We start from the raw sequence: 72,089 nt of genomic DNA, 5'->3' as shown, positions 1-72,089 counted from the left end.
TCCTCCAGCGACCGGGTTGGTTCCTCGGCGGCTGCGCACTGGCTCCAATGATACCAGGTGTCTCCTTTGCCTTTTAGACGTACTGCGTGTGTGGTTCTTTCCGTCACCTGGTATGGACCCGTCCACCTGGGTTCTGACCACTTTCGTTTGATGACCTTCAGGAGGACCCACTCTGCCTGGGGAGCTGCGTCAGTGCTTCCCTCTCCCCTGCGGTCCTCCACCTGTCTGGCGAATGCTGCAACGAGACTTTGCAATTCATGAAAATACATTTTATGGGTTAACTCTTGCGTGAGGTTACCTACTCCTGGTAAGCGGGTATGGGGCCCTGGAAACGCCCTTCCAGTCTGCAACTCATGTGGTGTGAATGTAGTACTCTGGTTCACTGAACTTCTAACAGTCATCAGTGCTAAGGGTAGTGCGTCTACCCAATTGAGTTTTGTCTGTGCACAGATTTTGCCCAATTTGCTTTTGACCGTTTGGTTCATCCTTTCCACTTTGCCTTGTGATTGAGGGTGATACACTGTACCAAACTTATGTTGCAGTCCCAACATTTCTTCCACTTTTTGTAGGTCTTGATTTTTAAAATGTGTACCATTGTCAGATCTGACTTTCTCAGGGAACCCATGTCGTGGAATGTATTGGTTTATCAAAAACTTAATTACTGACTGGCTGTCCTCTTTCTTTGTAGGACAGGCTTCCGGCCACCCAGTGTATGCATCAACACACATCAACAAATACCTGTAACCTCGAACTGGAGAGATCATATCTGTATAGTCAATAATGATTTCTTTTCCTGGCCTAGTTTCTAACGGGAAACGTCCCGGATGTGGTCTGACCGTTGGTCTGGCGTTGTATTGATTACATTGTTCACATGTGTTTACAAAATGTTTAGCCATGTCTTTAAGGTGGGGATGCCACCAATTTTCGAGATTCTTCATCATTTGTGTCACCCCCACATGTCCCACCCCATGCGCCTCTTTGATTGCTGTTAGTCTGATACCTGGTGGAAGTATGGGTCTGCCATCTGGACCCCTCCAGAGTCCCTCTACCACTGTACAGCCTCTAGCTTTTAGCAGTGTTTTTTCTTGTGGCGAGGCTTGGTTTTGTTCCTTAACTAGTTTTGTCATGTCTGTTTCTATTTCTGATTCTGCGCAGATCATGATCATGTTAGATGTATACCCTGCGGCCGCTTTGGCTGCTGCATCTGCTGCGTCATTTCCTTTTTTTGTGTCTGAGTCGTTCTTTTCGTGTCCCTTACATTTAATTACGGCTACCTTGCTGGGCAGGAGGAGAGCTTCTGCTAGTTGTTTCATTTCTGTCTCATGTTTTATCGGCTTGTTAGCTGCTGTCAGAAACCCTGTCCTCATCCACTGCTTAAGCTCTACATGTACTGCGCTAGCTGCGTACGCCGAGTCGGTGTAAATGTTTACCTCCTGTCCCTCTCCTATCTGTAGGGCTGCAATTACTGCCATTATCTCTGCTCGTTGTGCTGACTGTTGTCCTGTTAGCCTTTTGGCTTGGATTTCGACTATCCCTTCTGAGGTCTGTTCTACTACTGCATATGCTGCTATCAGTCCCTCTTTCTCATGTCTGTAGCAACACCCATCTGTGTAGAGCTGCCTGGCCCCTGATATAGGGTCTGTCTGTAAGTCTGGTCTCACCTTTTCTTCCTTGAGTACTCTTTCTACGCACTCATGTGGATCGCCTGTTCCTATCTGTTCTGCCATGTTGAGCCCTTCATGTGTAAATGTCAGATTTGGTGCTTCCAGAATCTTGCTCAGCCGTCTTTGCCTTAGCGCGGTGAGTGTGAATGTTTGTGAGTTCACGTATGCTACCACACTATGTGTCGTCAGCACGTGTAGTTGGTGTTCCATGACTATGTGAGCCGTTTTTTGAATCAGTTTGGCTACTCCTGCTACGTGTTGCGTGCATGTGGGGTGTCGTTTCTCCATGTTGTCTAACATCACACTAACGTACATGAGTACTGTTCTCATTCCCCCTTTTCTCTGGAACAGAACCCCGTTGGTGCATAGTTCTGTCCCAGAGACATCTAAGTAAAAGGGCAGCGTGTAGTCTGGAATCGCGAGTTCGGCGGCCGCGGATAGTGCTTGTTTAAGGCTGATGAACATTTCTTCAGCCTCTCGCGTCCAGGTTAGCGTGGCCGACAGGTTTCTCATACCGTGTTCTTTGACTAACTCGCGGAGCGGTCTGGTCATACCCGTATAGTTAGGTACATAGTGCCGGCTGTAGCCGGTGAGACCCAAAAACGATAGCATTTCTTTGACCGTGTTCGGTTTAGGGTGGTGGAGGATGGTAGATTTGTGCTGAGGTGAGAGGCCTGAACCTTTCTGAGATATCTGTCTGCCTAGGAAAGAGACCTGTTTTCGTACGGCTTGCAGTTTGGACTTGCTAACCTTGAACCCTGAGTCTGCCAGGTGACGTAGAACTGCCTGCGTTGCTGCCAGGCATTGTGCAGCTGTGGGTGCGGCTAGTAGGAGATCATCAATGTACTGTATCATAGTGACGCCTTCCGGGAGAGAGCACCGAGAGAGCACTTGTTTTAGAGCCTGATTAAAAATACCTGGCGATAGTGCGAACCCTTGTGGAAGACGGGTGTATCGGAGTTGCTGTCCCTGATACGTGAATGAGAAGATGTCTCTGCATTCCTGAGCTAAGGGAAGGCAGAAAAATGCATTAGCCAAGTCTATACAGGTGAACCATTCATGTGTGGGAGCCAGATTGGTAAGAGCTACGTACGGATTGGGTACGGGAACTGTGTTAGTGCTAAGAGCGTCATTAATTGCTCGCAGATCGTGTGCCATTCTATACTTTCCTGTACCTTTCTTTTCTACTGGGAGAATTGGCGTATTCCAGTTTGACCTGGAGGGTTCTAACACCCCCTTTTCCAGTAGCCCAGTTATCGTATCCCTGATACCTTCCTCGGCCTGAGCCTTGTGTGTGTATTGCCGTTTCCAGATTGGAACGTTAGATAGTAGTTTGAACGTAACGGGTTCACATGACACCAAACCTACATCGGTGGGTCCTTGGGCCCACAGTGAGTCAGGCAGTTTGTCTATCATGGGCCCTGCATCCGGGTGATCAGAACGTTCCCTACCATGGTGTCTAGAAATTTGGAGGTGTTCTAAGGTGGCAGTATCGGACGCTGAGAGTGATATTCGGTAGATCTCGGTCTGTGGAGAATAACAAACCTGTGGAATCTGTGTCTGTACCCAGTCTGTTTGAGTTAATGCCTTTTTTACAATACTCCCTAGTTCTTTCGCCTGATGTTCTGGATGTAAGGCTAGTGACACATGCGGTGCTGCTTCATCTTTCATCATATACCATAACTGTTGTTCCTCGGTCAGGCAGACCCCGGCAGCTACCCCTTCTGGAGCTACATAGATATTTTGTGACTGAATCTGCCATTCATGGCCTTGTAGGTGGTCCTGGAATTGCTCTTGGTACCACTCTGTTTGGGCTCTGTCATAAAACAGTGTTACATGTGGAGGGTCAGGAGGCGAGATCAGGGGATGGATCTGAGAGATCCAGGGTTTCCACTGGAGGTAGGCCGAGAGGATACCCTTGTGAGCTGAGGTGTCAGGTTGCAACAATCCCCAGTAGATGTCAGCACATGGTTCTACCACCGGTTGTATGAGATATTGTCCAGTCGTCAGCAGCCCACTGCCTAGGCAGGGCAATCTGGACCCATCTGGGAGGCGTACTTCGAGGCCATTGGGCGAGCAGAGTATTGTAGCGCCGAGCTGTGTTAATAGGTCTCGCCCCAGCAGGTTGGTTGGTGCCGCGGGTGAGTGTACAAACGAGTGTGACACAGTTTGTTGCCCTATAGTGGTATGCAGCGGTTTTGTAAATGGCAGAGTAATCCTTTCCCCAGAGAAGCCCATTACAGTAATAGAGTCTGATGTGAGAGAGTCTTTAGGCACTTCTTTCATAGTGGACACAGTAGCTCCTGTATCCACTAAAAATGGCAGAGATCGATTCTCTACTCCGATGGACAGCACTGGTTCTGCCGTGTTAGTGCTGTCAGAGCGTCTCTGTGGGGCGTGTCAGTCTGAGTAAGTATACCCATCGTCCCACACCGGGAACTGAGTCACAGCTGGTGTATTTGGCCCTTGTGTGGGAGGTCTCATCCCTCTGCCCGTACCTGGTGGTTGTGGAGGAACTCCCTTTTGGTTCTGCGGGAGGTATGGGCAGTCTTTTACCCAGTGGCTGGGGTCGTTACAGACAAAACAGCCCTGCGGGTTCCTCTGGCCACCCCGTCCTGTACCACCCCTTAATCCCCATCTCTGACCCCCTGGCCCTCCTCTCTGAAATCCCCTCCCTCTATAATTGGTTGGCGCTGTGGGACCGTGATGATGCGGTGGTGAGGGTACCCATGGTGGAACGGGAAATAAATCTGGGGGCTGGGGTTGCTGAGCGGAGGCTACCATGACCTTAGAGACCTCAGTTTTGTTCTTTTGTTTTTTATCATTTACCTTTTGCCTGGCTTCACTAAGTTGAAGTTTTAGCAGTTGCGCCTGTAAGTCTTCTAACTCTTTTTGTTCCTGGTGTGTTTTATCTTGGGCCGAGGTTAAATGGTGTATTAGATGTTTTTCCCACACATGAGCGGCACACCCTTGCATGTCTGGATTGCTGACCATGACAGCTTTAACGCTGACAGGTACGCCTTCCAGGACAGCCTGTCTGAACCATTCTCTCTGGGACCCTTCTTTACCAGGGTGACATCCCGTGTGTCTTGTCCAGAGTTCTTTACTTTCATTGATGTATTCTCTGGGATTTTTCTTAGGATCCCACCTCATTTTGGGCATTACGGCCGCATTTGGTAATGGGAATTTAGCCCTCATTGCTTCTCCTATATCAGTGCTGTGACGGGTGAATGGGTCGCTGTCGGGCGTACGCGCGGTGCGGGCGTCTATTTCAATTTCTCTCAAATCGCTGTTGGTCATGCAACGCGCTCCGATCGCCCTGAAGTCTCCCATGGCTAGACGGTGCCCTGCCGTTAACGTGTCTAGTTTTCCCAGCCACATGTTTCCTCCCTCTACGACTGGTGGCAGTTTATCTACGATCGACTGTACATCCCCTATGTTAAATGGTTTATATTTATTGCCTCCACCTGGAACTCGAGTGAGCGGCATTACGTAGTTCACGCGCGGTTGTTGTCTTAACCTGCCGTCTCGACCGTTCAGAAACTGTGCGACGCGCTCCGCAGCTTGCATTGATTTTTCCGCTGATTTAATCATACTTTGGCTCAGGGAGGTCATTAGTTCGTTCTGTTCTCTTCCTATCTTTCGTAATTCCCACTCATCCAACTCTACTTCCCTATTGTCCTCTGCCTGCCAGGTTCCGTTCATTTCCATTCTTACTTCGGCCTCTACATCTGTGTCTTGCCACCTACCACTGCCATTGAAAGTTACTCTCGCGTCCCCGTCTTCCCCGTCTGATAGTTCACGTTCATTTTTACTTTTCTCATCTCTTCCCTGTGCTCTATCCTGTTTTTGCTGTCTACGCAACTCCCTTTCTTCTTCCTCCACTTCAATCAATCTTTTTCTCAACTGATCCTGTATTTCCTGATCCTGTCTTCTCAACTGGTCCTGTATTTCCTGATCCTGTCTTCTAGCTGACTTACTCTCTCCCTCTTTCTCCCTCCACTGTCGCAACTGAAACGGTTGGTGTCTGTCTAGTGGAGCTGGAGTTTCACTTCCGCTCTGTTTTCCTGGCGACAGATTCATTCTTTGACTGTTTGCCTGTGAGGTTGAGTCTTCTCTATCTGCACTTTCCTGTATCTGGAGGGTTCCCCCTGTAATGCACATTGTGGGATATATACCTGGTGTGTCATGGCTATTTGGCGCATATGGAGGTGGACGTGTGGGTGTGTCAGGTGCAATTACCAACTGTTTTCCTACTTTGGATTTGGGCTCCTGGTGGAGGTGTCTCATACTTTGCCATAGGACCGCCAGTTCAGACCACGCCCGTCGTTCCTCGTCCAAGTTCTCCGCGTCCTTCTTTAGTCTGGATTTCTGAAAAAGCCCTGCCTGTTTTCCCTGCTCTTCCAGCTGAGCCATTCTTACTTTGCACTCTCGACATTTTTCCCATAGCCATTTGCCCAGTGGCTCCCTGTCACCCATCTTTTTCCCTTTAATTTTGACTAATTGTTCCATCTTTTCTTTCATCTCTCCCAGCTTTGCCTGTATCTGTTTTTCTTGTTTATTTTGTTTATCTTTATTGTGCTTGTGCAACATGACTTCTTTGGCTGCTGAGAGAGTGTTATTGGCTTGGGCACCTAAGGGTCTCCACTCATCTGGTGGATTTACTGGACCCCACCCCTCATCATCTAATTCTCTGTCAAATTCCCCATCCATTTTCTACTTTTCTTAACTCTGAGGCCAGCCGGTTTGTATGGAATACACCCGAGCAACAAGCCTTATAGAGAGAAGTTCGTCTGAGTGTTTAACAGCCAGGCAGTTTGTATGGAGTACACCCGAGCAACTGCCCCTGTTGAGCTGACCGAGCGATTTGTGTTGACACCGTTAGGTTTCCACCGCTCAGTCAACTCAAGACACTGTTTTTTTCAACACTCTGAGTTCCTTCCTCTGACACCTCAGAGTTTTATTCTTCCCACACCCACTTCTTCCTATTTCTTTTGACTCACAACACAAAACACAGAACAAAGTCAGACACTTATACCACACAGTTTCTCCCTTCAACTCCTTTTAGAGGGTTCTCACCTCCACCACTGTTTATTATTTTTCTTAGTTTTGTGTTTTAGAATTCACTGACGTTATCTTCCAGAATTCTCTCCAACGGACCCACTGAAATTATCTTGCAGGGTCCACCAAGATTCAGATTATCGGAGCTCACTGAAATTATCTTGCAGAACACGCTGAATCTCTGGTTTACCGAGTCCGAGTTTATGGAACCCAGCGAGTCTCCGGCCTTATTGGAGTCCACTGAAATTATCTTGCAGGACTCGTCGAGACTCTTGACTTTCACTATCCAGTGAGTCACATGTACTAATCAGGATTCACCAGGGGACTTTAAGAGTTGTCCATGGACTCCAGGGCTTCCAACCCAGCTACCCCCGTCCTACGGGTCCTAGCCCTCGTCAGGAACTAGGTGGGTAAGCCACTACCGACAGTTTTTCATCTATATTTCATAAACACAATAACGTTATTATAAAAACTTTCAACTGCAGTTCATTCACACTTCATTGTCGTTTTTTTTTTTTTTTTGCGACAGTTACTTCTTTTCCTCGTTTTGGTTGATTTACTCGCACTACTTCACAGAGGAGGACACAGTTTTAACGTGTTCAATTTTGCAGAATTTGTTATAACAGGTTCTGCTTACCTTTTTTGTGTGCCGGCTTGTGTCCTCACACCATGGTTCGTGAAGCAATCTTTAGGCCGAATGCTCCGTCCGCCTCTTCACCACATCCCGGATGAGCCCCCAAAACTGTTGAGGCAGGGAACTGCTACTGGTTGCCTCACCGAGTCCGTTGATGTGGTGAAGAAAACAGTCAGAGAATCGAGGATTGAAGCAACAGCATTTATTCACGGTCTGCAGAGCGTGGAGATCAGTTCAGCACAGGTCAAGTACGAGTACCGAGAGAGATCTGACTCGTGTCTAGGGATCCTGTATCTTTTGTACTCTTCTCTTTAGAGTTGTGTCATCTTCTGATAGGTTGTTTATTTGTTTTGGAGTGTCTCATTGGCCTATGTGTTGCGTGATCAACGCATGCCTCTCGTGTGCGTAGGCGTTTTCCCTGAAACTTATCAGGCTATGTGGGTGCATGCATGATGGGGGCCTGTCTGCGCTGCTGTGATAAGTACTAGTTCCTGTTTTGCGTAAGCGTCTATTAGTTATGATCTTTTGTGACCTTTTATATTGCCCCATATCCTGTTATGTTCTAATTTTGCAACGTGTCTTCTTGACCTGTGCATGAACTTAAATTGGTGCAACATAGTTATAAGACGGTTTGATACAACTTCAGAAACAGATTCTTGCTGGTGTAATTAATCACATTTGTTATTAATCAGAATTAACAGTTACAATTATTATCATTCACAGTGTGTTTCCTGATCAGCTAAACCATCTTCTGTTTGTAACTAGAAAAGTTGCGCCAGTTAAAAAAGAAGCGTCCCGTCAAAATTTTAAATCTCTTAATAGTTTATTGGTTATAGGTCCGGGTCCGTATAGGACGGCGTGTGGGTCCGCCTGTTAGGGACCCCTGAACGATCCGTATGATCTCCTCACTTTGGCAGATCGTCTACACGTTCTAATCCTTCACAATCTAATATCGTCATATCGCACACCCCTACTTTCAGTACACATTGTATTTGAACTTGTTTATGTAATAAATTTGCATTGAACCATTGTAAAAAAGATATGTAGTGTTCATAAGCTGTTATGTGACAATTTTAAAGATCTTGTTTTTAAAGGTACACTTGTAGTTTTGGGAAAGAATTTTGAATCAAAAAAGAATATTCACGGATACATACATGACTGACTGAATTAATAATTAATTACAGAATAAACAAATTGTCCTCAAAGAGCATAATTTTCATATTGTTTCTTTTTTTTGCAGGGACCCAACTTTCTGGCTTCAGACAGTGTTTTAGGGACCTCATTTCCCTCTTAGGATCCCTTATTTATTCAGTTATGAAAATATATCAATATTTGCGTTTGTATTATTACTTTTCTGAGTTTGAATTTTTTTCCAAAACTGCATAATGCGCCTTTATAGTTGCTAGGTTTACACTAAATGGTCAGAAGTATGCCACACAGTACCTTCATAACTGTTAAAAGGATGGTTCCTGTTATTCGAAGTGTGTTTGTATAGGGTACTTATCCATAGTCAGCGTATTGCCCACAGTAGATGTTAGTTGCCTGCTTCTGGTTTGGAGAAGCAGCAGGAGTACCGATGTAGATGAGCTAAACAGTATACTGCTTTAGACAGGGTTAGCAGCAAAATATTTTAACCACTTGAAAGTGTTCTTCCCAACAAAAAAGTATTTAACTTTATGCAATATTTCAAATATTTTCACTGCTTTACCTTCCTGTCAGCCAGCCTTTCCAACAGGATCTCACCTTTATACAAGCCAAATATCGTATCTCCAAAGCCACCCGAGTCTTAGCAGAAACACTACTTACTTAATACATGGTTGGTTTGGAGAGCGCGATATTTGGCTAATATAACAGTATACCATGAGAAAAGGCTGCCTGGTTGAAAGGTGAAGCTGAGAAAATATTCAAAATATAATGTACATTTAAACTGATACAAATTTTTGTAAGTGGTTAAAATATGTTATATGTTGTTGCTGACCCTTTCCTCAACAGTGCATTGCTACACTTCTGTGCTGGTACGCGTCTTTGCTTCTACAAAATTGGAGGCGTGTCAACATCCATCGACTGCAGGTAAGTCAGTGTCTCATACAACCTAGGTTCTGTATAAACACCTGAAAAATGTTAGAAATTAGTTTTAATACAAATATGAAATATTGTAGTTAAAGATATAGTTTTTGCACACTTTCCTGATATTGTTAGTTACATGACGTTGATAGATACTTTATTTTAAACCAGATTTCCAGAGGCTTTGAGTTGCTACACGGTTTACAGACGGCCAAATGTGTTTCTCTGCAATTATAATGTTCTTTTAGGATAAAAAAAGAAATAAAAAATTACTGAAACTGACTGCCTCACTTTTTTGAGTACATTTCTCAGCACTCTTCCTTTTTTATACATAAATAATATTGTATGACACAGAAAAACATCTTCTTTTTTAAGTTTTAAGTTGTTGTTGTTTTAAGTTGTTGTGTTTTTGAGTTACGGATAGTTAAGAGGGCTTACTGAACATGAAATGATGGGTTTTCATTAGGCCTGTCACAGTACGTAACAGCCAATGAAATACAAATAATTTTTCCAACAACCAATGAAAGCACAGATGTGCTTTTTTGACAGCCAATCAGAATATAGGGAGATTTTACAACAGCCAATCACAATACAGGGGGATTTTCCAGCAACCAATCAGAATAAAGAGGTATTTCTCAACAGCCAATCACATTACAGTGGGATTTTCCAACAGCCAATCACAATAAAGGGGGATTTTCCAGCAACCAATCGGAATAAAGAGGTATTTCTCAACAGCCACTCACATTACAGTGGGATTTTATAACAGCCAATCACAATACAGGGGATTTTCCAGCAACCAATCAGAATAAAGAGGTATTTCTCAACAGCCAATCACATTACAGTGGGATTTTCCAACAGCCACTTACAATACAGGGGGATTTTACTAGACTTGCACCGATTAATCGGCAATGCTCGGAATCGGGACGGTTTTCACGTGACTGGCCTTGACCGGTGACCGGCCGGTCAGCGTCACAAATCCGGTTCTGTGCCCGTCATTGTTACACACATGTTCTGCACGATGGTCACGTCATGCGCGCAGCAGACAAACTGACCGTGACGTCAACACAGCGCTGATAACAGCTACACACTCTGACACATCTGCTTGAAGGTGGTGTCAGCGACAGATTCCAAGAACAGGATAAAGAGAAGACAGACAGTCTACAACGAGACAGTGCAGCTGACAATGTCGCAAAACAGCCGTAAATGCTCTCGCACTTCAGGCTAATGCTAGCAAGCTAGCAGCAGACTGCTGTTCACAGAGGGACAGTTAAAATCTCACCTCCTGTTCTGGCTGAAGAATAAACAACCTGTGTTGATGTGTCTCCTCAAACATTTTCTCATCCAGACTCGTTTAACTTCTGTGTTTGTTTTTCTCACGGCAAAGTTTTACTTCAAACTGTTGCACCGCACTAGTCTCCGGTTTGTTTACATCCGCTTCCACAAAAGATCACGTGAAATCGCGTACCACGAAATCCCGCGAGATGATCTCGCGAGATCACATTCACCCAATTCAGAAGCTTAATATAAAATTATAATAAGGCCTGGTTGTAATCTGGATGATTTTGGAGAAAGTATTAAATGAATATTTAATAGTCAGTGTCTTATTATGAACATATTTACAAGAAAAGTTGCAAAAATGTTTGTGAATGCTGTCAATCACAGTTCTTAGAAAGACTGAAAATCGGAACCGGCCAAAATTGGAATCGGTAGGTCAGAACCCTCAAAAATCGGAAATCGGAATCGGCTAAGAAAGTTGAAATCGGTGCAAGTCTAGATTTTACAACATCCAATCACAGCACAGATGTTTTTCATGACAGCCAGTCACAATACGGAGTCATTTTCAAACAACCAATCAGAATGCAGGGTTGTTTTGCAACGGCCAATCAGAATATAGGGATACTTTACAACAGCCAGTCACAATACAGGGGGATTTTCCAGCAACCAATCAGAATAAAGAGGTAATTCTCAACAGCCAATCACATTACAGTGGGATTTTCCAACAGCCAATCAATATACAGGGGGATTTTCCAATAGCCAATCAGAATACAGGGGGATTTTACAACAGCCAATCAGAATAAAGGGGGGTTTTACAACAGCCAATCACAATGCAGGGGGATTTAACAACAGCCAATCACAGCACAGATGTTTTTCATGACAGCCAGTCACAATACGGAGTCATTTTCAAACAACCAATCAGAATGCAGGGTTGTTTTGCAATGGCCAATCAGAATATAGGGAGATTTTACAACAGCCAATCACAATACAGGGGGATTTTCCAGCAACCAATCAGAATAAAGAGGTATTTCTCAACAGCCAATCACATTACAGTGGGATTTTCCAACAGCCAATCAGAAAACAGGGGGATTTTACAGCAACCAATCACAAAACAGGGTGATTTTCAAACAGCCAATCACAGCAAAGGGTGATTTTCCAACAGCCAATCAGAATACAGGGGGATTTTACAACATCCAATCACAGCACAGATGTTTTTCATGACAGCCAGTGACAATATGGGGTCATTTTCAAACAACCAATCAGAATGCAGTGGTTTTTTGCAACAGCCAATCAGAATATAGGGGCATTTTACAACAGCCAGTTACAATACAGGGGGATTTTCCAACAGCCAATTAGAATACAGGGGGATTTTCCAGCAACCAATCAGAATAAAGAGGTACTTCTCAACAGCTAATCACATTAAAGTGGGATTTTACAACAGCCAATTACAATACAGGGGGATTTTACAACAGCAAATCAGAATACAGGGGGATTTTCCAACAGCCAATCACAGTGCAGTGGGATTTTCCAACAGCCAATCACAATGCAGGGGGATTTTACAACAACCAATCACAGTGCAGTGGGATTTTCCAACAGCCAATCACAATGCAGGGGGATTTTACAACAACCAATCACATTACAGTGGGATTTTCAAACAGCCAATCAGAATGCAGGGGGATTTTGCAACAGCCAATCAGAATACAGAGGGACTTTCAAACAGCCAATCAGAATACAGGGGGATTTTCCAGTAACCAATCAGAATAAAGAGGTATTTCTCAACAGCCAATCACATTACAGAGTGATTTTACAACAGCCAATCAGAATACAGGGGGGTTTTCCAATAGCCAATCAGAATACAGGAGGATTTTACAACAGCCAATCACAAAACAGGGTGATTTTCAAACAGCCAATCAGAATACAGGGGAATTTTACAACAGCCAATCACAATGCAGTGGGATTTTCCAACAGCCAATCACAGCACAGGAGGATTTTACAACAGCCAATCAGAATACAGGGGAATTTTACAACAGCCAATCACAATGCAGGGGGATTTTAAAACAGCCAATCACAGCACGGATGTTTTTCATGACAGCCAGTCACAATACAGGGTTATTTTCAAACAACCAATCAGAATGAAGAGGTACTTCTCAACAGCCAAAAACATTACAGGGGGATTTTACAACAGCCAATCACAATACAGGGTGATTTTACAATAGCCAATCACAGCACAGATGTTTTTCATGACATCCAATCACAATACAAGGTCATTTTCAAACAGCCAATCTGAATAAAGGGGGATTTTGCAACAGCTAATCACAGCACAGATGTTCTTCATGACAGCCAATCACAACAGAGGGGTATTTTCAAACAAACACTCACAACACAGGGAGATTTTACAATATATACAATTTTACAATATATGATTATCAAAGTTCATAGATTGTTTAATGTGTATGTTATTTAGGAGGTGTGTCAAAAAGTAACAGGACTTAGTGTGCTCTGTGAGCTATGAGTCGGGTAGGGATTAGCGGGTTGTGTCAGTTTGTGACAGATTTTTCCTCAGCCGGACCAGAAACTTCAGGTTGGTCCATTGCTCGGTGCCCATCACTTGACGGCCTGAAATTAAAGAAAAAAGGTCATATATTTGTATACAATATAATTGATATGAGTATGCAGTTATCAGTATGACTATTTCTATTATTGTATATGATGGGATATTAGAATGTCAGTATCAATATATAAAAATGCACAGTAACAAAAATCAAGTAGGGCAAGAACATCCTCTGAATTAAAATTGAATTCAAATATAAAAAATAATTCAGAGGATTATCTTCTGCCTCCTCAAACCTAATGTACCCCAGTGTGGGGGCTGGATTTGTTTTTAGAGTGGCAGTGTGAAAATATTTTAAATGTATGGCAAACAGGTTCTGGTAAGGATGGAATGTAAGGTTTATGCCACAGGTATCCTAAATTAACAGCATTGGGAAATACCCAAATCATTTTTTTATGTTTCTGTAATGGTTAATACACCAGTATGTAGAGGGAATTTAACCGAAATATTTCTAATGCTAAAATGTAATTATTATTGTTATCCATTAATTTTCAAATTTACTGTTTACAAAAAAAACCCAGAAAACATAGTAAAGCACATTATTATTTCTTGATTAAGATGTCAAATTATAGTTATTTACTTGCATTCCTGAACAGAAAAAAATTTTTTAGTGGTTGAATGCTATGCTTGATTAATTTCTGACTTCTCAGAGAAGCCCAGTGAGCCAGCTCAAATTTGGGTACAAAAAGGTGAATTCAGTTTGAAATTCCTCATTCCTGTTCACAATGGTAAAACGTTGAGAGTGCAGTGAAAATCAAAGAGTACACATTAAAACACTTCATGATGCTGGATGATCTCTGAGACAAATAGGGAAAGACATGGGGCCCTATCTTACGCCCGGCGCAAAGCCAATGCACCGCCAGCGCAATTGATTTTGCTATCTTACGCCAGCGCAAGTGCCATTTTTGCCATGTGGGTAAGATAGCAAACGCACTTGCGCTGGGTCTGTACCGCTGTGGGCGGGAGGTCTAAACATGAAGGCAAAACGAAGGCGTGGCCGGGCGCGTTTGCTATCTTGTGCTCAGCGCATTGGGGTAAAATGTGCTTGTGGCTTAGGGTCGTGTCTTGTGCTGATCGAAAGCAAGCGGGAGGCGCAATGGATTTAATTTATTCAAGGTGTGTCCAAATCCACCTTTGCCGTCTTGTGCCAGGGGCAGGAGTGATATTTTGCCCTGCCCCGCCACCAGCGCCACCAGCGCAAAGCAGAATACACCTATCAGATGTGCCCAAGTGCCTTCATTAATTCACAGGCGAGTTTAGGCCGAATTTGCAATAAACCAATCAGAAAGCCAGCTCTCATCACCTCTTAAAAGGCAGGTGCCCAGCAGCACAAGCAGAGGCAGCATGACGGCGGATTTACCAGGAGGAAACAAAGAAAAAGAAAAGATTTTTAAAGTGAGGAGACAGATCTCCTGGTACGAGAAGTGAAAACGCAATATATGGAGACAGCAGGACGTCTCCAAAACAGCTTCATGCTGAAATAGTTTACAGTAACGCCTGCAAAAACCAATACAATAAATATGAACTGCAAATGTCATGCAGATATGTAACTGGTAATGTTTTACACCGAAGCACCTTGAAATTGTGTTGTATTTTATAATTAATTATTAGCATCATCATCATTATTAATTTTACTGGCTGAGGAGCGGGGAGAGAGATGGTGCAGTAGAGAGGAGAGGCGAACAGATCCAGTCCAGCCGCGAAGCTTCCCGGTTCCGCTGACCCACCTGAGCCAGGTGGAGGAGCAGTTAAGCGGTGGTCTGTGCTCCTCCTTCTTCTCCTCTCCCACCTAATCCTCATCTCCTCCTCTCATCCTCCCTCCTCTGTCCCGCTGCGAAACAAGTTGTTCTGTTCTGAAGTTTGGAGTGTGCAAAATTACGCACGGATCTATCCAACCAGCTCTGGTAGAAGCACACATAACTTTTTTCTCTGTTGGGCTGGAGTCCTGTAGTCAAATATAGTGTCTTGTATATTTTGTATGTTGTAGATCATAACTGTTCAATCCTTGTTTTTCTGGATCAACAGGAACAGGAACAAACAGGCAGACACAAACTCTACAGCTGCTCCAGCTGTCATGCTGACTCATCCAATAAAGACGATCAGACAGGTGTGATCGCGGCCGTGCTCCCTTCACAGGTCTATTTAGATTTATTAGGCTTTAAAATTAAAATTATTTTCCTCTTTAGTGAGTTTATCTTTAATGACACACACGGCTGTTTAACATTGATGAAAAGTGTTCTGTGATTGTGGAGACGTGTGTGCGCCTTAGCCAAGCGCGAGACACGCGAACGCTTTTAATTTCAATATTTACATTTTATTGCTGATAAAAAAAAAATATGTTCGAATAACACTGAACTAATCCACACTCACGTGGGAGGAAGAGAATGACCATAAATGACTGTGTTTTGTGATTGTAAAGACCTGTGTGTGTTTCAGTCAAGCCCGCCGGGTGCTATCTTGTGCTGAAAGACCACAGACTTTGCACTTCGACCGGGTTTTGGCTGGTCTAAAGCGCAAGCGAGTTTTACTCCAATGCGCTGAGCACAAGATAGCAAACGCGCCCGGCCACGCCTTGGTTTTGCCTTCATGCTTAGACCTCCTGCCCATAGCGTCACAGACCCAGCGCAAACGCGTTTGCTATCTTACCCACATGGCAAAAATGGTACTTGCGCTGGCGTAAGATAGCAAAATCACTTGCGCTGGCGGCGCAATGGCTCTACAATCACCAAACACCTTAATTTACATGAGTCTTTATTCTCCACAGGAGTGTCGATTAGTGAAGTGTCCTTTGATCATATCTACCGGCAATAAAGTGTGAATATTGAAGTTAATAGTGCAGGTATGTGTGTGTCTTGCCCTTGGCTGAGGTGCGCACACTCATCTCTACAATCACCAAACACCTTTCATTTATGTTTAAAAGTTGTGCACTCGCATGTGTGTCTTTGAAGTTAATCACACTAATAAGTACAACAGTACTTTTATTATAATTATAAAGCCCAATAAATCTCAGCAGACCTGCAAACAGGATCACAGCTGATCGTCTTTATCAGATGAGTCAGCATGACAGGTGGAGCAGCTGTAGTGTTTATGTCTGCATGTTTGTTATGATCCAGAAAAACAATGTTTAAACAATTATGATCTTTAACATATAAAATATACAAGACACTATATTTGACCGCACGAGTCCGGCCCAACCTGAGAGAAAAAGCTCTGTGTGCTTCTATCAGAGCTGGTTGGATATATCTGTGCGTAATTTTGCGCACTTCAAACTTAAGAAACTCTCTCTGATTATTTCGCAGCGGGTCAGAGGAGCGAGGATGGGAGGAGGAGATGAGGATTAGGTGGGAGAGGAGAAGAAGGAGGAATATGGACAGCTGCGTATCTGCTCCTCCACCTGGCTCAGGAGGGCCAGCGAAAACCGGGAAGCTTCGCAGCTGGACTGGATCTGTTCGCCTCCCCTCTCTGCTGCACCATCTCTCTCCCCGCTCCTCAGCCAGCAGAGTTAATGATGATCATGATGAAAATAATTAATTATAAAATACAACATACTTTCAACGTGCTTCAAGGTTAAAATATAAGCAGTTACATATCTGCATGACATTTGCGGTTCATTTATTGTATTGTTTTTTGCTGGCGTTAATGTAAAATAAATTATTTAAGCTGTTTTGGAGACGTCCTGCTGTCTCCATATATCGCGTTTTCACTCCTCGAACTAGGAGATCTGTCTCCTGGCTTTGAAAATCTTTTCTCTTTGTTTCTTCCTGGTAAATCCGCCGTCATCCTGCCTCCGCTTGCGCTGCTGGCGCACCTCCCTCTCAAAGGTGATGAGAGCTGACTTTCTGATTGGTTTATTGCATGTTCGGCCTAAACTCGCCTGTGAATTAATGAGGGCGCTTGGGCACACTGATAGGTGTATTCCGCTTTGCGCTGTAGGCGCAAAGGGCGGGGCAGGGCGAAATATCACTCCCGCCCCTGGCAAAGGTGGATTTGGACACGCCTTGAATAAATTAAATCCATTGCGCCTTGCGCTTTCCACTTGCGCTTTCGATCAGCGTAAGATAGGGCCCATGGAGTCAATTGCTTCTGTGCTCAAAAAGTTACATTCAGTCACCCAAAAATTTATCTGTTTCACAAATGAATCACCATAGTTCACGTTCATGTAATTTATGATTGGAGCAGACAATTTCACATTATCCTGTTTATTTATTTATTTATTTTTTTGGTTTGATTTTTGCTGTTACAAATACCCATTTTTGGTAAACTGAAGAATAACGACAAAAAATTAGAAGATAGTTGTGTCCTCAACTTATTTCCACGATCCAATACAAAAGTATCAGAACTGATCAATATTAGTATGCTCAAAATAATATAATTGATTTCAATGCATTGCTGTTTCTTATTAAATTCTCTCACCCCTTTTTTTTCTTTTTCTCACAAGATAATCAAAATTAATTAGTACAGAGGAATTCTCTACTCTTCTACGCATGCTTTTTGGAGTCTTACTTCACACAATATAATTATTACCCAGTAATGATTTTTCCATACACTATTGTGGATTTAGTAAACACTGAGTCTTACTTTGCACAATACGACAATTAACCAGTGATAATTTTTCCCATACAGTATTGTGGTCTTAGTAAACTCTTTTAAGTTGGACTCGTCAGTGCACCTCCAGGTTTCTACTAAACCTTGGTTAAAAACTGTCGGGACTCTTTCCCATCTCAACTCTTATATCTTGACATCTTTAGTAACCTGATTTTTCCCCGTTTTTTATTTTTCTAAAAATCAATTAAATAAATTTTCAGATTCTCACCATCAGAATTGTTGAATCGTAGCGCTGAGTGAGTCTGGTCTCGTGTCCAAGGCCCTCCTTCTCACCCGTCTTTGTGGGGAGGTTGAGGTTGAAGGGAATATCTCCTCAGGGTGTGCACTACCACCGTCGACCCTGAGTCCAGAAACCCTCACACAAGCGATCCCACTTCTGACACCAAATTGTAAATTGAAAATCTGAAAATTAAGACCATGACCCCATGACCAAGATTGTCTTTCTGGTGTTTTAATCGAGCTTTGCAAAGGATCAGTACACAGTCACACTCAAAGTGTAAAAGGAACTGATAATCAAGTCAAGAATGTAAATCTGTCTTACAGGGTTAGGAGATGAAGGAGGTTGGGTCAGGATGGACCTGAACTGCTTATCGGGAGAGTCGGGATGTGATTGTGTTATCAGAAGTTGTTCTTCCAAAGGGAAAACAGCTGTGTGTTCAAGGACCAGTAACCAGTTAGTGCCTGACAGAACATGAGAAATAACTAAGAGGAACAACAGTGACCAGTTTGGTGAATAATTTTCCCACCACAGTGGTTACACAGCGTTGGGTAATTTCTCTATCATCCCTGGACACATCAAGACCATAAATACTGGGCAACAGGTCCCACTCGTTACAACACAGACATTCTTCCTCTGTGGGCATAGAGTCACAGCATTCAAGGAGCACAACCGGTCTTCACAGATTCACAGACATGCAGCAGCTGCTTCACCCTCATCTGCCCGTTGCCCCTCTCTCTCTATCCTCATCCGCTCTTTGTTTGTAGGAACTCAAACTCCTCATCCGTATACTCGGGCTCAAATAAGTACTGGCAGCCACTGAAATCAAAGGTCTCATCTACATTCTCCAAATCAGGTAAATATTTAGCCATGACACTTCAATCGGCCTAGTAAACTCTCACCTGTACTATGGGACGACCAACTGACTTTTACAAGTCATGGCTCCTCTGTTTTCTTCCAGTAACAAGCAAAGATCCCGTGAGATTTTGTCACACACAGCCCGGAGCAAGTGAAGGGTAAGACAGACGCTTCGCATGCTGTTGACAGAGATAAAACTGGCAATCTGAGCGGTGGTGAAAAAAAGCACTTTCAATGCAAGAACTTGTACGGGACACATTTGTCCAATGTATACTGTTGTACTTATTTCGCAGCTGCCAGCTGCATCTGCCTTCCTCAATATTGGACCAATTTCAAAACGAGCTGTCTCAATCAAGGCCAAGGTTGAAACTTTCCAAAGTTGTCCTTTAATACTCACTTGTAATTACACCATGGAGACAACATTCTATGAAATTTTCTGACCATTCTATGGCCATTATCACTAAAGGCTAAAACACACCGGGCCACGCTGCATCACTCTCGTCCAAGACAGTGTGCTTGGAATATATCTCGACCTCAGCATCTCTGACCCCCCATCTTTGCCCTCAAGCTAGCGTGTGTTGTGAGACTGAGCTCCTGTCTGTGCAGGAGAGCAGAGACAGTGGTCTGAAGAAGTGTGTGTGTTAAAGTGATAGTTCACCCAAAAATAAAATTCCACTCATGCCATTTACACCATGTTTTTAGCCTAAACAGGGCTGTACAGTGCGACAATTTTCGTCGCATTTGCTACTAAAAATCATTCTGTGCGAAGAGAAATACATGTCCACTCGCACAAGTGTGAAGGAGTTATGTATATAAAAAACTTTTTATGATCATGAATCATAATATTAATGTACACTTATGTGGTGCGTGATTTTTTTTTACTCCAAGTCTGATCTGTCTACTTTTAAATACTTAATTGCTGCATTATTGTAAGTCATGATGAAGAGTCCAGACTCTGTCTCTCCTCTTCATCTCCTCAGTGTGTGTCAGTGTGCAGTTTAACCTTTTCCTAAAATACTGCTGGTTCTGTGGTGTTACATTTTAAATCTGAAGCCTGCAGTGCACCATAGAAGCTACAGTTGACTTTTCTGTTGAAGTTCTCAGTGCGTTTTGGTCTTAATGTTAAATTGAGCAGGTCAATATGTTCATCTGTACCTGATGGGCTGATGGGTTTGTAATATTATTATATGAGCATATTTTTATGCCAAATGCAGTGCCATTGAGGGTTTGCATGATTAAAGTGTGCGATATCTTGTGTGCAGACAAAAAGCAAGCATTTTCAAATGTAACCCCCACCTGGATATGTGAGCTGAAATATTCTGAGCTGAAATATTCTCGTTTTCTTTTGTTATTGTTGAAGAAAAAAAATATTTTAAATCTTATTTATTTTATTGAGGAAAAAATTGTTGCAGTCTGGCTGTTCAAATTCATATTTCTGAATAAAACATAGTCAGTTTTAGACAGTTTAATAAATGTTAATTCTGTTTGGGCCGCGACTTAGACTGTGTTTTAAATTTTGGCCCTTTCTGTGTTTGAGTTTGACACCCCTGCTATAGGCTGTCTCTTTTCCTATACGTCAGTTGTTGTAGCAATGCTTCACGGGAGTTGTAGTTCTAAGTGTGTACGGCCCTTCTCAATCCGAATACAAAAGAACTACATTTCCGGGTAAACAAACCAAAAAAGCACTGTTTTGTAAATATTGTGTGGCGGCAGGTGAACTGACGGCAGGGAATACACCATACATCACAGGGAGTACAACCTTTAAACGTGACAACGTTTATAAACACAGTATTACAAAGCGACACATCGCCTGTAGAGATGCTCACCTCGCCTCAAGTCAAGTTTTTTTTGTAACATATTGTTCTGTTTTGAGTGTTCAATTTGAATGTTCAAGTACGTAAAATAAATAAGAATTGAAAGATCTGCTGCTGATTTAAAAATAATTTCAGTGGAAACGTGGAAAAAAAGTGTAAATAGTGTTACTGCAGTATTTTATCACTAAGAAATAACAAGATTTGTATGCATAGGCCTATGATGAGTAAATGGCAGATTTTAGTGTTGAACAGTAAAAATGACTAATTTTACTATTTTTCTCAAAGATGAAACCCTAACATTACAGAATGCATGATTATAATCAGCAACTTTGAGATAAAAAAATGTGGTTTGAATGGGAGTTAATTGTCCTTAACGTCTAAATCTGATGCTACACAAAAAGTAATAATGCATCAAAGTCAATATTTTGGTTAATCCTTGACATATCCAAGACTGATAAAAAAAAATAATAAATAATAAATAATAACAGTGATATCGAGTAATCAAACAGGCATTTAAAGGGTTAAACTTCTCAAAATGATTGAATGTTTAGTTTTGGGGGCAGGACTGAAGTTGTTTGAGAGATTTATGCAGAAAAAAGTAGAAAAAATATGAATCTGTACTTTTTTTAATGTAGTTTTTATGGAGGTGGACATTTTTGTCCTTAACAACAAATTAGGATGGAAATTAAGACGAAGCCAGGGGGTTAACATTTGATCAGTATCGAATTTAGCCAATAAACACGTTAACTAACTGCCCAACTGTGTGTGCTACTAAATTTTTCTTTGTGCTATTAAAATTTTTAACTTGCTAGCACCAGTGCTACCACCTAAAAAAGTAAGTGTACAGCCCTACTAAATGTCATCTGTAGCCTTTCAGGTCCAAATGCTCTGTAGTCATGGTAATGGGGTCCTTTGACGAGAGGGTCCTGCAAGGACAGATGGACCACGCTCATTCCAGCCCAGGTACCCCACTCCCAAAGCAAAAAAGCTACGAAGATCTAGAGAGGGACAGCAGAGAGGAGGGAGGGAGGGGGATCGTGTGTGAAGTGCCGACTGATAGAAAACTTTTTTGATGATAAATCCTGATGGTACTGAACAGTTATCTGATTAAAATATCTGTCTGAAACAGACAGATGCTCAGCTACTCTATGAAATGTTTGTCACTTCACTGCATTATTCTGAAGCCTGCAGTGTGTTTTGGCCTTTGGGAAAAAAGTGTATAGTTTTTTTAAGGCTGCCTCAAGGGTTAAAGGGATATTTTTCAAGTGTTTAAAGTGTAATTCAAATTTAACTTTATTAAATCAAATACATTAACCTAAATGACAAATATGCCCAGAAACCCTCAGAGGCACTGCATTTGGCATAAAAATACATGCTCAAATAATTACATGACAAACCCAAGTCCATCAGGCACAGATGAGCATACTGACCTGCTCAATTTAACATTAAGGCCAAAACGCACTAAAATCTTCAATAGTTAAGTCAATTGAAGCTTCTAATAGCGCACTGCACTGTAGCGATACTAATTTCAAACAAGGTAAACTTCCAGCTCTCCTCACAGATCAACGATAAAGAAGGGCACTACTTAATGGTCAAAGGTTTAATTGACCACAAACAAGTTACATTATTGAATGTTTATAGACCACCAGGAAATAATAAACAGCTGATCAAAAAAGTTTTTAATGTTATATCTGGTGTGTGATATAGTGTCAGGTGTGGTGGTATGTGGGGGAGACTGGAATATCCAACTTTATCCCTCCATGGACTCCTCAAACAAAACAAAACAAAAAAATAATAAGACCTGAAGCAGTATACATCAAAAAATTGCTTAAATAATTTGGTATGGTACATGTGTGGAGGGAGCTACACCCACTTGATAGATGCTTTACTTTTTTTTTCTCATGCTCATTCTGTATATTCAAGAATTGATTATTTTTTTATGTTTAATTCAGATCACCACAGGATTACCAAATGTAACATTGGGGTAAGGGGCATCTCTGATCATGCAGGGGTATATTTAACACTGCATTTTGACAGCAAGCCCAAAGACACATTGTGGAGATTTAACACTAATCTTTTGAATGATCCTCAATGTCAGAAATACAAAAAGGGAGAATTTCAAGAATACATGACCCATAATGACAATGGCACAGTGTCTCCCAGTACACTGTGGGACGCTGCAAAAGCTGTTATAAGAGGTAAACTTATCATGTGGTCAGCTCAGAAGAAGAAGGAAAAAGAGAAACAAGGATTTGACTGAAAACTTAAAGTCTTTGGAGAATAAACACCCATTGGAATGGTATTAAACCTTTAGAGAGATTATAATACCAGTTCTTAAGGAATGTTTTAATTATGTTCTTCGAGGGGGGGAGACTCCATCGTCCTGGACACAAGCAGTAATTTTAGTAATTCCTAACACGGGTAAAGATAAGTTTAGTTCTTACAGACCCATATCTGTTTTAAATATGGAGGAAACTATAATCCTGGATTTGACAGATCCAGACCAAACTGGTTTTGTAAAAAACAGGCAGACCCAGGACAATGTGAGGCGGGCTTCCACCTCATTGAGTATATGAGAAACAGTGGATAGAGAATCTATTGCCGAGAAAGCTTTTGATTCTGTTCGATGGGAATATTTATACTTGGTTCTTAGACGATTTGGTTTTAACAGCCAGGTAGTTGGATGCCTGAAATCTTTACCTTCATTGCTCTCCCACAGCCAGAATTAAAATAAATGGGAATTTATCTAAAACAGCGTCTCTTGAGAGGGGATGTCGTCAGGGATGCCCCCTCAACCCTACACTTTTCGCCCTCTTTATTGAGCCACTAGCACAGGAAATCGGAGAAGATAATGACGTAACAGGCATATTGATTGGAGATGCACAACACAAGACCTGTCTGTACGCAGATGACATTCTTGTGACGCTTACCAACCCTAATGAAAGCTTGCCTAAATTACTATCTCTTCTTAAAGTATTTGGTTCATACTCCGGGTACAAATTGAACTTACAGAAAACCCAAACTTTTTACTATGAACCACAAGAAAAAGTTTACAGATTATGTCATTTTAAATGGAAGGGTGACATAATTAAATACCTGGGAGTACAAATACCTAGAGATCTAACTGCCATCTATGAACATAACTATACTCATATAACAGCGGATATTAATGCCGATTTAAATCACTGGTCATTATTACCAATGAACATGTATAATCGAATAGACGTTATGAAGATGAATATATTACCCAGGCTGCTCTACCTTTTTCAGTCATTGCCTGTTGATGTCCCTCCCAAGCAATTCAGTGAGTGGAACAGAATGATTTCAACCTTCATTTGGGGAAAGCAAAGACCTAGGATTCGATTTCAAACATTACAATTGCCCAAGGACAGAGGAGGAAGGGCTTCAGCCTGCTTAGAAGATTATTACAAAGCAGCACAGTTACATTTTCTGTGTGATCCTACATATGATGCGCAACGGAAAGACATAGAACAAACTCAAACAAACATACCTCTTCAATCTATATTTGGGGAAAAATCCCTTCAGAAGAAATATTTAGACAAATTATCTAAATGGACTGCAGTCCCCTTAAACATTTGGCATAAAGAATTTAAAGACCTGAACTTCGAGAGGAATGCACAAATATTACACTGGGTGGCGTATGACACAGAATTCACACCGGCTAAATTTGAAAACAGATTTAAACTCTGGACAAATGCAGGCATGACCTCATACTGTATGATATCCTCCAATAGAGGCTTAGATACCTTTCAACAACTTTCAAAAACATATAACGTAGTAAAGAAAAGCAATAACCAGAAAATGGTTGAGCATAGAACCTCCTAAAACCTTTGAGTGGATAGAAATAGTTAATGACATTTATACTATGGAACAATTGACCTTTTCCCTGAAAAAAATGGAAGTCCTATTTGAAACTGTAGTGATTTCTTTATACATGTTTGGTTGGAGAAACAATGTAATGTATTTTTCCTTTGCACAAACAGAGTAGACTTTTAAGTTAAGAAAGAATGGGAGACATCTTGTCATGGTTGTAGGTGTTTTGGTCTGGCCTGCGTTGTGTTTCCTTTGTTTTTCTTTGTCTCCCCTTCCCTCCCCCGTTTTCCTTCCAGGGCAGTGTGTGTGGCAGCGGCGGCAGTCATTGGCTGGCTCAGCCTAATGAGACGCACCTGGCTCTCATCATCACATTCCCCCTGCTATTTGAGCTCGGCCAAGTCACCACTCCTGTGCCGGACTATTCAGTCTCAGTCGCAGTCGGTAACGTAGCGCAGCAAATTTCCTAGTGGATTTATGGTGTTTTTTCGTGGCTCTAATCTTCAGTGTTTTTGTGCAGCCTTCAGTGCTCCTCCCGACCGTGTGTGCAGCTCTCTAGTTCCTGAACCGACGCCAGCACGGATCTCCTCCTGCCTGCTCAGCTGCGCCAGCCAGCCGACCGCATCCAGCACCTGCCCTCGCCTTTAGTTGTTTTTTTGCCCTGTGTGAAACAATAAATCTTTTGAAAAACTTCCCTTATCTTGTTCTCTGCATCCGGGGTCCTGGCCAAAACTCAGAACGTAACACATCTCACTTTGAAGGAAACACTGAGGACTAGCATTAAATGGAGCCAAGGACCATAAAAACTTTTTGGACCTCAAATAACACTCATGGACATAAAGGACTTTTTCGACAATGAATGTAACGCAGGTTCATTCAATCCTCATTCTGTATGTTTAGCATTTCTCTACACCTGTGATGACCCTGTCTGTTTTAAGTTCTGTTTTTGTTTAAAAGAAAATAATAAAAATAAAGTTTAAAAAAAAAATTGTGTTGTTAAAAAGGAATTCAAATTAAAGCATTAACGCGTTAACTTTGACAGCCCTATTAAATATACATTCATCGCATAGTTTGTGTTTTGCAGCTACACCCTACCTCAGAAATGTTGTGTTTTCTGTCTGACAAATAATTACAGGAATATTTTTTAGTCATAATTTGTCTGCAATCTCATTATGTGAAAAAAAAAAAAATAGTATCATTAAGCCAGTATCAGAAATTGTATCGAATCGTGAGTTGAATGTATTGTTACATCCCTAGTCACCATTAGGGATGTTCCTGGTGACTAATTTCCCTTTCGATTAAGGCAAAATTGAATTTAGACTAATCGACTGGTCTAACACTAAGAAAACACTCAGAAAGCTGCTAAAATGTAGTAGAATTTATTGATTTATAATGTTAAACACTGTCCGAAAAAAATACTGTGTTTATTAAGAGCCATTTGAAGACGTTAATCACAGTCTACAATCGCAAAATCGTACTTTAAATGCCGCTGAAATGCGGCATGTTATTTTGCACTGTGCAATACAAGCCTCACACATTGCTGTACAAAACATGACAACAACTCACTAAACGCTTCACCTTTTCAGACCAGAGGGTCACAGTGTCTGCGGGTAAAGGACCCAGAGCTAATGTTAGCTGCCAGCCTGACACACAATGTGGCTAATGTTAGTAATGCTAGCAGCAGCAGTTTGGCTTGCAGATTTATGTCCGTGTAAGTTCTTAATGTGGGCACATTTCTCCAGTCGAGTGAATACATATCAGCTTATTCTGTCACAGTTTTACATTCATCTGTCCGACTTTGCAACTCTGGATGTTTATATCAGCAAACATCTCCAAACATCATCCAGACTTCTTCAGGTTTCTTCTTTTGTTTTTTTTTTCTCACTGCTAAGCATTACTACAGCAAACTGTTGCATGAAGTCAGCCTCTGTTTTGTTTACATCTGCCTACCATCACAAGAGATTGCGCTTCCTCTGGTATATAAACTTGATAAGACTGAGGCTAAGAGTGACCCGGAGCACTTTTGAAGAAAATGTAAAAGATTTCATTGCCAGTGATTTATTATGAATGTACAATTCAATTTTCCCAAAATGTTTTTGTATACTGCCGATTACAGGTCTTACAAAGAAAGAAAATTTGAATTAGCAAAGGTCAGACTTTAAATAGAATGGAATTGGCCATGGACACTGCAATCTATACAGTTCTAATCATACAGTTGGTCTAATAATGTTGGTTGGTTAATGGTTTAATAATTTGTGTATCAATTACTTTGTGGCTGATCAGGTTAATTATCAGCTAATTATTGTCAGTTTCTAACTGCAGTATGCAATAAATGGTTGCCCTTTGTGTGTGTTTATGTGGCACTGTGTGTTTTATAAACATCAAAAGGGGTTTCAGAGACATTAACAGTAAAAGACTGGATTAAAATATCTTGCCCCCCCATTTAAAATTGAAACTCAATAGAAACAGCTAAGGACTTTAAAACACGTTAAAAATGATTGTATTGATATTTCTGTGTGATTTCATTCATTTTCTAGCATGTCTGGTTATGTCTTACTTGGTTGAAATATCGGGTCAGCAGAGGGCGCTGTGCGCCTGAGGTCTCTAGGGGTGACGGCAGCCACTAGTAGAGTGAGACGTCAGGCCGAATGAGTAATATAGAAACAGCACAGACGCTGAGTACTGATGTTGATTTATTTCTGCCGTTTCTACAGAAATAAAGATTTAATGTGCTACACCAAGGATCGGCCACATCTCCGTTCTTGAAAGTGTAACATTTACCTGTCACTCACTACTGAAAGTACACAACACAATAAAAACCCGATATTTTTATAATAGTGAAATATAAAATGAGTTTTTACGTTGTCTGATTGACTGCATTTATTTAGTGGTTTGATTAATGGTTTAAGGTTACGGGCTGTTTCCCAGAGTTGGGACAACCTTAAGGGAGACCTTGAAATACAACTTACGATGCACGTAGCGCTACGAAGGCTCTGGGAAACGGGGCCCAGGTCTAACAAAGAAAGAACCCATACTTTTATAGTCATACTCCTATTACGCTATACCACATGGAAGCAGCTTACCTTAATAGTGATAACGCACTTGCCACTCTGTATTTTACACCCAGCAGCAAAGTCTTGTAACACCAGTATACACACTGAGTGTTAAAGTGAAAAACATGGTGACACAAAACACTGCATGCCAAAAACATAATATAGGACAAGCAATTGTATAATTCCTCTGGAATAAAAAAAAAAAAAAAAAAACATTCAAAAAACACAGAGAAATAACCACTGGCAAAGGACAATCCCATCGTTACTTTGTGATCATCTCATGAAATCTTTGAATTGATACAACAAAGTACGTAGTAATTTCTGTGGTAGTGGATCTTTTGTTTGTTCCGTTTTGTTATATGATTTTGTCTTTTATGTGATGCAGAACAGGAATTAGCTGTAAACCAGTTTTAAGTGAGTCAGAGCTGTTTAATTCTAACTGATTTTATTACATTATTTTTAATCTTTTCCTGCAAATAATAAATGAAATAAAAGTGAAAAATGTTGTGTGTTATTGTAAGTTTTAAGGCTTTCACAAAGTAAAAAAACTATTTGTGCAGCATCATGCATGATGTACATAAAATAAGTACAACATTGACTTTGATGCATTATTAGTTTTTGTGCACCATCAGATTTGAACTTTTTCTCCCTTTCATACTGTTGGTGGATGAAATTTCCCCATCGACTTCCATTATAACCACATTTTTTGATCGCACAGCCATTACAGTATAAAAAGATGCATTCTAATCCGTAGGGAAGAGGTCAAATTAGTTTTTAATGTTGACCACCTCATGACACCATTTACCCACTATAGGCCTATGAATGAAATGCTGGTCATAAAGCAAGTATGAAAAAAATTATTAAAATTCTAAAAATATTTAAATATTTAGTAGTTTTGACCAGAACTGAGGTTAATTAACATATTTATGCAAAAAAAGTTGAAAAAATATTTATCTGATATATTTTTACAGTAGTTTTTGTTAGTGGCTGTTTTCAGTACTGAAACAGAGTTTATTCCAGATAGATATAATTTACTCTACTAAGTTGCCTTACTTGGCAGTTATCTCCCTGGACGCCCAACAGGCATTTGATCAAATTGAATGGAAGTACATGTTTGCTACTATTCTTGCCCCAAATCCTCCGTTTTGACTAATCATGACAGGTCTCCCCCTTTCTCACTGCACCATGAAACCAGGCAGGGTTGCTGCCTCTCCCCAATGCTCTTTGCGCTGACTCTCGAGCCTCTGGCCATTTCTATTAGAGCCAGTCCCCAAATCACTGGTATAAGTTGCGGCACATCTCATTGTACCATTGGTCTGTGCGCAGGTGATATAATCTTGTCTCTAAACCCAGAAAGCTGCCAAAAGCTGTTTATTATATCAAAAAGGGGAAACAGGGATGTTTTTAGATCTTTTAGTGTTAACTGGGGAAAAAGTTTGTTCATGCCCTTCTCTCATGGTCTCGACGCTGGCTTTCTTGGCAATCTACCCTTCAGACTTTCCACTGAACACCTTGTGTATCTCGGGATTAATATCACTACAAACCCTAAATTTCTTTTTAAACTTATTTTTTTGGATTTGGAGACTAAAACTATGATAGATAAATGGAAATTTCTCGTTCTTTCTTTAATCGGATGCGTTAATATTATTAGGATGCTAGTACTCCCCAAATTTATTTCTCTCTTTCAACATGTCCCGATTTTTCTTACATCTTCGTTCTTTAAAATATGCCCTTCATTTGGGCTAACGAAGGTGGCCAGGGCCTTCTTGTCTTCCAACATTATTACTGGGCCTGCAATGCCAGTTCATGGGTTTTCTCATCATTCTGCTGCTAGACAGAAGAGCAGTGTCTGTATCAGATGGCCTGAGATTGAGTCTTGTAATGCAGTCTTAATCACTGGAGCCTCTTTAATGGCCTTTTTATTTTCAAAGCCAAATCCACCTATCAAATTTCTAAAGGATGACTTTTTTTTTTTTTATATATTATTCAGTTTAAAGTCATTCATTCTGTCTCTTCTACTTGTGATAAGTGTAAGTCAGGTGATGGTGAGGAAGTGTTGAGTATAGAGAAAAAGATTTTTTTATTAATCTAATATTACTACTGTGTAAATTCCATATTCATGAATGTAAACTTACAAACCTGTCTTGTTTTTATTTCTGCCAGCAAAAAATAAAAACTGCTCTCTTTACCCATTTTTCTTTTTTGGTTTAAAAAAAAAAATACATAAGTGAATACACCTATGAATTACTGGTAGAAAATTAATTATTGATTTTTCAGGGAGTAAAGCAATACGTTTTTGAGTTAACGGGATATTACAATCTTAAAATATTAATTCTGTATCTGCTTTTGACTAAAATCCAATGAATACTATGTCCTACTGGCTTTATTTTTTAATATACGGTTACTTTCACATTTTGCATAATTGATTTGCAGCAGCATTTCTCATCTTTCTTATAAAACCCAAACTTATTCTACACTTGAGTCTTATGAAAGTTTGGTGATGCGACGCGGTACAATGTCAATTCTGTCACTGTTTTCAGCACCGTCTGTTATGAGCAAATGAAGAAGAGCCACAGGAGAGGGAGGAGGGAGCGCTTGTTTTTGTGAGTGAAAAAGCACAGAGCCACAAGTCTGACCCACAGAGACGTCATGTCACTGTGAGAACAGGTAATGCAGAGCATCACTGTTCCTCCACACTAATCAAAACCACACCACTCTTCAAATGAAACAGAGCAGCAGATCATCTTACTGCAAAAATACTGATATTTTAAACAGTTCCAAAGTTTCTCATTTATCTCATTTACACATGAGACTCATAACAAGATATATACATCACTGTAAAGTCTCCCTCTCTGTCTCTACTGTTTTTATATTTAGTAAAACTATCAGGATTTTTTGGCAACTAACAGCACTCTACAAACATAGCATTAATTGAATCAAAATGTAAAGACTTGACACATTGCATTGTCTTGTATTGCGTCGTATCGTATTGTATCGTATCGTATCAGAATTAAATCGTATCGAACCGAATCGTTGGCCGCTTAAAGATTTATAAAATATATCGTATTGTTGAACATGTATCGAGATACGTATCGAATCGTCTCAGTCAGTGAGATTCACACCCCTAGGCCTGATGCTATCAGCTAGTGTTTGTGAATAGTACTCCTTACAGCAGTGGTTCCCAGGCTTCTTTGGCTCGTGATCAAATATAGGCAATATCTGGTTAAAACATATATTATAATGCTCTCTTTTAACCCACCATATTTAATTGAGCAGCTGAGGTTGTGTTTTTAACATTATAAAGATTAATTTAATTTTAATTTAGCAATTATTTATTTAAGTATCTGTCAAACCCATTTTGAGGTCCTGACCCAAGGTTGGGAACCACTGCTGTAAGGAGTACATACCAAATTCTGAAACTGAAAAGAAAAGATCTGAAACTGAAACAGAAAGATCCGAAAGTAAAAAAAAGATTTGAAACTATAAAAAATAATATTCGAATCTGAAAAGATAAAATTTGTAACAGAAAGAAATAGGATCTCAAATATCAAAATAATTACCAGAGTGACTCATAATTATACTTAACCTGAAATTTTTTTTTGAACACTTATTTTTATTTTGAATACACTGATGTATTTTTCAAAATTCAAGATCAAAACAGTTTCAAATTTTATTTTTCATGTTCAAAACATTTGGCCCCAATATAGCGCCATAGGTTTAAAGCTAAAACCCAAAAAGGGCACACTTTGAAGCATATATTCCCTCCTGTAGTATTGAGGGGCAACACTCTTCTCTTCATAAGCTTGATTCTCCTGGCTCTTATTTTGATAGAACTAATTTAACTTCCAGGTCAGATGTTTGCCTTTCAACGGTTTTCAAGTCAACAAGTAAGAAATAAGATAACACCAGTATAATTTACAATAATTATTTGGATTTCTCTCTTGTTTTTATTTCTGCCAGTAAAAATAGAAAATTAGCTCCCTTTACCAATTTTTCTTTGCTGGCTTAAAAGCACTAACTTGAGGGTATACTCCCTCTTGTGGCAGAAATAGGCAACAATTTGGGGTTTCATCTGTACATTGTGTGAGTATACCTATGAATTACTGGTTAAAAATTACATATTTATTTTTCAAGGAGGAATCTGGTGTCAAATGACTGTTCAGTTACCTCTGTGCAAGCAGCTACAGTCTGAGAGGCTACACTTGACATTTAGGCTAAAAACATGGTGTAAATGGCGTCTTTTTGGGTCAAATTTTAATGTCGCAACTTACGGACACTTGGATTACACCACATGAGCAGTATGAGACATTTTGTGGGGGTTTTTGTGTGTATTCTTTTAACATTTTAAAATTGGTCACTGTTCACTTCAATTGTACTGGATTTGGCTGCAACACTGTTTTCCACAGAAACCCCGGGAGTGTTTTGTGAACTGGAGATCTTCACTCAGTGAATTTTCATTTTTGGGGGAACTATATATATATATGTATATATATATATATATATATATATATGTATATATATATATATATATATATATATATATATATATATATATATATATATACATATATATATACACAAATATATATACAAATATATATATATATACATACAATATTGTGCGGCTTTAACTTTTTCCACTAAAGTTTACCTACTAATGTTGAAATCTAAGTCTAAACAGTTCAGTGTGATACATCATGGCATTTAGCTTGACAAAACTGGAAATGCTGTACAGTAGCCAGTCAGCGTAAACAAAAAGTAGAACAAGAGACTTTGTATTCAAATTAACATTTCCAGGGTTGACTGTCATGAAGAAAAAAACAGCTAAACATTTCAAGCAGTACATCTCACACAGTGACAAAACAACTTTAAATGTTGTTGTCAACTAGGTTTTAAACATGAATGAAAGGCTTTGGTTGAATTACTACCTTTTCCAAACATGCAACAGAGCTGTGATAAGGGGATGAAACAGCAATACATTCCTCCATGGCTGTTAGACAGAAGGCTGTACTCAGTACCTTGCTCACACCGAGAGAGGTATCAGGAGCACACACACAAGCATGCATAGAGCTCTGCCTCTTCTTCTTCTTCCCTCAACCTCTGATTATACCATTTTCTTTGTAGTTTCACATGAAATATTGTTGTCATGTATGAATGCAAGATACAAGAAAGGATTGCTGCAGAAACATGCCAATTTAAGTTTGTCCCACAACCATTACTTAGCACTTGAATGAATAAGATAACCCAACTCAAAGAACATTACATGTCCCGTTCAAGAAAATGGCACTAACACCGAGATGTTCTGTAGTGATGGTGTAAATAGTCTCATGCTTGCACTGTTGTTTTTCTTTCCGTTTTGACAGTTCCACTTGTTTCAAAGTTTAAAACTAGGGTTGCAACTAAAGGTTATTTCCATTGTTGATTAATGCTGATTATATCTTCTCAATTAATCAAGTAGTTGTTTTGTCTGTGAAATGCCAGAAAATGGTGATGTTTTATTTTGTCCACAACCCAAAGATATTTAGTAAACTGTAATAAAGGGTTAAAGAAACCACAACAACAACTCTCTCATTTGAGAAAGTGCATCAGAATTTTGACTTTTTTTTTCTTAAAAATTACTCAAAGCAATTAACAGATAATCAAAATAGTTGGCAGTTTGTTGGAAATATCAAGATTCTCTTGGACTGAACTAATATATTATCTTTCCTCATCTCGTTGTGATGGCCCACTAGCAGATGTAGACATAAAATATTTTTATATTGTGGTGGATTTATTGGACCATGATGCTGTATTCGCTGTGTAAAGATTTATTTCATCACAACTTACAATTTACAATTTAATTTAGCAGACATTTTTATCTAAAGTCACGTACATCTGAGAGCTGATACAACACACAAGCAAGGATCTAGTCATGAGAGAACAACACGAATAAGTCCCATGAAGCAAAGTTCAAGTCTGACTGAGAGACTCTGACAATCGTTCCACCAGAATGGAAGAGTCTAGCAAGTGACCTTGAACTCTGTTGTGGTGGTCGAATCTGGTGTCTTTCATTTTAGATTATTAGAACATGATGTTGGTCTAAACCGTGGAAGAAAATACAATTGTATTTACCAGAAAATGTAAGTGGTTGTAAGTCACCATTTACGTTTCACTTTCAAAGAAACTGCCCATAAAAATTGTACAGATTTGATATTTGATTAGAACTTTAAAGCGGTGAAGAAATTTTCAGCAAATGCTGCTCTAGATGTGCTTTTATTTTACAGAAATGTCTACTTAAGGATTAACAGAAGTGTCCATTTCTTCTCTAAAAGATAAATCTGTAATTTTTACCCAGTAAATATATAAATAACCTGAGGCACAGCACATCTTAAGACAGAAGTTGTTGTCCCTTTATGCCACAAGAGGGAGTATATGTTTAATGAGCTCAAGGAATTACATACATCACACACCTTATGCTGTGGTGCTATAAAAGAAAGGCTGGGCAGAAATGTATAAAAACACTGCAAACTCTGGCTTTTTTGCAGAATACCAAGCATGTAAAGGAAAAAAAATAAGAATTCTTTATTCAAGGGTCAGACAGATACAGCTACCATTTCCTGCCACCTACAAAGTTTTAGAGGAATGGATTTTTTTTTAATTCGTATAGATATTCTGGGGCAGTGGTTCTCAAACAGGGGTCTGTGGCACAAGTGGATTGGTGAAAAGTTTTTAGACTCATTAATTAAAAAAGAATATGTAAATAAATATCTAGCCCTGACGGCCAGCGGCTGAATTTACGCATCTGCTGTCTGGCGAGACCTATGTCACAGTCTCATCCATTAAATCCATCCTGAAACTCCTCACTGAAGATGTTTTAAAACCATCGGACGAGGACACCACTCTGACCGCGGACATCAAGCGGAAGATGTGCAGTGTTCTCGAGGAAAAGTACAGACCAGCTGCCCTACAAAAAACTTTGGCAAAGGCCTGCTTGCTGGACCCTACATATTAGGGCAACAATTTTGATGATGACACAGAGGAGACAAAGTACACGCTGATTGAGGAAATACTAGACGTGGAGGACGGAGGGAGCGGTGTCAGTGCGTCAGCTGCTGCACAACAGGAGTCCTCGGCACAAACAGCGGTGCCACCAGTGGCTAAAAAGAAAACCCTTAGAGACCTGCTGAAGCCATGGACAACCACCTCTGCAACCATACCCAAGAGAGTTTGAGCCGACACTGAACTCACATGCTACCTCCAGGAGGACCCCATCGACTCCAATGCAGACCCACTCGCATGGTGGAGTGACAACCAGGGTAGATATCCTCTCCTCTCTAAAGTCGCCTGCAAGTACATGTGCATTTGCGCAACAAGTGCACCATCGGAGAGAGTTTTCAGTGCAGCTGGAAATATTGTTACCCCTCTCCAATCCTCTCTGAAACCACATAAGGTGAATATGCTGGTTTTCCTCGTGCGCAACAAGGACATGACCCAGGTATAAATCATAGGCTATTTTCTTTATAGGCTCAAAGAGAATTTTTTATTATTTTTTTTAATTGTCTAGTGCCTCGTACATCTCACATTACGGAATGTAATTTTAAGATTCTTTTATGTGAGAATGTAGAAGTTAAAACTTAAAATCTGTGGCCAATTCATCAGGATAGCGCGTAGTTTAAAATTTGCTCCTAAGTTTTCGGAGATGTGTCGTCCTGCTAACGAGACGGCCAGCATACCTCGCCAGCTAGCAAGATGTGTGCAAACTTATTGGGTTTTTTTTGTCTTTTTAAATAAAAATTTAGTTGTTATCTACTCGCCCTCATGCCAACTGAAGATCAGGTTTAGTTTTTTAGTCCACAAAACACTACTGACTTTCACAGGAAAACAGCATTATAGAATCCTCCAAACAATGGAAGTGAATCATGGCTAGTTTTCAAACATGGAAAAACAAGAGAAAAAAAAAAGACTACATATTACTCGTCTGGTATAATCCAAGTGTCCTAAAGACCCAGCACACCAGGTTGACTAAAAGAATGTTATTTACACCATGTTTTAGCCTGAATCTTCACTCTAGATCCTTAGGTTTGAGCCTCGATCACATGCACACTGTCTTAACTAGGTGTGTTTGTTGTGACGGTGTGCAAGGGGACTTGGATTACACCAGTATGGAAGAATTTTATGTTTTTTCTCTCCCCAGTTGTTTTTAACGTTTGAAACCTGGTCACCATTCATTTACATTGTTTGGGAGATTCTGCAACTCTGTTTTCATGTCAAACTCCAGCAGTGTTTTGCAGACTAACAAAAATTGACTTAAGTTTGAGTAGATAATGACTAAATTTTCATTTCTGGATGGACTATCCTTTTATATAGTGCTTTTAGCTGTGGGCTGTATAGTGTACATGGGAGAAAAATAGTGCTTTTAACCAGCTCACTCATTTGAGACCATAAATAAGCACGAAAGCATATACTCTTCAATATTGTTGAAAAGTGTAAAAAGTGTTGAAAATTGTACTTTAAGTTCATTTTTAGTAATTAAGAGAAGCTCTATTAGCCAACATCTTACAGTGTTAGTGGTAACACTTGTAGAGTTACAAGTTACTATGTGAGAGAATTAATATCAACACTGCATACGAGAACAGTGGTTAGTGTTAAGAAGTGTTGAATTTTAACTCAAAATAGTCAATAATTACACTAAATTAGTGTTAAGGTACCAACTTTTCAAAAACAATAAAATTAACTATCTGTGGTGTGGACCCATATAGACATTTCAAAAGTGTTCAAAATCAATTCCAACAGTGTTAATCTGAGTATACAGATTTTGCGGTGTAGCTGGCAGCATATTACTGTTCACACAGTGGCAGTTAAAAACTCATTTCCTGTTCTGACTTAAGAATAAACAATCTGTGCTGACCATGTCTCCCCAAACATCATCCAGACTCATCTAGGTCTCTTCTTTTGTTTTTTCCTCACTGCTAAGCAGTACTACAGCAAACTGTTGCACCAAGTCAGCCTCTGTTTTGTTTACATCTGCCTACCCATGACTTCACAAGAGCTTGTGCTTCCTCTGGTACATAAACTTAATAAGACTAAGGCTAAGAGTGACCCGGAGCACTTTTGGAGAAAATGTAAAAGTTATTTCATAGCCAGTGTGTCACAACCGAACTAGGACTGAACCCAAATGCACGACTCTAGAGACGAGGTCAAATATACAATCTTTTAATATCAAAGTAACAAAGGAAAATCACTCAATCGAGGAAGATCTCAAACTAACAAAAAACACTCTGATGAGGAAAAAATACTATAAACACAGAAGAAATCAAGATCACTCTTTCGAGGAAAAATAGCTATGGCTGAGGAAAAATAACAAGACAAAGTATCAAAATAACATAAGACAAATCTAAGGCAAAACAAAGTATCAAAGAATACAAAACCTGAATTGACAAGAGTTGTGGAGTAAACAGACGTGGGTTCTCTGGCACACAAGACAAGACGAACTGGCACAGGACAAAGGGAAACACAGACTATATACCCACACACATGAGGTAATGGGAAACAGGTGGAAACAATCAGGGCAGGGCAGACAATCAGACCAGTGGGATCACACAAGGGGGAAGGAGCAAGTTACCTGAAACGAGAGCAGAGTTAGGTGTCAAAATAAAACAGGAAGTCACGAGACAACATAGACACAAGACAAAAACTAAACATAACTTAACCTGACTTCTTGGACATGACACAGTGTTTTATTATGAATGTATGAATGAATGTACAATTTAATTTTCCATTAAAGAAAAGTTCAAAATCGTTTCTATATACTGTCAATTGCAGGTCTTACAAAGACAGAAAAGCAGAATTTGCAAAGGTCGACTTTAAATACAATGGAGTTGGCCATGGACATCGCAATCTATACAATTCTAAGCATACAGTTCTTTGACATTGACTGTTAGATACTGGTTGGTTAATGGTTTAATAATGTGTGTATCAATTACTTTGTAGCTGATCAGGTTAATTATCAGCTAATTATAGTCAGGTTCTAACTGCAGTATGCAATAAATGGTTGTCCTTTGTGTGTGTTTACCTGTCACTCACTGCTGAAAGTACAGAACACAATTTAAAAGAAATTATATTTTATAATAATGAGATATTAAATGAGCTTTTAGGTTGTCTGATATACTGCATTTATTTATTGGTTTGATTATGGTTCAAGGGTTTGGTTGCCCTTTGTGTGTGTTTACCTGTCACTCACTACTGAAGGTACACAACACAATAAAAAGAACTGATAATTTTATACTAGTGAAACATAAAATTGGCTTTTAAATTGTCTGATTGACTGCATTTATTTATTGGTTTGATTAATGGTTTACAGTCTAATAATGTGTGTTTGTGTTGGTTATTTACAGTAGCTCATCTGTCTTATTATCAGCTAAGCCTGTTTTATCTTCATAGAGTCTAATTATCACCTACTGTTTGTGCACTTTTGTGCCCTATAATGTGGCCAGAAAGCCCCAGTAAATTTGAATTCATCATAGGCCAAAGCGACTTCTCCTAAAAACGACTTCAGTTCAGTTCCGACAAAGAAAGAACCAATATTTTTATAGTCATACTTAAGCTATATCACATGGAAGCAGCTTACCTTAATGGTGATAACACACTTGCCACTCTGCATTTTACACGCAGCAGCAAACTCCTGGAACATAAGTATGCACAGTGAGTGTTATAGTCAAAAACATGGTGACACAAAACACTGTGTGGAAAAAACATAAACATAAACATTCCAAAAACACAGAAATAACCTGATAGTTCAGTCTCACTGGCAAATTTGGCATGAATGTAACAAGTTGTGGCAAAGGACAAGCCCATCGTTACTTTGTGATCATCTCATGAAATCTTTTAATTGATACAACAAAGTTACTGTTACTGTATCTTCTGTTTGTTCTGTTTTGTCATGTGATTTTGTCTTTTATATGATGCAGAACAGGAATTAGCTGTAAACCAGCTTTAAATGAGTCAGGGCTGTTTAATTTGAACTGTAAACAGTAAAGGTGAACAGTAAAGAAGAGTACAGTAAAGATGGACGTTACTATGCTCAATGAAATAATGAAATATAGCAATATGTGGATTGTATAATTTGTCATGTGATTACTGCTGTTCTGTCAAGGAGGCTTTAAAAAGTTTTAACTGGCTCATGTATCAAAATAAATGTTTTTATTCTTCAGTGCTTATTGTCAAGATTTATTGCACAAATGCAATAATATGTTTTCCTTTCTTCGTTAAGGACATGTTTTCATTATGAAGACTTGTTCAGTCAGTCTGTCAAAATATGTATCCCCCATTATGTGGGGACACACATTCTGTCAGGCTGTATTTGCAGTCTGCCAAAATATGTATCCCCTGCCTACAAAGCCAGTCTTTACCGTATCATCAAGTGTTTTTATTTTACAATTTCTTACCCCGCAAAAAATAGAAAAAAATTATACGTCACATGAAAATAAATATCAGTCTAATTTAATTACATACAACATTCTGAAAAGAACAAATGATCAACATAACATTACATTCTCAAATTATTAACTAGGTAGACACAAAAAATGAATGCTCCATCCTGTCTAGATTACAGTCAATTGTCTACTCATATACAGCATGCTAGCCACGTTCATAGCCACACCTCACTGTGTCACAAACTCACTCACAAACTGTTAAAAACACGGCCAATTATCACTGAAACACATGGCGGACTTTCACCCAACATGTACACATGAACCAGTGAACAGGATGGGTGGTTTTAGTGCTAACGTTTAGACATAATGTTGGATACTGATCCAATGCTTACCTCAAGCGAAAATAAACTTTGAAAAACATGGCGTCCTACACGGAGCAAATCCCAACACTACGGTGCCCTGGAAGGGATAAACAGAGCGAATCACCAGATCAACTGCAGAACAGGCAGCGCAACAGTACCACCCTGTGACGTAAATAGGCAACTGCGCAACATCAAGTAACTGTCTGACAAAAGGAATTGAGAACCATAACACCAGTACCTCCTTCCCCTGGCTTTCTTCACTTCGGATCCACATACACTGATTTCAGGCATGGCCTCGTCCATTGTGTATTAACTGGGTATCATGGACACAGTTAACCCTCCCACGCTACAACTTTGACATAGATATTCACTGACAAACAGGGTGAAATTACGTGTGAAAAGAGGAATGTAGTGTTAAGCCTCAATGAAATTTATAATGTGAACTATTAAGGAGGGTTAGTGTTATGATTAAATTAGCTTACTGTTTATGCTAATGTTAGCTACTGAGTTTCATCCAGCCTAAAATGGCAAGAGTTGCCCTTGAACTGTCAAAATAATTTCTCTTCAAATAGCAAACTCTAAATAGCTGACACGATTCTACATCAATGTTAGCTATTATTTATCATTTAATTTTAAACTTACTTGGCTTTATTGTGCAGCTTTCTACCTAAAGGTCTTGGTCGGTCGGTCCTCTGCCTTCAGATTGTTGGCATCTCTTGTCTTAGTCGACCTGATATGCTGCATTCATTGTTTATGTAACACAAGGCAACTAGAAGATGAAACAACTAATACTATCAGTCTAAAGAACCTGCTCAGTATTTAAGAATATGCAAAAATAAAGAGAGAATAAGAAGTAAAGAAGTTTAATGTGAAGGGTTTTCTAATTCAATAGTAGGACTTCACAGTTCCCACTTGGGTTTCTTGTCCCAAGAAGAAATTTGTCTTCCCCTGCCTTTTCTGTCTCTTTGTCATGACAAAAATAGCATTTTAATTATTTTCAGTGTGATAAAATAAGATCAACAAAATATTAAAAAAGTATCAATGCCATTTTTTATCATTGAACAACACAGGGCTACACACACATACAGCATATATACACAAATATAAAGAAATATAATGTAAGGAGTATGGAGTGTTGGGCCTGTACTTAAATTCTGTCATGATATAACACTTTACAGATACCAATTTGAAGTAGTTAGATTCAGAAAATGAAAAAGTATTCCATCCATCCACAACCGCTTGTCCTGACAGGTGGTGGTGGTGGTGGGGTCCACTTGACAAATATCAATATTCACTTTATTTGTGTTTTGGTCTGCACCAAATTTCTGCTGTTTGGTGCTAGGTAGGTAGTGTACAGTGAATTTATCACAGCCTTTTCACTGAAAACTGAATAGCTGCCTGCTGTTGCTAGAACCTGGGTTGATGACACTGAGGGTGAGATCTGAGTTTGCCATCTAGAAAATCAGAACAATCAGTTAAAAGAAGGTTAAAAAGTGTTGATTAATTAAGTGGTGATAATTTTTTACTATGTAATAATTCACTAATATGGATTACTGTACTTTTAACAAACGAGAAATTGCTGTGTAAGCGGCAGTTTTTTAAAGAGTGAATATATATATATATATATAAAATACATATATATATACATAGATAGATAGATAGATAGATAGATATAGATATAGATATATACACAGCTTACAGCTTTTCTATTTTTACCTGTTATAATGAAGGAAAACCCCAAACAGAAGTTTAGTGTGCATGTGTAGGCCTACTTTGAAATGAATTAAACACTGAACTATGCGTGCCTATTTGTGTAAAACTAATAAAATAAAAACTAGCCCACTTTAATATAAATAAAACGTATAGTGAAGTCCATTTCAGTGTGCTGTCATCCTTTTCTGTTTTTGTTTTCCTCAGCCACGTACAGCAATCAGCACCAAAGCACCTGAACATACAAACAAAACTACATCAGCTTCGGGTCTAAAATAAATGTTTTTCTGAAAAGCAATAACCTATTAGATTCTAGTGTTCTCACGTATTTAATGTGACTTGATCTTCATCTGTGAGACGGAAGTGATATTTGGAATTTATGAAGTTCATGCTCGAGAAAACCTGCTCACATAAGTATGTTGAGCCAAAGATGGACAGGACTTCAAATGGTTTTCATGTTCATATAAGTGTCGGGAATGGCATTTCATGTTTCAAAAACAAGTTTGTCGGGTTTGGGGAGGTTTCAATATCACTCCATTAGTGCTCTTTAGCGAGAACGGCATTCTGACAGATGACTTTTTCAAGATCCGCTGTCAGGCTTTTGAACTTGGACACCCATAAGTCTTTATCCGCTATGTCGGCCAGTTCAATTTCAAGATCGGGCTGAATTACTCTTGTGAATGCAGAAATGTTCAGCAGGGATGGGTCCATGTCCAGGGGTGTGACAGGGAAGGACAGAGTGTTTTTTTCCCTTTCTGAACTCGCTGAATCTTTCCCCAAATGCTGTTTGAGCACACAGTGCTTCTGGGTGCAAGATGCAGTGAAACGTCAGCAGCTTTCGATCCAGTGACTTCTGAAGTAAAGTCACAAAGCCCTTCTGTGTTCCTCTCATACTACTGTCAGTTGCCACTGACACCAGGTGAGTGGGTTTTTTTCCTTTGGCTTTTAGGCAACTCACAACAGCCTCACAAATGTCCTCCCCCCGTGTTTGTCCTTTTAGCAGTATGAGTTCAGTCAGTTCTTCCTGCAGCCCAACAGAGTTTACATATCTGCATAACAGTGCTGTTACATCACTTGACTCATCACAGGCAATTGAATATGCTTGAGCTGAATTGATGTCATTAATTTGCTTACTGGTGATGTTTGATGCCATTTTAATGGCCCTGTCCTTGACGGTCTTTGCAGAGAGAGGCGTTTCTTTAATTTTCTGAACAATTTCCTGTTTGTTTTTGAAGTTCGAGAATAGATGCGCTGATATTTTTATGAACGATTCTTTCATGTATTCTCCATCTGTGAACTGCTTTCTCCGCCTTACGATCTCATGAGCTGCCACAAAACTAGCAGCTGTAGTTGAGTTTGGAGACTGAATCCACTTCTTGAAAGTATGTTTACTCTGCTCAACTTTCCGTTGTAGTTCTGAAATTCACTCTCTTTCGCTCATCTCCAGTTTGGTACTTTTCAGCAAATGCTTGTTCTGAAAATGTCTTTCAACGTTACATTTTTTTTTGTTTGCTAATTTCTCGCCACATATCAAGCACACAGGTAAGCCAGCATCGCTGGCAGTTAAGACAAAGGAATATGTCCACGCAGAATTAAACTCTCTATTTTCCTCTGAGACTTTTCTTTTTTTGGATTTATTCATGGTTGGCTTACAGAGGGCGGGGATCGCACACTCAAGAAGCCCCCTGCAGGTAAAGGCGTGGATAGACGTGGATGTGATGCATATTTTAGTTGACAGATTATTAAAACTTTTTAAAATTATTATCACCTCAAACTCCAAGATAACTGTGCAACAAAATAAATAAAAATAAAATAAATCAAAGTTAAATTAAGAAATAACTGTTATTCATTTTCTTTCTTTTCTTTTTTTTCTGTCAAAGCCAGAGGGAGCCACTACAAGGAGGCTGAAGAGCCGCTTGCAGCTCCAGAGCCATGGGTTGCCGACCTCTGCCTTAGACCTTCTTGAAGGTCAGTGATATCTTGCTGGTGACTAAGCCATCGAGACCAACGCTGTTGCTCGGTGGCTGACTTGATAGTACTGACTTGTTTAAGGCAGACTTTCATGGTGTAGTGGAGGATCTGCATGTCCGGGACTGAAATTGCGCTCATCCCGGTGTCTGTTAGAAAAGAATTTTCAGACACTTGAATTTTCTTCATTAAAGTTTCTCCTAACAGCACAGCACAGGACAGCAGACAGAGCTGTGTTAGTAGACAGAAAAAATAAAACTGGAGACTCATGATCCTTATCCATTAGTACAGCTCTTAATATCAAACACAAACTTAATTATAACTTACCCAAACAATAGTAACAGTAACAGTAACTGCAGTAAAGTTTTAGTACAGAAAACTCTTGTTCAGCTATTATTGTGTGGTGTTTGCTGCCCTCTAGTGGAGTTTATATATGGCACGTATATGACATGTATGGCATGGTTTGTATATAGTACAAACATGTCATGAGCTAACTGCGGCCTCCCCCTTATTCCAGCAAAATCCTTTTCCATTTTGCTGCATTTTTGGTGTCTGGCAAAGTTTGGCTGAACTGAAGTCCCAGCTCTAATTGTCACGGTTCGCCACTGAGGTGCAATTGAGGGATAAAGATACTTTCCTCAAATGTCTTTTCTTTGGTGCTTCTATGAACAGGTGCTATGAAAAAAAATTACAAAAAAAAGGAAAAAGAAATACCAACTTTTTGGCTGGTTGTTTTTTATTTTTTATTTATTATTTATTATTATTTATTTTTATTATTGTTGTTGTTGTTGTTGTTGTTATTATTTAATATTTATTCCCTGTAAACCTGAGTAAGTTAGGCAAGTACTAGAGTAAAGCTAACTTTTTTTGCGCCAATAAACTCAAAAGTTCAGGGTTATCAGTGCTTAAAATTTTGAAACAAGTGTTACATGTATTCTTTGATTACAGTGAAAATTGAAACTGATTAAGCAAACAGATATTTTCAACACATGCAACTCTAAATTTTCGTTCACCTTACTCACTGCAAGAGCTGAATAATTTTCAGTATGAAAACTAGGTGTGTCACAGTAAAATGCAGAAAAAGCAACAACAACAACAACAAAAAAAACCCATATCAATTAAGTTTAGTTTCTTTTCATTTACGTTGAACAGAGAGCAGTGCAATTTACTGGGAGGAGCTCAGACCGAGGATACACTGGTGTATCCCTTGATTGGGCAGTTTTGGCGATTTTCATCCTGTGTCATCAAGACCCACAAAGGGAGATCAAAGTCCAGTGACTGACAAAGTTTCTGCAGCACTTTAATGATTCTGCTGTGAATATTTATGACCTTTGGTTTCACAAAGAGCTCATGAAGAAATAACTGATTGCATATCGCTGCATGTTTTGAATAATGACACAAGCAAGTAGAAAGTGTGATGTGTGTATTATTGTGCAGATGACCATAATGGAAGCTGATAAATAGCCTAAGTACACAAATAACACTCATCAGGTGCCTGTATTAATTATAAGATATAAAAAGGAATATTAAATGATGATTAAAATCAACATCAGAAAGAATACTACCAATAATCAGCCATTTCAGTTTACAGATCTAACTGAATGCTGTCAGGTGTCAAAATCGTTCTTAGATTTGTTTCTGTGGACACTTGTACCAGTCAGTTTGAGAGCTGATACAGCTGTTATTAGCTCGTCATCAGTAACTGCCATCGCTTCAGACTAATGCTAAAAGGAATCAAGGATTTTTCATCTCGCAGCTTTGTCTTGAAGCGAGCCCCCCAAATAGTGGAGGGGATACTGCTCTCACCCCCGCAGGGACTGTATTTTACGTAGCAGGAAATCCCTTTCCAGATAGATTTTTTAGAAGTGGGCTGCCCTCAGAAGTGCATGAAACTGAGACTTTCTCGCCAGCAACAGCATGTTCATAAATCTGCCGCCTGCACCACTCACAGATCGGTGGACTGTGCTAGTGGGCCCTTATCCCCTAGAAAAATTATGGCTAGTTTCCTCGAGGCATTAAAGCTATGGGAAAGGGGAGAGGGATGAAGGTGGGCCCTCTTATTCTACCCACTGGCCTGACCATGAAGCTCGTTAAAGGCTCACTAAGGCGCACAGTCTTTTACTTTTGGCGTCAGTTACAAGAAGTAGTTTGCACGAGCCTCAAAAACCTACCACAGTGCCTCTGTCTAGAGAATCCTTAGGGATGTTTACCAGATTTAGTTTTATAAAACTTGGAATCAATCACTCAATTTCTTCAGTATTTAACTTGCATTACTTATTAGATCCAGATTTATACCTAAATCAGAGAACTACATTTTAGTCAGAAATTAAGTCTTTTTATTTCTTCAGGTATTGAGTTACTGTTGGTCTCGGTCTCATCCCTATGATTTTTATTAGGACTTAAGGTTTGATTGAACCTTTCTTTAACCTATTTAAATCCTTGTTACCAGAAACAAAATCATTCAAATTCTAACTGGATCAATCTAAATTTGCTGGATTGACATTTAGTTTGAGAACTAATTAATTCCTAATACTCCTCAAAATTGCAAAAAGTATACTGTTTATAAACCATAATTCATTGTCCACATATCAAAAACTATACCCCTTAAACTATATGAGCCCAACAACTATAAAGCTGCAATGAGCACGAACACCTGACTGGAGAAGGGGGCCTAAAGATTCTCTACCCTGTGGTGTGTGTATGAGGTGTGAAAGTATGCTTGCAGCAAGTCAGTCATGTGTGCCGTGGTGCTAGAGCTTACCTCTCGGGGGCCACACAGCGTCCTGTGAAGAATACACTCCTTTATGTGGTTCTTATGGTACTCCCTAAAAGGAAATCCAGAAACCAAGTCAGTTCTCAAGTTTGCACATTTTTATTCACTCAGTGTTGCGCTTACAATGTCATTCACCCACTATGGTGAAAATAAAACAGAAAAAGATGAACTGGTTTGGTTTGGTTTTACATGCTCTTGTTTCAGGCTTATTTCTACGGTGGCCGACAAGTGCAAACGTGCTGCATATACAGACAGGCGCTCCAAATACAGAAACGCGCTGTTGTAACAAATATAAAATTTTGGCTCATGTTTTTGCCGACCGACTAAACAGAGGATTAAAAAATATAACTGATGAATGTCAGTCAGCTTTTATTAAAGGAAGAAACATTCATAATCATATTATATTATTAATCACATATGATTTTATTGACAGTGACAGTTTGATGTTATTTCTTGATTTCTATTTGATAAACTGAACATTCTATTCTATTAGAGGCCTTAAAATTTGGGGGTTTTGGTGATAATTTTTGTAAGATGATTAGCTCAGTTTTCTTAAACCCAGGATGCGTGGTACTCGTCACGACTGCCCCATTTCCCCAAAGTTGTTTATTTTAACTACTCAATTACTGGCCTTACTCATTAACATTATTCCTGATTCACAAGGTATTACATTTTGATAGGGAATATAAAATCAGTCAAGTTGCTGATGATACGGCAATCATGCTAAAAAATTATTTCATGGTTAAAAAAACCCTTAATAAAATTTACTTATTTTTCCAAGGCATCGGGTCTAAAATGAAATATTAAAAAGTATGAGATGCTTCCCATTCATACCTGTGTACATAAGAACATTGCATCAATCAGGGTTGAAAATAAAGTAAAATATTTGGGAATATTGTTGTCTAAAAATGCAATTAGAAGAGAAGATGTTAATATCTCAAATCTTTAATTAGATATGAAAAAAAAGTCTTAGTCATTGGTCAGCTAGGGACTTGACTATTTTTGGAAGAAACCTGTTGAACAAAGCAGAGGGCATTTCCAAGGTTATTTATCCTTGTCATTCTATGTATATATATATCTCCCAAAAATATAAAGAGCCATCTCAATTATTTTTCAGTGGAATTTATTTTATGGAAAAATCTAACTCATTATATAAAAAGGTCCCAACTAGTTAAAGAATATGAAAAGGGTAGCATTTATCAATTTATGGACTGAAGATTTGGAGACAAAGAAGCCAAAATGGAGACAGAGGACAGCACTGTTAACAGTGAAAATGACGAAGAAAAGACGGAGGACGAGTGCCCGTGGCCGTACCTGGAGGAATTTTTCATGTACAGAGGGAGAAAAGGAGGCAGCGTCCAGATGCAATGCAAACTTTGTTTGACCTCTACGGTGATATCAACTTACAAGACTTCAGCCTCTAATCTCAAAAAACACATCGCGGTAAGAACTACTATATTTTTATGATATTGCTTTTTATTTTTGATATGTGTTAAGGCCATGAGTTTGGCTAAGATAAAACCATCAAGGATATTGCCATTGCCATCGGTTAGCCTGGTATGAAAATAAGACGGAGCTACATAACGTGTGTGCACTCACGTGCATGCATGATTAAGCTACGTAGTTCTTAGAAATGTTTTAGCTTAATATTTGGACAACCACAAAATAAATTAAATCTGTAGTCATTTAACTCTCAGAGACCTGCAGGCCTACATTTAACAGGTCAGTTTTTCAGCTAGAGTGAAGCGATGGTATATGAAAAATAGAATATAAATTGCATCCATTGAAAGTTAATCATGTCATGTTAGCTTGTCAGTAAGGGGGGTAAATAATGCTTCACATTTAGGCTAAATTTTAGCGATGGAAAACAGGTCACAAACAAGGGGTCCCTTGACCTCTTAACTTCAAGATACCTAAGTGCAAACATGTTTTGATAAAAAGAGTTACTCCTTTACAGACACATCCACTTCACACTAATCCCATGCAGTTTTGTGCAAAACCCACAGTTTTTGCATGCAATATATATGTATTAACTTCACCTATTCTGTTTTGTTATTTCTGCATATTAGAGTCCTTAAACAGTATTTGAATTGCATAAATTGGGCCTGACTAGAAAGCCGTGACTCTTGTGGAGTCAGTGAGCCCAATGTATTCATGTGTGCCATTTGTTTACACTTATGTTTCATAGTAGTCATTTCATTGCAATAAGATCATTTTCTGAAATCTGATTTAACTGTATACAGTGAGCTGTTTTTGATGGAAAACTTGGCACACAGTACTGAGCTGCATCTCAAATTAATCTTCAGGTTCCCAGCTCTCAGTTGATCTATAGCACTAGAGCCTAACTGATTTATCAGTTGATCAGTACCATTGGCCTGATAATGGTCTATCACAGATATATGGATCTTAATTGGTATTGGCTTATATGTTGTCCAATATGATCCTTTTTTAACAAAACAATATGGATTGTTTTTGTTAGCTCTATAGGCAGCATTTTTTTTGTATATTTGATCCTTTCTCTTAATTTAGGTTTGATATACACATATTTTTCTCTATTTGTGTTTTCTTAGGACCTGACTTATACTTTATCTTTTTGGTCAATACTGATAAAAGGGAGTGAAAATATTCAGATGATGATATATTGGTTGATATTCTTTTTATAAAACATAATGCACAGAATTTAGAATATATACAGAAATACATTTTTTGCAGTGATCCTTCAGAATTGTTTTACACTTGTGACAAAGATATGTAATGGAGGCAGGATATTTTATAGTTTAAACTTTGTTAACATAAATAGAGCAATATATCTAAGGTTTAACCAAATTCACCACTCTTTCATACCATGCTAAACAATCAAAGATTAACTCAAATTGTTACTCTGGTTGAATGTTTTTTTTAATGTTTTCCTTTGGTGTTAATAGTGGTGATGTGATGAAGTGATGTTTGAATATGCACTGTGATAATATTTTTCTCTACAGAGGAAACATCCATCGAAGATTGAACAGTACCATGACATCACTGTGGCAGCAACATCTCGTCAGCGAAAGACCACAGCCACACCAAACAAGCTCTCAGCAAATAAGCAAGCCAAGTTTCCAGACGTGACGTTGAGAGCAGCAAACAAACATGTTCCACAAGCAACTGTTGACAAGCTTGTCATCAATTTCATATGTGAGGGTCTACAGCCATTTGCAGTGGTAGAACAGCCAGCTTTCAAAGAATTGGTTACCACATTGCAACCTCAAGCCAAAGTCATCTCCAGACCCACTGTCCATGCCAGAATCTGTGAAGCTGCTGATCACATGAAGAAGACTTTGGTTGCAGCATTGGATAAAGTCAAATTTGTTGCTACCACTACTGATTGTTGGTCAGCTCATCAAAAAAGTTACCTTGGGGTCACATGCCATTGGATAGAGGAAGAGTCCCTGGAAAGAAAGTCTGCAGCATTAGCATGCAAAAGATTGAGAGGGTCTCACACATTTGACATGCTTGCTGGTGCTCTTGATGATGTCCATTGTCAATACAAGATTAGAGGCAAAGTTGTAAGAACCACAACTGAAAGTCGACATGTGTTTGGGGCACAAAATGATGCAGAAGAAGAAGAAGATGAAGCAGACCCAGATGCTCTTGACATGAGTGACCATATTGAATACCATGATGCAAGTGCGATCCTTGATGAAGACTCTGGTCTGGAATATCAGCTCCCCTCTCATCAGCGATGTGCATGTCACCCGCTAAACCTCATAGCAACAACAGATGCTACCCTGGCAGAGAACATGAATGACACCTACAAGAGGCTCTCCCGTGCAACCTTTGCAAAATGCCAGGCCATTTGGAACAAAACTGCCCATTCTCATTTGGCAAGTGAAGTGGTAGAGGACAAGTGTGAGCTACAGATCATTTGTCCCAATGCAACACGGTGGAATTCAACTTACCTCGCCATTGAAAGGATAATACGCATCATTGATGAGAAGGGGGAAGATGCCATCAGGAGCATATGTGAAGAGTTCAAGGTGAAAATGTGAGTAAAATTGGATACCTACCAATACAGTTGCAAATTTTGTGCAGTTTCCCTAATGGTTTTAAACAGTAACTAAGTCTTAATAATTAATAAGTACACAAAACATATTTTTCATAGTTTGTTTCCTGTGAAACATTAATTCACGAGCACAAACAATTTAAACAAACAATAATAAAACAAGGCTCTTGCTCAGAAAGAATACATTACAGGTTCATGAATTTTTTTTACCAGTTAAATTCTTAATGGCAATTAATAGATTAATAATTAATCACACGTATACAACATCCCTATCATCCATGTTTGCTGTCTATCCCTATTATAGTCAGAGTGGGATTTGTTGTTGTATCTTACAGGCTGAGTCCTGCAGAAGTTGCATTCCTAAGGGAGTATTGTACCACCGTGAAGCCACTGGTGAAAGCTTCAAACATCCTCCAGTCAGAGTCCAGTTCCTTCATGGGATGGCTGCTGCCCGTAATCCAACAGCTACTATCCAAACTTACCAGGCTGGAGACATCAAGCAAGACATGCATGCCACTCATCAGGGCCCTGCAAAATGGCCTGCAAAAGCGTTTTGGACCAATGATGGAGGATCCAGAGTTGGCTGCGGCTGCAGTCCTGTTACCCAAGTTCAAGACTTCCTGGACTGACAGAGCAGATGTAATAGAGGCTGGTAAGGTCAGATTTAGGCAAAGATTCATGTGATCCCATTTCTGTGTATTGTTATGTTTGTACTTAATAACATTTCAGTTATGACACACCTAAAAGGTTGCCAGTTATTGGTGGTCTGTCCATAATACTAAAGAATCCTTTTTGTGAGTTAGCTGATTTAAGTTTGTGTGCTCAGGAATGTTCACTGAAATTTAAAAAACAAAACTGTGTTATCTATTTGCAATTACAGCCTTGACATACATTAAACAACATCTCGAAACGACAGATCATGAGAGTGAGCATCAGCAAAGAGAGTCTTCTGATGAAGATGATTTCTTCTCTAGACCAATTTCCAGAAGGCTGCAAAGTCCAGTTGAGCTTGATGGTTATCTTGCTTGTGCCACAGACACCATGGAGCTGCTGCACTCCTTCTCAGCCATTAAGAAGCTCTCCCTCAAGCTGAACACAGCCCTGCCTGCCTCTGCTGCATGTGAACGCCTTTTCAACTGTGCTGGTCTACTCTTTACAGCCAAACGAAGCCGGATAGACTCTGTTAACTTAGAAAAGCAGCTCCTGCTGAAACTGAACAAAAGGTTCAGGAAGTGAACTGTGACAGAAATGCTAGCCTGTTACCTGGCTGTTTGTTTGCAGTGTTTTGGGAGAAGTTTAAACTGTTCTATGCAGGTTCAAATGCATTTTAGTTATTCTTTTAACAGAGAAAAATTCCTGCTTTTTGTCTACATTTGTTTACAAAACAAATTGCCTCAGTGTAACTTGTATACACTTTATTGTTCATCTGTGAAATGTGCTTTGAAAGCAGATATTTTATACAGGTAAATCGAATCAAATGTCTGCTAATGACGATGCAATAAAACATGCAATGGTTAAAAAGTAACTAATACTCTGAGTAGTTTTTGAGAAGAGTACTTTGTACTTTTACTGAAGTATTTTTTTAACACCAGTACTTTTACTTGTAATTGAGTACAATTTAAGTAATGTAACAGTACTTGTACTTGAGTACTAATTTTCAATACTCTTTCCACCTCTGATTGTATGCCATACTACTGCCATTATTGCTCTTATGCTCTGATGATTGTCTGGATGTTGAAAACTTTGGGTGTGGGACTTCTCAGTCCCAAAGGGGGGACTGTAGTGATGTAACATGATGCCCATCCAGCATAAGGTTCACAAGGTTCATTCTCTTTGGGTTCATAAGGTTCATTCACTTAAGTCACAAATGTACACCATTCTGATAGAAAGTGCTGTTAGGAGCTTTCCATGGTCACAGGTGCATACAGTTCTGATATAAAGTGCTGTTTGGTGCTTTCCATGATCGCAAGTGTACCCAATTCTGATGTGAAGTGCTGTTAGTTAAGTGCTTTCCAAGGTAACTTTGGTACTTTCCAGCGCCTGGTGATCATCATTCAGACTAATTGTCAGACCGGCTATTCTTTTCATTTGAAACATTGATTTGTTTTGTCATTAAACGTTTTTTTAAAAATATAGGGTTAATTCATGTGTATCTAAGGTAAGCAGCAGTTTGTTAGAATATGAATGACATTATGATCCTATAACGTAAAATTTAATACACAAATATGTTTGATTGTAAGCTAAAATGTTCAAACTAAATAGTATATAACAAGGTGTTTTGCACCTCTTTCTTCAGTCTAACCCCGGGTTTGGCTCAGGCTTGTTGATTTTTCTACCTAGAGAGATCAATAAACTTTGTGTGGCAGAACTTGTTGCTCTTCCAGTGATTTTTCCAGACTTTGCCTGATTCTTCTTTTTGATGGTTTTGAACTTTGAAAATATACAAGTGATAACAGTGGTTTTTTATTAAGGTTTTTAGGGTGTTGTGGCTTTAAGCCCAGACCTTACTGGCCTATTTTTCTGAGTCTTTTTGTCACAACAGAAACACACAGTGGCCAAAAGACTGAGCACTGAGCTGACGGCTGTACATGTCCGTGTGTAATGTACTGCAGGACCCATCAGAGGCACCTTCTGCTGAGGTGCTGGTTGAACGGATCAAATAGAGAATGAAGGAGACCAACTGTTTCAACAGGAGCTGGGTGTTGGAGGGATTCCCTCAGATTCATCTTCAAGCTCGGAGCCTTGCAGAGGCCAGAGTCCTTCCTGACCATGTTGTGATGTTGGAGGCTCCTCATGATGTGCTGTTGAAGAGGATTCAGGGGAAACTGGTGGACACACTGACAGGAGATGTGTACTACGAGACCTTCATCTGGCCGGACGACCCCGCCATCACTCATCGTCTGAGCCCGTCAGAGAAGCAACAATTGGCTGATCCTCATTGTTACCACTGTAAGGTCACAGGAATGACCTTAGGTTATCAGCACGTCCTGAGGGTCATCAATGCTCACCAGCCACTCACTAACATCATCCAACAAGCACCTGTACTTCGTTCAGACACGTTATCGCTACATGACTCCCAGAATTACCGTGTTAGGTCCACCGGGGTTGGGGAAGAGTCACCAGGCCCTAATGCTGTTAGGTGTTGTGCTGTACAAGGATTACCAACAAAGGTCCACACTTTCTTTTGTCTTTGGGGCCTGCATGTAACCATAAAAGCCTGAGACCACATGTTGGGTCCCAAGAGAACAAAAGAACAGAGTCAACCCCCTCTTTTTGGATGACTCAGCAGAGTCAAACCCCAGCAGAACCCCCGCTGGCCAGCAGGGGTCCCCGGGGAATCCACAGCTCCCATTGGGTGAAATCCGCCATGGCCAATGACGTCACGCACGACTATAATAACGCGAAGCGCACCCGAAGGCAGCGCTTCCGACTGTGACCCGCATAGTCAATGGAAGTAACCGCAACAGTTCCTAAAGCTTAACAACTCGTCACACGTGGCGACGCTTTAGACCAAGTGACTGTGCATTATTAGACGCGTTAGGCCTACGGATTTCCCTTGCTGGTCGAGCTGATCTCCTCTCCTCTCCTCCACTCTGTGCGCCGAGGAACACAGAGCCGCCCGGTGCGAGACCACGGATTGACCCTCTCGCCCGGATGCCCACGGATGCGAAGCCTGGCAGATAACCAGGACTGCCCGCTTCAAGAAGAAGGATAAGTACCCCTTCTTTCCGAGTGATTCCCCGCTACGAGCCGGAATTGACTTGCCTCGCCAGAGACTTACCCCCTCGCCGAGGACCCGTTAGCCGCTGGGAGCCGCTAACCCCGTTACCTCCGCCGCAACCAGGACGCACGAGGAACGACGACACATCACTCCACCTTCTGCAAAAGTAAGAGGCTTTAGCTCTGGGCAGATATAAGATAGTGTGTGTTTTCTTTTATACCAGCTGTAAGGGCTTGTTAATACGGACCGCCGTGTCCAGTTTTATGCTGCAATTTTTAATGTTGTAAAGACATTGTCTGTGTTACTGTGTTTGTTATTCTTCTTCCGCTCATTTTGTGTCTGCTTGTGATGCATAGTAGTCCGACCTCATCGGACCGCTATTGTGTCGCCTCGCACTCGGGATTGGTCAGTACTTCGGCTGTGTTGGTTCAATGTCCAGATTCACGTCGCTCACCAGCTGAGCCGAGCGCGTCTCTGCGTAACACAGACGGGTTACTGCACCTCAATACCGCCTGCGTGACGACACCCTTGAGTGCTTTCCTTTCTCTCCCTCTTCCCTACTAACCTACACTTGAAACCGAGTAACTTGAATCCCGACGCCCCTCCTTTATTGTGAGTCATGTGCGTTCCTGGCGAGCCGCCATTACGGGTGTGGTCAGTGGCCCTCGCGTGACGTAGCCTGCAGCGTCCCCGCCGCCATCTTGCCACGTCTTACCCCCCCCATTTCTCTCACACACCTCGTTCCCTCACACTCACCTGCTCTCACACACACTTGATGCTTGTTTTGTAACATGTTATAGTTAATAGGGTTTATACAGCAATGTTGATGTTGATTGTAAATTAATGTCATCAGTGTGAATAAATCCTGTTATGCTATAAAGAGAAGTTGTCCTGGTTTTTCGTATATATTGTGATAAAAGCTGGTTGACAAAGTCAGTGCCCGAGCTCTTGAGACTGAACGTACGCCCGATCATTGGTCCGGGTTTTCCCGGTGGTGCCCCGTTATAAGCTAATTAGAATATTATGCTTATGTAATAATTAATTATTAATTAATTAATTAATCATTTTTTTATAATCCATAATTAATATTATTAATTATGAATTATTGCCAATGATCTTATGTAGCTCCTTCCCTGCACAACATAGGGAAATACAAGATGGTGGATGTGTGCTGTGGTCAGCTGCTGAGGTCTGTAGCAGCCAGTGATTCAGCCTTTAACAAGCCCGTAGGAGGCCCAGTAAATACCCAACAAATTCTTCATCCTGGAGTTGACTGATGATGTTTGTCTGGAGAGAATCACGCTCAGGGCTACAGACCCAGTCAGTGGGGAGCGGTTCCACGCTGTGACTCAACTGGCTCCGAGCTCTGAGGTCCAGAACAGACTGCAGACCAGACCTGAGGACAGCCCAGACACTGTGAGACATGCACTGAGTCAGTACAGAAGACACGTTGAAGCCCTGCAGTGCAGTGTATATGCAGTTCATATTGATGCTGATTAGGATCCTCACTCAGTGTTTGTGGCTTTGGAGAGCAAACTGACAGCTGACTAACAGACAGGAGGACACACCTGCACTCCACTGGACACACCTGGGGGACAGGAGCAGGAGGAACTGCTGTACTTCACTTTAAATTTTCCTTCATCAGTTTTTAAAGGACCAGTGTGTAATAATCAGACAATTGGACTCGAGTCATAGGGACTCGGACTCGAGTCGACTCGAGTCACAAATTTGACAACTTGCAACTTGGACTTGGAGGGTCAGAGACTCGAGACTCGACTCGACTTGAGACGAGATGACTGCCGCCCCCAACCCCCGCTCCGCAAAGGGGAAACGACAAACGAGCCCCTCCCACATCACTCTTTCACGTGACTGCTGCTCTCTCCTCTCTCTGCCTCCCCCCGCACGCGCCCGCTTCGCCACAGTGCAACGAGCCCCTCCTTCACCTGACCGCAGCACTCTGCTCTCCTCCTCTCTCTGCCTCCTCTCTGACAGTCAGTCAGCTGTTCCTGTCAAAAACATGACGTGTCGTGGCTTTTATACCTATGGATGTTAACATTAGAGCTGGACAGTATTACGTTACAAGGCTGGTAAACATATAGCTTCGCTGTTTGTTTTTGTTTTGTTTTGTTTTTTTTACCCTGCGCTACGTTGACTTTGCTCGTCTCTCTGCACTATATTAAGGACAACTGGGGGGGGGGGCTATTATGATAACTCAAATATTAGATTTTTTTTCACAAATAGGCCTGTTTTGAAATATTTTAAATAATTACTAATAATTTATCATAATAATAATAATAATAATAATAATAATATAATATTTGCCATTTCACAATTACATATACCACTTACACCATCTCTGCTCCACAGCTCCAGGCAGTCAAGGGGGAAGTGCTCAGCAGTGAGGTGGTACTTGATTCCTTCTTCCACAAACCCTAAAGAATAAAAGGTAAGGAGAGGTTATTTTCTTTTTTAAAAGAACATGGCATCCTACAAGGAGCAAATCTGGAAGGGACAAAGAATCAATCACTGAATTTGCTGTACAGTAGGCAGCACAACATTGCCATCTTGTGATATAAAAAGGCTACTACCCTGCATCAGGTATCTGCCCTACATATATAAGAAGTCAGGGACCAGTTATACAAAAGTTTTGGTGCAAGAATCAAACATTAAATATTGTGTTGATGTTTAAACCAAAAGGAAAAATGGCTAAAGTGAGCTGATTTTCTTTTTTTGCTGGCAGAAATAAAAACGAGAGAAATCTAAATAATACTAAAAAAATACAAGATGAATTTTGGTTGGTTGTTAAATTCCTTACTTTCTAAAATTAAGTCATCGGTTTTAGCAATTTTCAGTTGTTCTCTTTTAACAACCTCCTACAAAATCTGTCAGATTGCATGTAAACTTACTAAGCACTTTGTTTTTCAACAAATGGTGTGAATGCTCTGTGGCACCTAACTTTGATGTTCCCACATAAAACAGGAAATTGTTGTAACTCCATTTGGCATCATCCAATCTACCCTTAATTTCATGTTCGATAAAACTCTCACCCTAAGGACATCTATATGCTAATTATACCTTTTGGCAACAAGAAGTAGCATTGTCTAACATTTTCATTTTTATTTTGTCAAACTTTAAAGGTCACATAATTGATATTAATATGTTGACACACACCACTACACACACCAACACTGATTGTTACTATTATTATTATTAATATTATTATTAATCATACGGGCCTTCATGTACATGCCAAAATATCGAACCCCCATCCTAGTAAAACCAGGAGTACCATTACCAGTGCCTTTTGTTTTTTGACACTACATGGAAGGTAAAGCAAAACCTGCATTAGCAACAGCATGTTAGTGGCAGCATTAATATGCAATAATTGTACTTGATTTTGTTCACCAAATGTGGATAACTATGCAATTTCAGCAGTTTTGAAGAAGTGCCATCTATAGCCTATATATTCGTCAATAAATGTTTTAGTTAACCAAGCTGTTGTAACACAGGAAATGAAACCTTTTTTGTTAGATTGAACAGACATTTAAAGAACAGACAATGACACAGATGGCAAACATAACATAATACATACTGATAAAAGTAGATGCTAAACCTGCATTGCAACAGCATGTGTGGGATCATTTCATATTATGGCACACAAATTAAAAAATAGAACTTGAAGGGAAAACATGCATATAAAACAGTTATCACAATAAACAGAATGATACAACTACAGTCACATAATACACATCACAGCATTCATATAATGAGACTGAATCTGAGTGTACACTCAACACAACTGATGCCATCCTCATGCAGTCTAGCCTTGTCCAATAATACATGCCAAGCAAAACACTATACCTATTCCTTGTCTCTACAATTCCATTATGCACACTCAGCTATCTGGATATATTCAGATTGGTCAACTAACTATATGAAAAGAACACACAACCATTGTCGCTTCTTTGCATTGACTGTCTTTGCTTTCATTCTCCCTCTCTCTCTCTCTCTCTCTCTCTCTCTCACACACACACACACACACACACACTCACACACTCACACACACCCTATCACTCTTAGAAAGGTATTCTTAGTTTGATTGTGTGTTTTGCAAATTGTGTAAATAAATGGTTTTGTGAATTAACCTGCTGGTCTGATTAATACTGCACAAGTGTGAAAGTTTTCAACCTCTACTATGTACAACTCCATATCCTTCAGCCCATTGACATTGTAATTTGGTTATAGTTATCAATTTAATTATTGATCTATTAGCTAGCTATCATTTCTTTTCTTTTGAATAGTGGTGCCCCCAAGTAGGATTTAATGATGATTAAATCCTATACTGATGATTATCGAGAGCTAAACTCAATAAAATCCAGCATTTATGGAGCCCCCTTTGTGAGGTACCATAAAGCACAACATTTTTGGTGTCAAGGCGCAGACCAACATTGAGGATGTATGGACTTGCCATATTTTGACCTGTACCATGCGATTTGACATAAAATCTTGACTCTTGTCATAAACCATTCTGCTTTGGTGCCAACTGCCAGTTGCCAATTGGCATTTTTCACAACAGACGTTTTGACTTAGAAGGAAAAGCACTAGTGTTACTAATGACATCAGTGATGACTGAGAAAAAATAGAGAACGCACACATGCAGGCTGGCTGGAAAACATAAGATTTCCAATCTGATCAAAGATATGAGAGATAAACAGATGCCAAAATGGTAAATATTTGGTATCACTGTAACAAGCTTGAATTGATGTTGCTGGTACGGCTTCTTTCAGCCACACTGGCTACCTTGCTTGACTACTGGGGCTTGCAAACTTGATCCTGCCAGCCCTATCCTTCTGGATTGAGTTTTCAACAAAACTGTAACCAGAAAGCCATGTGATCCCCCCCCGTTCAGAGAGAGAAAGAGAGAGTGAGAAAGAGTGAGAGAAACAGAGCAAGAGAAAATTAAAAAGAAGTGAATCAAAAAGAGAACACAATGGAAAAAATACTGCCCTGCACCCGATTTTTTATCATATCTGCAATATATTCTACAGATATATATACAGATATAACATTTAATAACACAATTATAATGGTCTAATGAAAGCCAAGGTCAAAATCAACCAAATATGAAAGTATAATGTATTGGTAACACATAAAGCTAAATAGTTTCTCTAAGTCTGATCATGTCAAATTGTTGTAAAAAAGACATTGTCAGGCTATGCTGTCTTCGTTAATGTCAAGTTGTCATAACAAAGACATCTCAAATGTCAACTTTGCATTACAAAGTACTTAATTTGACAAATGATATTTACTGCCAACAGTCCTAAACATTCATAGACTCCTTCATGTTAATGACATGACATGACACTTGTCATGACATATTTTGATGGTGTCCTGTCAGTCTTATGTACACCACTTCATATAAAGTTTTACCATATATTCTATCTATCTGGAAAGCTGTTATATAAATTGCTTTTACAGTGTGCTCTGACGTTTTAAAATATAAAAGCCTGACTTTACAAAGCTTTCTACATTCAAACACATTTGGAAAACTTGTATATAGTATATGTGTAACAGGGTCAATTATACAGCAGTAATATGTGTAACAAAGTCAAATGTACATTTCTAATATTCAGTATCATTAATTACACAAAATTTGGTTCAGTTGTTATTAAATGACATGCTTAGGCCTCCATAGTCAATATGTGGAGCATCTGATACTCAGTTTCTGTTCTCTTACGCTCACCTTTGGGGGCGCCCCTCTTATAAAGGGGTGTCTCCCGCTTTACCTCTCCCCTCTCGCTGTTGTGCTCCATGGCAGAGGTAAGTCTCATTGCCCTAGTAGTAATTTCTGTGTTTTAGCGTTGTTACGCTATGTTTATAATTCTGTTTTTCAGCCTTAACTGTATAATACACTAATATATTTCCGTGTCACTTAATTTGTGTAGGGGCTTGAGTTATATGGCCGTAATTGACAGAAGTTTTTTATTTTTGCCTCTTGCTGTCAGCTGTTACAAACAGAGATTGTGTTAGGTTCTGAGTTTTGGCCAGGACCCCGGATGCAGAGAACAAGATAAGGGAAGTTTTTCAAAAGATTTATTGTTTCACACAGGGCAAAAAACAACTAAAGGCGAGGGCAGGTGCTGGATGCGGTCGGCTGGCTGGCGCAGCAGAGCAGGCAGGAGGAGAACCGTGCTGGCGTCGGTTCAGGAACTTGAGAGCTGCACACACGGTCGGGAGGAGCACTGAAGGCTGCACAAAAACACTGAAGATTAGAGCCACGAAAAAAACACCATAAATCCACTAGGAAACTTGCTGCGCTACGTTACCGACTGCGACTGAGACTGAGACTGAATAGTCCGGCACAGGAGTGGTGACTTGGCCGAGCTCAAATAGCAGGGGGAATGTGATGATGAGAGCCAGGTGCGTCTCATTAGGCTGAGCCAGCCAATGACTGCCGCCGCTGCCACACACACTGCCCTGGAAGGAAAACGGGGGAGGGAAGGGGAGACAAAGAAAAAAAAGGAAACACAACGCAGGCCAGACCAAAACACCTACAACCATGACAGATTGCCTCCAAAGATATCCACATTCTGGGCCTCTTCATCACAACACAATGTCATACTAAAGGTTTATAGACTATTTTTGAGAAAAGAATGTGACAGTGTACACATCCATTCCTATAGGTGCAGGTACAAAAGCAGCAGACAACAGAATTGGAAAAGTTGTCTGCTCACTGAATTTTGAGACCTCCCTAAATTCTAATGGTGAAACATTTCCACCTACAGTGCCCGTGGCCACGGTCATGCGACCAGGTCCTAGGTTTTTTCCTCTTTTTCCCCCTCCCCTGTGTCTTCTGTGCACTCAGCTCATCACCACTCCTGATCTGATCACCTGCATCCCATCAACTTTTCAGCTCTGCAGTATTAAAATCCCTGGTCCTCACTAATCCAGCACCAGTTCATCCAGCCACCTACCGTAAGACCCCTGACTTTACTTAAGTTTTCTGATTGTAGTTTTTCTAGTTACTCATTATTCCTCATATTTTGCATTTCTAAAGCCCCCAATGAGTGGTGAAACAACTGGGTCGTCTACGTGCCCGGATTGGCGTTATTGGGGCCCAACCCTTGAGCCAGGCCTGTGGTTAGGGCTCACAGGTGAGCACCTGGTGGCCGGGTCTTCGCCCACGGGACCTGGTCAGGCGCAGCTCAAACAAGTGAAGTCCTTCCCGTAGGCCCATCACCTGCCAGAGGGTTTAGAAGGGGCCGATGCAGTGTGGTTTGGGTGGCAGTTATGGGTGAGGGCCCCGACAATCCAACCCCAGGACATGGAATCTAACTGTGGGGATATGGAATGTCACCTCACTGGGGGGGAAGGAGCCTGAGCTAGTGTGGGAGGTTGAGCAGTACCGGCTAGAGATAGTCGGGCTCACCTCCATGCACAGTCTTGGCTCTGGAACCCAACTCCTTGAGAGAAGCCAGACTCCTTTCTACTCTGGAGTTGCCCACGGTGAGAGGCGGCGGGCTGGCGTGGGCTTGCTTATAGTCCCCCAGCTCAGCTGCCATGTGCTGGAGTTTTCCCCGGTGAACGAGAGGGTCGTTGCCCTGCGCCTTCGGGTTGGGGATAGGTGCCTCACTGTTGTTTCGACCTATGGGCCGAACAGCAGTGCAGAGTACCCGGCTTTCTTGGAGGCCTTGGGAGGGGTGCTGGAAAGTGCTCCAACTGGGGACTCCGTTGTTCTGCTGGGGGACTTCAATGCCCACATGGGTGGCAACAGTGTTACCTGGAGGGGCGTGACTGGGAGGAACAGCCCCGCCGATCTGAACCCGAATGGTGTTCTGTTATTCGACTTCTGTGCTAGTCAAAGTTTGTCCATAACGAACACCATGTTCAAGCATAAGGGTGTCCGTCAGTGCCCGTGGCACAGGGACCCCCTAGGTTGGAGGTCAATGATCAACTTTGTAGTCATGTCAACTGACCTTCAGCCTTATGTCTTGGACACTCGGGTGAAGAGAGGGGCTGAGCTGCCAACTGATCACCACCTGGTGGTGAGTTGGATCCGCTGGCAGAGGAGAAAGCTGGACAGACTTGGCAGGCCCAAACGAATTGTGAGGGTCTGTTGGGAACATCTGGTGGAACCCTCTGTCAGAGGGGTCTTCATCTCTCACCTCCAGGAGAGCTTTGACCAGATCCTGGGGGAGGTTGGAGACATTGGGCCCTATCTTACGCTGATCGAAAGCGCAAGTGGCAAGCACGAGGTGCAATGGATTTAATTTATTCAAGGCATGTCCAAATCCACCTTTGCCGTCCTGTGTCAGGGGCGGGAGTGATATTTTGCTCAGCTGATGGCAAAGGTGGATTTGGACACACCTTGAATAAATTAAATCCATTGCACCTCGCGCTTTCCACTTACGCTTTTGATCAGCATAAGCCACGGCCCTAAGGCACAAGTGCGTTTTACTCCAATGCACTGAGCACAAGATAGCAAACACGCCCGGCCACGCCTTCTTTTTGCCTTCATGCTTAGACCTCCCACCCACAGTGGCACAGACCCAGCGCAAGTGTGTTTGCCATCTTACCCACATGGCAAAAATAGCACTTGCGCTGGTGGCGCAATGGCTTTGCGCCGGGCGTAAGATAGGGCCCATTGAGTCCGAATGGACCATGTTCTCCACATCCATTGTTGACGCGGCCATTCAGAGCTGTGGCCATAAGGTCTCCGGTACCTGCTGCAGCGGCAATCCCTGAACCTGGTGGTGGACACCGGAGGTAAGGGATGCCGTCAGGCTGAAGAAGGAGTCTTATGGTGCTTGGTTGGCTCGTGGGACTCCTGAGGCAGCTGACAGGTACCAGCAGGCCAAGCGTGCTGTGGCCTGGGTGGTTGTGGAAGCAAAACCTCAAGTATGGGAAAAGTTCGGGGAGGCCATGGAGGAGGACTACTGGTTTGGCCTCAAAGAGATTCTGGCAAACCGTCTGGCACCTCAGAAGGGGAAGGAAGTGCCCTGCCAACACTGTTTACAGTGGTGGTGGGGAGCTGTTGACTTCGACTGGGGATATTGTTGGATGGTGGAAGGAATGCTTCGAGGATCTCCTCAATCCTGCTGACACGCCTTCTGTAGAGGAAACAGAGGCTGGGGACCCAGAGATTGACTCATTCATCACCCAAGATGAAGTCACTGAGGTAATTTGGAAGCTCCTCAGTGGCAAGGACGGGTGTTGTAGGGCTGTCTTGGTTGACACGCCTCTGCAACATGACGTGGCAGTTGGGGACAGTGCCTCTGGACTGGCAGACTGGGGTGGTGGTCCCTCTATTTAAGAAGGGGGACCTGAGGGTGTGCTCCAACTATAGGGGGATCACACTCCTCAGCCTCCCTGGGAAAGTCTATTCCAGGGTACTGGAGAGGAGAATTCGGCTGATAGTCGAATCTCGGATCCAGAAGGAACATTGTGTTTTTTTCGCCCTGGTCGTGGAACACTGGACCAGCTCTATACCCTCCGCTTGAGGGTTCATGGGAGTTTGCCCAACCGTGTCCCTCGTGGCATTCTGTGGGAGGTGCTTCAGGAGTATGGAGTTCAGGGCCCTCTGCTAGGGGCTGTACAATCTCTGTATGACCGGAGCAGGAGCTTGGTTCACATTGCCGGCAATAAGTCAGACCTGTTCCCGGTGCATGTTGGACTCCGGCAGAGCTGCCCTTTGTCACCAGTTCTGTTCATTATTTTTATGGACAGAATTTCTAGGTGCAGCCAGGGGCCGGAGGGAGTCCAGTTTGGGGACCACAGGATATCATCTCTGCCTTTTGTGGATGATGTTGTCCTGCTGGCTCCTTCAAACCAGGACCTTCAGCATGTACTAGGGTGGTTTGCAGCCGAGTGCGAAGCGGCTGGGATGAGAATCAGCACCTCCAAGTCTGAGGCCATGGTTCTTGACCGGAAAAAGGTGGCTTGCTCCCTCCGGGTGGGAGGAGATTTCCTGCCTCAAGTGCAGGACTTCAAGTATCTTGGGGTCTTGTTTTTTACAAGTGAGGGGAGGATGGAGCATAAGACTGACAGACAGATCGGTGCGGCGGCAGCAGTAATGCGGTCGTTGCACCGGTCTGTTGTGGGAAAGAAGGAGCTGAGCCAGAAGGCAAAGCTCTCGATTTTCCGGTCAATCTACGTTCCTACCCTCACCTATGGTCATGAACTTTGGGTCATGACTGAAAAAACAAGATCCAGGATACAAGCGGCTGAAATTAGTTTCTTCCGCAGGGCGGCGGGGCACTCCCTTAGAGATAGGGTGAGGAGCTCTGTCACCCGGGAGGAGCTCGGAGTAGAGCCGCTGCTCCTCCACATCGAGTGGAGCCAGCTGAGGTGGCTCGGGCATCTATATCGGACGCCTCCTGGACGCCTCCCTGGGGAGGTGTTCCGGGCATGCCCCACTGGGAGGAGGCCCCAGGGAAGACCCAGGACACGCTGGAGTGACTATATCACTCAGCTGGCCTGGGAACGCCTTGGGATCCTCCCAGAACACCTGGAGGAAGTGTCCGGGGAGAGCGAAGTCTGGGCATCCCTGCTTAGACTGCTGCCCCCCGCGACCCGATCCCGGATGAGCAGAAGATAATGGGTGGATGGATGGATGGATGGTTTTGCATTGATTTATTATGTTTTCCTTGTGTTCCTGAACCAAATTCATCTGCCTGACTGCCCACCTGTCTACTCGCATTCAACCACACTCACTCTTCCACCCTGCTCTGGTTAGTCCAGCCAAACCACACTGCCCTCTGCCTCAGCCATCTGTCTCTCTGCTCTTTCCACTGCCTTTCCCCATGCAATAAATACCCTTTCAAATTCACTAACTGAATCTGTGTCTTGTGTTTGGGACCGTCTTGTAACACATAACCTAGCCGTAAGTTTGGACATCGTAAAACATTTTTAACAACACATTTTAGTGCAGATTATACATTTTACTCACTAACTACACACTATACATATCGCTGCTCATTCAAAGAAATATACAATATACATTTTCAAGAATTAAGTTATCTTCACTGAAGTTTTAAGATGTGGGGAGAGGTGGGGCGGTGCCCTAGCGCCCTCTATTGACCAGCCACCACTGCTTCATACCTTCCTGACATTTCAACAGGGTATACGGTATGTGACAGTATTTGTGTGAAAAACACATTTTTAAAAGCTGGTGATAGAAGTAATTGTATATGACAGTGTCTAGCTTACAATGCTTTGTGCTTAATATGCAATTAGCCTTTTTAGAAAAGTTTTGCTGGGTTTAAATACTTATGGCCCATAAAGTAATGAATACATAGGAAATAAGCGTCTTTATTCTATAGAGTCTTGTGAAAGGACCCAATGACACTGGTTGCCATGGATACCAACGCATCATTTGGCTGAAGATATAGATATAGATATATCATGTGGCTAATAGACTGCTTGTATAGTTTAAAGAAGTCTTGGCAAAGTAAAGTTGTTTATGGAATACTTTCATGATTCCTTGCTAGTTATATTTAATTACCATTAAATATTACAAGTTTAATAAAGCAACAATGACAAGCCATTTATTTTCTACCACTAAGTCTTTTCTACCTCAAAATAATAAAGAATTAATTTCATTTTATATTTTTATTTTCAGTCCAACTGACTATAACTTCTATGTTTCAGATACCTTCATTCAGATGAGGGTATTGAAAATCATACCTTCAGGATTTCTAAATATCTTGGTACACCTTGATACCGCCCAAGTCTAATAAATAGAACAAATATTTTATTTTATGCAACAAGTATAGAGTGACACTGGTTATTTTGGCAGAAGCTGGTCATTTTCAGTTACTTACTTCAGTTATTTTCAGGGATGAGACGATTACTGTTATCATGATAAACCATGCATTAGTGTTTCCAAGTCCAACCAAAGTTTGCAAGAGTAGATGGAGGCGCAGCGTGCAATGTGGGTTTCTATTACTTCAGTGAAAACACTGACACTGCAAAGGATGTGATGCTTCAACCATGACAATACTGATAAACATGCTAACTTTGTCACTCTGATCATGATATGAAATTTTCATACCATTTAATCTCTAGTTGCTTTTTTGGCCCATTATGGTAATTGTTGGGGTTATTTATTAAATATGATGTATTTGTGTAATTTGTTTTTCTTATATTTGAATTGAGTAGAAATTGTTTTTGTGCAATATTTGTAATTGAAGTGCAAATTCCTAAAGGGATAGTTCACCCAGAAATGAAAATTCAGTCATCTACTCACCCTGATGCTGATTGAAGGTTACATTTATTTTGTTAGTCCACAAAATACTGCTGGAGTTTCATGAAAAAAAAAAAAAAAAAAAAAAAAAAAAATATATATATATATATATATATATGTATATATATATGTATGTGTATATATATATATATATATATATATATATATATATATATATACACTGCTCATCTAGTATAATTCAAGTCCCCACATGCCATTTGCACACCGTTACAACATGGTGTATGTGTAACGTGTCAGCACTCTTGCGTTGTGTAGATTTAATGATGATCCACTCTCGGTCACTATTTGGCTCGGCCCGCCATTTATTTCGGCACTGTTGAATAGAACAGCGAATTAACATCCACAGCCAGCTCTCATTAAATATGCAGCTCAAGGTGCACACGAATCCAGAGACAGCAGACTGTCACACAGTTAACAAAATTGCAATAAAGCGACAATGTACATATGTATATAAAAAAAAAATTACATGTACCTGGTGAATAGAACAGCGAATTAACATCCACAGCCAGCTCTCATTAAATATGCAGCTCAAGGTGCACTGAAACAAAACGAAGCAAAACATATCTGACTTGCGGCTAATGAAATAGCTACATCACCTGAATTAGCCGTGAGGTAACAGTTAGCTAACAAGTTAACTACACGGCAACCTGTACAACAACTTGCTCCATATACTTTTCCATCCACCCAACATCATCACAGAACATTAGTGTTTTCGGGAGCTTATCTTTCACATTTATGGTAATAAAACACACTCTCAACCGTAAACAGTTAAGTAATTTAGCGGAGCTTAGCCGAAGTCAACATACCACGAATCCAGAGACAGCAGACTGTAACACAGTACGGGGCGCATCTGTGAAGTCTGCATGGGCTCGTGAGTGTGGCGTTCATGTACACAATAAAAATAGGAAATTTTTGTAGTACTTCATACATCATACTAAAACAAAATAAAACAATGAATAGCATAATAATTAAACAGTTTGTAACAATTTAAATCCAGTGCACCTTCAATAGTGACAGTAAGAGAGCTTGTAATGGTAAGTGAGATCACCTACTTATTAAATCCGTTACATATGCATGGTGTAAATAACATTATTTTTTAGTCAGCTGGGATGTTGGGGCTTTAGGAGACTTAGATTACACCAGATGAGCAGTATATATATATACATATATATATATATATATATATATATATATATATATATATATATATATATAAATATGTATATATATATACATATACATATATAATATTAGGGCTGTCAGTTTAACGCGTTAATTAGATTAATTAATTACGCTGCAAATTAACGCGCTATAAAAATTAACGCAATTAATCATCAGTGGCAAGTCAATGCGCAAGCATTTTAAATTTGGCCCACTGAGTTCGGCAAGCGTGTGATCCGCGGACCACATGTGAGCATCATAGTTTTGCTGTCACTGTTACTTTTGTATAAGTTATAATACCTGAAATCTCAATGCAGAGTTGCAGTGAAAAGAGGACAGATGCGGCTGTATGCAGCGCATCTCTGTGAAGAGCGACTGATTTAAAAGCCGTCACATCGCCTTGAGTGAAATCCAGACCATAACTTTTTTCACTGATGTAACTATGCTATCACCAAAGAAACAGATCATAAAACTGTGATGTTCATTGAAACTTTGGTGATATCAGCTGTCTTAACTTCTACACAGCTCCTCTCTGCTCACCGCTGCAGCTCTGTGTCGCCCCGTCTGTGACACAGTGTGTTTGCTGATTGATCATGACTTCTAACCAATCAGATGTGCTGCTGTAGGCGGGACATTGAGCCAGACTACAGAGCGTAGTTGTGTATTATACTGTACAGCAGGGGTATTCAATTAAAAGTCACTGAGGTCCAGTTATTAAAATTTCCTCCAAGTAAAAGGTCCGAACCGAAGTCCAGCTTGTGTCTTATAATTTTCCCTATGTCCACATTTTCATATGGTTTCAACAATATTTATTGTCAATTTTCAATGCAGGAAATGTTTAACAGAGTGCACAGCTAGCTCTTTTACCATAAATAAAAGTAGTCCCAGGCAAATAAATTGAAGGCCTTTATTTCAGATTAAAGAAAACCAAAATCTCAGAATAAAATAAATAAAAAAGCGCAAACAGAGCTGAATAACCCTTTTTTCTCTTAAATTAAAGAGGTCCCAGCCTAAAGAATTGAAGGCCTACACTTCAACTAAAAAAGTCTACATCTTCAGAAAACAATAAATAAAAAGTGGCTCTTTTAGGAAAAAACAAGTGCAAACAGAACATTGACTAAACATTTTTCTCTTCTTTTTTCTTAAAGAGGTCACAGCCTAAAAAAAACTGAAGGCCTACTTTTCAAGTAAAAAAAAAAAAAGTCAGCATCTTCAGAAAACAATAAATAAAAAGTGTCTCTTTTAGGAAAAAAAATGCAAACAGAGCTTTGCACACCACCTTTTCTCTTTTAATTCTTCTTCTTTTTTTTTTTTTTTTCCACTTTTCTTAATGAGAGAAATGGGCATGTGACTGCCCTGCCAGTAATTTAAATCTTGGTTGGAATGGAGTCAGTGCCATTCTCATGCAGATATGTAGGTGTTCATTGGTGAGCCTAGAACGGTACTTGTTTTTGATAATGTTCATAGTGGAAAAAGCTGACTCACAGCTGTAAGTCGATCCAAACATAGTCAAGGTGTGCAGTGCAACTTTGGTTAGACCAGGGAACACACTCTCAGACACAGTCTGTAGCCAGAAAGTAGCAGGGTCAGTTGCCTCAAAATGCTCTCTTAATGCAGCATTTTCTTGCAGATCAATGAGCTCAAGCTGTAGAGATCCTGCATGTGCCCACTTGAATGTCTGTGTCACCTCCTTCGAAAATCCTCTGACTTCTCTGATGAGGAAAGGATTCTGGATTAGCAGGAGGTGCTGCTGCCCAAGGCTGGAGCTGTTGAACCTTTTACTGAAGTTTCCAATCAGCTTGTTTATGAAGTCAACATAGGGAGAAACATCTCTCTCACCCTGAATCTGTTCCTGCAGTTTTGGGAAGTGTTCACACTCTCCTTCAAGATCTTCTTTGAAAATGTCCAGCTTCCTCTGGAAAGAGCGAACAGCTGTCATCAAATCAGCAACTGAATTGTTCTGGCCCTGCAGCTTTAAATTGAGCTCATTAAGATGTGATGTAATGTCAACCAAAAAGGCAACCATATCCATCTTGTGCTCATCTTGCAGAAAAAGTGAAAACTGTGTTGCTCTCTGACTCTTGACCTGCTCTAAGAAAGCTGCTATTTCTTTTCGAACAGACCAGAAACGTCCCAGTGCATTGCCTTTACTCAGCCATCTCACATTGTTGTGCAGTAGCAGGTCATTGGCATTTGCCTCAACATCTTCCAGGAATTCTCTCAGGAGGCGATGCTGAAGGGATGAGGATGCCCTAAGGAAGTTGATGAGTTTCATCACTGTGTTCATTACTTCAGCAAAATGTTCTGATAGAGTGGCACACAGAACAGTCTGATGGATGAGACAGTGGTAAGCAATAAGATCTGGGTTGTCCTCTTTCATCCGGGGCACAGCCCCCCTCTCTTTTCCCAGCATGGCAGGGGCACCATCTGTGGTGACAGAGACAACCTGCTTCAGATCTATGCCCCTCTTTCTCAGCATCTCTTTTATTGCTGCATATATGTCCTCTCCTCTTGTGTGTGTTTGAAGTGGTGTTACACCCAGCAGGTCCTCACAGAAATCCTTCTTATCTTTGTGAAAAAATCTCACATACACCAAAAGCTGGGCATTATCAGTAACATCTGTAGACTCATCAATGGCCAAAGATATGCATGATGCACTCTGAATAGCTGCATCAAGCTGTGCCAGTACATCATCTGCTAATATTTCTGATTTTCTGGTTGCTGTTGAAGCTGACATCGGGATTTGTTTGATTTTTTCACACATCTCGTCTTTTTGTTTTCCCTCAAATAATGTCTCAGCAACAGCGTTTAAGCACTCCTTCACAACTGTCCCATCACTAAAAGTTTTTTTATGTTGCCCCAAAATCCACGATACCTTTAGTGAACATTCGTTTGCGCGTTGCTGGGCTGTAAATGTATGCGTGATGAGTCGGGTAGATCTGTCATACTGGGCTCGCAGTTCGGTTATTTTGCGTGCCCTCAGCTCGGACTTCAAGGGATAACTTTGCTCAAAAGAGCTGTGCTTTGTTTCGTAGTGGCGCTTTACGTTGCCACTTTTAATTAATGCCACGTTTTCGGCGCATATGAGGCACACTGGTTTTGAACTGCTTGCTGGAAGAATGAACATAAATTTCTCCGTCCATTCATCTTTAAAACAACGGTTTTCCGCATCAACCTTCCTTCTTTTGGAGCAAGCCATGCTGTCATCACTGTCTCTTCCTCTCTGCTCTGATGCGCTGGCTGCGCAGGGTAAACAAACGATTTGATTGGCTCAGCTGAGTGAAACTATTGTCGTATTAACTGGATGCTTCATGAAAATTATCTATTCTCGTGAATTTATCAGAGATTGGTCACGGGTCTGGACAGAACCATCACTTGGTCCAGGTCCGGACCGAGGTCCGCCATTTGGTGATGCCTGATTTATTGGTTATAGGTGCGGGTCCGTATAGGACGGCGTGTGGGTCCGGACTCGGACCGCGGTCCGCCATTTGGGGACCCCTGCTGTACAGTGTATAATGATCTAATATATGTATAGTATATACATAGTACAGCACTGTATAAGTTTGAAGTTTTTAATATATTACCATTATCATTACTATTATCATTGTTATTACATCACATAAGTATGGTGATAATTACAGACAGACAAAGATCAAAGACAAGTGCATTTTTAAAATAATTTAACCCTAATCCCACCACTTTTTTCTTTTTTGCTGATCCGAAAAATTATCCGATCCATGACTCAAACCCGTGATACGATCCGAACCGTGAGTTTTTTGATCCGTTGCACCCCTAAGAGCGAGGCAAGCTTACTTGGACCTTTGAACGCCAAGTTTATTTATAAAAAGAACAAAGACGGGACTATTAACAAGAACACAGTGATTTGTACCTTGTGTATTCAATTGATTAGTCATGCACTACAATTTTGTAATGTCCAAGAATTCAAATTCTTTATTTGGGGACCTTTAGCAGATATGAGATTAAAATGCTATTAATTAGATTAATTAATTACAAATCCTGTAATTAATTAGATTTATTTTTTTAATCGCCTGACAGCAGTAATATATACATATACACATATATATACACATATATATATATAAACTGGTCACCATTCACTTCCATTGTTTAGTAGATTCTGCAACACTGTTTTTCTGTGAAACTCCTGCAGTGTTTTGTGAACAAAATAAACCAGACTTTCAAATGGCATGAGGGTGAGTAATTAACATCTGAATTTTTCAGTGGTTGGTTTGTGCAAATCTTTTGATTGATAGTTATTTTTACAGTGCTTTATTTGTTTATTCATTTACTTTTTAATTATTTTTGCCCACAATAGTATTTTGATTAGTCTGGCAGTCCAGTGTTTTTTTTTTAATGGCTTCTAACTGACCTATAATGCATTTGTAAATAATATATTAACAATGAACAGAGCCTATAGTTATATAACCTTTATAAAGGCTTGACATATTAGTATTAGTGTTAGCTATATTTAATCTTATATATAAATATACATATATATTTATATACATATGTATATATATAGCATGTTGAAGTATCACATCAGACAGATAAGTCAGTTGTGAATCCTCAAATCTTTCCTTTCTTTTTTTTAAGATTATATTTTGGGCTTTTACCTTTATTTTGATAGGGACAGCTGAAGATATGACAGGAAAGGGGACACAGAGAGGGGGACCGACATGCAGCAAATAGGTCACAGGTGGGAACTGAACCAGCGACCACTGCAGAGGACCAACAGCCTCAGTACATGGGGCAAATGCTCTACCAAGTGAGCTATGGAAGCATCCCCCCTCAAATCTTTTCTAACATCCTACAGCTTTGAAATTGTGGTTCACAGCTGCTTAACAGTGACCACTAGGTTTTCTTTATTATACTGTGTAACTAAGTAGACAGGAGATGTCACACAAGGGTGTGGGGGTTCTTACTTATACCAGCACTTGATATTTCCACTGTTAAAAAATGACTCGTTTG

General features: G+C 40.5%; 1 pseudogene; it reads left to right on the top strand.

The window, feature by feature from the left end:
• Nucleotides 1-49,546: 49,546 nt before the first annotated feature.
• Nucleotides 49,547-55,225, top strand: LOC146333424 (adenylate kinase 8-like; annotated as a pseudogene).
• Nucleotides 55,226-72,089: the final 16,864 nt, after the last annotated feature.

The sequence above is a fragment of the Lutjanus erythropterus genome, chromosome 1, assembly GCF_056507025.1.
Source record: "Lutjanus erythropterus isolate fLutEry1 chromosome 1, fLutEry1.hap2, whole genome shotgun sequence".
NCBI lineage: Eukaryota > Metazoa > Chordata > Actinopteri > Lutjaniformes > Lutjanidae > Lutjanus > Lutjanus erythropterus.
The sequence above is the reverse complement of the archived record's forward strand: the minus strand, read 5'-3'. Positions and strand labels throughout refer to the sequence as shown.